The sequence below is a fragment of the Lactuca virosa genome, chromosome 8, assembly GCF_052849685.1.
Source record: "Lactuca virosa cultivar CGN04683 chromosome 8, Lactuca_virosa_CGN04683_v6, whole genome shotgun sequence".
Lineage (NCBI taxonomy): Eukaryota > Viridiplantae > Streptophyta > Magnoliopsida > Asterales > Asteraceae > Lactuca > Lactuca virosa.
Genome location: NC_136433.1, coordinates 16235060 through 16307148, shown reverse-complemented (window position 1 = coordinate 16307148; position 72089 = coordinate 16235060). Strand labels below are relative to the sequence as shown.

The 72089-nt window shown below is 38.4% G+C and overlaps 1 protein-coding gene and 1 pseudogene across 1 annotated transcript; both read left to right on the top strand.

The window, feature by feature from the left end:
• The first annotated feature begins 26518 nt into the window (after positions 1-26518).
• LOC145130117 (pentatricopeptide repeat-containing protein At2g15690, mitochondrial-like) lies at positions 26519-42511 on the top strand (annotated as a pseudogene).
• A 9024-nt stretch (positions 42512-51535) lies between these two features.
• LOC145132374 (histone H2B.3-like) lies at positions 51536-52159 on the top strand. The gene has a single exon (XM_079067123.1). It carries the CDS (start codon positions 51607-51609, stop codon positions 52036-52038), a length of 432 nt encoding a protein of 143 aa, XP_078923249.1. The 5' UTR covers positions 51536-51606; the 3' UTR covers positions 52039-52159.
• Positions 52160-72089: the final 19930 nt, after the last annotated feature.

The following is a 72089-nucleotide window of genomic DNA, read 5'->3' as shown; positions in this document are numbered from 1 at the left end:
GTTGATGATGATCATTAGGATAGGTCCCTTGAGATTAGTAGGATCAGTATATGAGAATAACGGGAATAGGTAATTAATCAGGTAAATTATTTGATGTGAAATATATAATTAAATAACTTAATTAATCTGGGTTGAAAACCCTATGTGCTCACCAGACTCCCAAGTCTGACCCACTTAGTTTCTTTGTATCACAGGTAGCGGTACGAAGGCACAAGGATGATGAGTGATTTGAGGAGTTATTAGGCCATAATATAATAAATTGTTGTAAAGCCTGACAGAACAAGTTTATGCTTATGTATATGTATCGAATTATGACATCACAAGGTTTTATAAGCATAACGAAAAGTTTTAAATTGGCCGTGAAAATTGAGGATGTCACAAAATTAACAGAGCAAGGCGACTCGACCGAGTCACCTTCATCACAACTCAAAACATTTATAAACAACTTAGATGTTGTCAAATAGTGTTCAAAGTTGTTATATACATATACAAATCATTCACAAAGGTGTTGACATACTCATAACATAATTAAAACAATCTCATCAATTATTCTTTTAGATGTATTGAAGACTTAATCACTTTAAATGGATTTTTATGACCAGATTATTTAGTTACATTAATAACAACGTCAAATGAGGCATGAACTCCAAAATAAAAGCCTAGATTCCATATAATTATTAAATCATTGTATAAAACATCCGATTAATTTTCAATTGATTCATCAAGGTTACAAACTGATAAACATCTCCTTTCCATCATTTGAAATCATGATTTCAACAAAAGCTAAATAAAAATTTATTGATCCAAATGTTTAGAAATGATTAAAAGTCGTTTATTCTCAAATAAGTTACCATTAGTTACAAAATGTCATAATCTTATAATAATTATGAACTGTCAACACTTTGAGTTTCGATCTGACTTAATGACTTAATCATTATCAAATTTCAATGTATTCATGTAACATCTTGTTTCGAGAAGTTTCTAATTTTGGTATTGTGGACAATAAATGGATCCAATAAAAGCCTTGGTCTTCAATGGAATAGTGTTTAGACCATATTAGATGTTGATAATATTGGTTATGTGATCTAAGCCCTTGGTTTGTGTTTTGGAGTCAAAGGGTAAAATGGGAATAGTGATGTTTCGGACTTATTTCATGGAATGTGGTTTTTAATTCGACATATGTTAAGCCAAAGTTAACTAGATAGAAGTGTGGGCTTGTGAATACCTTTTTTTGGATATAAAGATCGCCGAAAACAGATAAAGTTAGAAACTTTATCCATTAAGACCTCGGAAAGAATCATATTTGAGCTTTGGAGCTCTTGAAATAGGAAGAAATGGATTAAGCTCGTTTGAGTTGTTCAGGCCAGTCCCGACGGCGTGGCTTTGGCTGCCACGACGTGGCGACTTGGGAATCAGCGACTATTCTGGCATTTAGTGCCCACGACATGGCCAAGGAAGGCCGACGACATGGAGAGCTGTTGTTGGCAATTTTGACCGTTGACTTTTTGACCAGTTTGAATTTTGGTCAAGCTTGGGTAGAATTGAACATCTGACTAAGGATTGGTTTCGGTTTGGCTTTATGGAGCTTTGGTTGGATGTTTTGTTGTTGAGGTAGCTGTTGGGCGTCTATGAATAGTTCACGTGAGTCTCTTCACTGTACTTGTGGGTCGAAGGCACCAATGTCGGCCCACTGGATTATGTTGTAGGATGATAGTTGTCTTTGTGACACTTACTGACATGCCAGTATGTGCTTGTTTTGTTTATAACTCAAGCTAATAAGCTTAGATGTAGGGTTGAAATAGACCCATACTAGTTGAAGATATACCGTGGGAGACGGAAGGGACTCAGAGAGTCGGAATGGACTTAGGGATTCAGAAGGGACTCATGGGTGAAATAGACCTGTTACAGCTCTATATTGATGTGTATGTATGGTATGTGGTATTTTGGAGAACTCACTAAGATTCGTGCTTACGATTTATGTTTAAAATGTTTTCAGATACTTCTAGTTTCAAAAGGAAGGACCCAACTTGATCGCACTGCATCCCCTATAGATTTATTCCGCGTTGACTGTTTACAATTTACTCTGATGTTTTGGGAATACTTTCACTCTGACAGTCTTTTGGAACAAATGAATGAATTTGATTTAATTAAATGAAACTTTTATTCGGTATTTTTGGGGCGTTTCAATTCCATTGACTTATTGATAAAAATCAATTAATTGAAAAGCTTGGAAACCTCATATAAACCACAAGTTATCTTGAAATACTCATTGGACCAAACAACTACTATATAGCCAAATAATGGATTCCTTGGCTTATAATGAGATTAGAAACATGAAATTCGTTTTGAAACAACGTTACTTCCATAAAGTCGGTGTCAAATTCAAGATTTACCATTGTTGTATCATGAAGCTTCAAAAAAACTATTTAAAATATGTTTTAAGCATTGATTGGTAAAAAAAGGAAAGTATTATTAGGATTAATAAGTCATGACTCGAATCATCCATACATGCTTTAAATTAACATGATTTTTGAATTTGGATTTTTCACACCAAAACCCTTGATCAATTTTTACGAAGACGGTGAAGAAGGTAATACATCTCTTAAGTTGTTAAGCATTTTTTAGCACAAAAACATTATAATGCACCTTTTGTCCACTTATATTTCCTTCAAACTAATGAAATTGCCATTTTAAGCTCTCCCTCTCTCTCTCTAAGTCATGATCAATCTATTTCAGTGGTAGATGATGGCTAGCTAACATAACACTTTGGTCATTTGACAATTCTAGTCCATATATTTTTTTATTTCCAAGGCATTCCACATTTTAAGTTAGTATTTAAATAAACTTCTATGACCATAACTAATGTCCTAAAGTAAAATCACCCCTATAGATTAGTCCTTAGACTAATTCAATACTACATGATAAGTTTTGCTAATTTGTTATTTATAGTCCTTACTCCAAAATGTTATGATTTCAAGTCTAAATAATAATATTCAAACTTATTGTTCTTCTTTACTATCATAATCTCTCATACACACCCACCCATCTTACCCTCACCCTACTTTAACCCCACCTTCATCAATTCCCCTATCCTACCTACACTCACACCCACCCCAAACCTTCCCTAACAACCACACTTGCACACCCATATCCACCTGAATTATATATAATCCACCCACCCATCCTACATATACCTATACCTCCCACCTAAACCTTCATAACCACCCGCCCACTCTCATACCACAAACACTCATACATATTCATACCCACAGCCATACTAATATAATAAAAAGGTACTTTGGTCATATTACATAAGTTATTATCCTATTCATTTGACAAATATACAACCAAACTAAAAACATATTTCATTTTATGTCAACAAAACACATAATTGATCCTAATTCCTTCATATTCCAACTCATCTGAAAGCTTTCATTCATTCTTAAAACATTATGCGAACCAAACGCCCCTTAAAGTTAACTTATATGTGGATATTACTTTTCAATTATGTAACTGACAAAATTTCAGACTTTTAATAACAAAATATGATTTCATATATATTATGTATTTGCATATATCGAGCCATTTAATGCACATCTTTTATACTTATTTGAACCAATGGTCGGAGATGCAATCCACACCGTTCATATCTAACTGATGCGACCGCTAAATTTCATAATCCGTGTCTTTCCTAATCGACCAATCAAAGCAACTCTCAATTGCCTATATAAACATATCAAACATAACCTCATTTTACACAACTAAGCATTTTACTTTCCTTTTAATAAGCCCTCTTTTTCATCAAATATTTATCTTGTTCTATATCTTTCTTTCTCTAACAATGGTTGAGAAAACAATAAACTTGAAGAAAGCATCGATTGAAAAGAACATTAGAAATGAGAATACCCCCTCGAAGGATTTAACCGGAACAAGTCCGGAGAAAAAAAAAGACGGAATAAGAAACCCGTGGAGTCGTATAAAACATACATCTTCAAGGTCTTGAAGGAGGTCCATGGTGACATTGGGATCTCAAATAAGGCGATGGAGATCATGAACTCGTTTGTTAATGATATGTTTCAAAAAATTGCACAAGAAGCTTCAAAGCTGACAAGATACAACAATAAGAGCACCTTATCGGTGAGGGAAATTGAGACTACTGTCAAGCTTGTGCTTCATGGAGCATTGGCTAAGCATGCTGTGCAGGAAGGCACCAAGGCTGTGGCAAACTTTACTAGGTCTTAGATAGACCTTTTTGTGTTTGTTTTAATAACCTATAAATGGAAAAATAAATAAATCTATGCTATAAAAAAGTTGATTTACAACTTAATTATGTTATAATCCATTTGACAAAATGAAATGGATGATTAGATTTTATATTCGATGTTATGACTTGAATCTTACAAAAATGTTTCTCACGAAGCCATATATAACACAAATTTATAGCTAAATTATATTAGAGAAACAAATATCACGGACTGGTATTGTAAAAAAAATGTTTGGTTTTTTAAGTTGCACACGAATTCATAACTTACTGAAATATTAAAAAAAAAGGCAAGTCTTGTAATTTGAAGCTTGACCGATAAGATTTTTAAAACTTTTAATCTCCGGTAAATGTGTGAACACTGGTCTTAAAGTTTAAACAAATCATTCTTCTAGGTTAGTTATGTAAATGCTATTTATATTTTATATAATTCGAAATCAAAATAACTGTTTTTAAAATCATCAACATCAAGCCGCCACATTCACTGCTGAAGTGGGTCTTAAGTAGTTCATGTGAGGGTCTTGATGAGGTCAAGTGTGTAGAAGGAAGACATTGAAAGATATATATCTTGAAAAGAAATTCATTAAGATTTCAATTATGACCTAATTTAAAGTATGATTGGCTTAGATTGTGTTTTTTGTTAAGACGAGTTGATGGAATATCGTGAATCATGCGTTTATCTCATAAATGAGCGACTGAGTTGGACGGACAATACGGGGCTCTGATACAGTAAAAAGGAGGTTCAATTAGTAATTTAAATGGCTTTATACTTCACTTACCAGCATTCACACCGTGAATCTGAACTAAAAGTTCGGTTTTTTTTACATCCCCATAAGTGTCTATTTAAATAGTACCAAAAATTATGAATTTGGATAAATATTTATTTTATTTTTCCAATAAAAATCAGGCTATATATATATATATATATATATATATATATATATATATATATATATATATGATCAAATAAGAAGGGAAAATTTAGTAGGAAGATAAGAAATTTTTTATACATACTTTTTTAGCAAACAAACGAAATGAATCATTAGATGATTTAAAAGTAAGATGATTCATAAGAAAAAAATTCACAAAAAAACACATTCATGATTCATTATGAAGTAAATCAATAAAAAATATAACATCTTGTTTCGAGAAGTTTCTTATTTTGGGATTGTGGACAATAAATGGATCCAGTAAAAGCCTTGGGCTTCAATGGAATAGGGTTTAGACCCTATTAGATGTTGATAATATTGGTTATGTGATCTAAGCCCTTGGTTTGTGTTTTGGAGTCAAATGGTAAAATGGGAATAGTGATGTTTCAGACTTATTTCATGGAATGTGGTTTTTAATTCGACATATGTTAAGCCAAAGTTAACTAGATAGAAGCGTGGGCTCGTGAATACCTTTTTTGGATATAAAGATCGCCGAAAACGGATAAAGTTAGAAACTTTATCCATTAAGACCTCGGAAAGAATCATATTTGAGCTTTGGAGCTCTTGCAATAGGAAGAAATGGATTAAGCTCGTTTGAGTTGTTCAGGCCAGTCCCGACGGCATGGCTTTGGCTGCCACGACGTGGCGACTTGGAAATCAGCGACTATTCTAGCATTTAGTGCCCACGACATTGCCAAGGAAGGCCACGCCATAGAGGACTGTTGTTTGAAATTTTGAGAACTCACTAAGCTTTGTGCTTACGATTTATGTTTAAAATGTTTTCAGGTACTTCTAGTGTAACACCCATAAAATCATGCCAAATTTGAACTTTTAAAAACATTTCAAAACCATTAAATCATTACAAACTTGTTTTCAAAATGTATAATATCAGATTTTTCACATAAACATAAACAAAACATGAGGAGCTGTACGATCACGTCTTTGCCTTGCCGCGATCCCTTGATGTACCTGAAACAATAAACTGAAACTGTAAGCCCGAAAGCTTAGTGAGTTACCCCCAAAATACCAACCTCATATAACCATAATCATATCGTATCAACAAATACATAACAACATGCATAACGAGCCTTCAGCCTGACTGGACCGCCTCGCAGGGCCTACAGCCTATCTGGATCGCTCCCGAGCCTTCGGCCTGACTGGACCGCCTCGCAGGGCCTACAACCTATCCGGACTGCTCATCGGGTATGTTGGCCTACAACACAAAGCAGGACCACCTCAACCCAACTCCCAATCGACAAACATGTGCACATAAATATCATACGCTAGCTCATATCATATAACAGTCAAACCGATCTAGCAGATCACTAATCATAGCAACATCCCAATAATCGAGGTACAGACCTAACCGGTCACTATCATAGCATCATCCTATAATCAGGACACTGACCTAACCAGTTCACTAAGCATAAGCATATCACCATCCTAATTACCACGATATAAACAATAAACATATCATGCCATAATCCGGATACGAATCCATAAAGGGCCGGCCTTGGTGCCTTAGACCCTATTGATATAGTGAGGATAACTCACCTCGCAACTGTCGACTCGAAAGATAAGCTCAACCTCTCGGATCACCGACACAAAATCCACCACTTATAGTTACCATAAAACCATTTCCATAAATTTCCAAAAATACCCCCAGAGGTCAAACTGGTCAACCCTTGGTCCAAGTCAAAGTCAACGGTCCATGTTGACCCAACTCGTCGAGTGCAGCTAGAAACTCGTCGAGTTTTTTAAGAGTTCCGAAGGTCATAAAACCCTCACTGACTCGCCGAGTTTCCGACCAACTCGTCAAGTCTATGCGTGTCCAAAAGTCGGGAAAACCCTAGTTGACTCGCCGAGTCACCCTACTGACTCGCCGAGTCCATGACAATCTTCATCGAACTCGCCGAGTTGACCATGCAACTCGCCGAGTCGCTTCAGTCCATATCCATACAGATGCTTATTAAGCCATCTTAAGATTCCATATTGCAGATCCAACTTCCCAAGGCATGTTTATCACGTAAAGTTGCAAACTTTACGTGCATGCAAGGCTCTAAAGTCTTATAATGACAAAACCAAGCTTGTAATGGAGTTTTACACTTGAGGAGAGGTTCATAGTTGCCAAATCTGAAAACTTTATGGACTTAGAGACCAAGGAGAGTCCAGATCTGAAGTTACAACTTCAGATCTTAGCTTATACCCATGAATGGCTTCTTATTATGCTAGAAAAGCCCTAATCTTTAACCAAATGAGATCTAGAATGAAATAAGGTCAAGGTAACGACTTGATACCTTCCACTAGATGCCACCTAGGTAGATATCAGATCCCCACAAGTTCCTTGCTTTTAGTCACTTGATCTCCAGGATCTTCTCACCAAGAATCCTCTTCCAAAGCTTAAAACACACAATGGAGCACATACACACACACGTATTAGGGTTTTACTGAGCTCTCAAGGGACTGTAAAGAGGCTGAAGGAGGCTTATGATTCTTTAAATAGGGTGCAAAACCACGAAAATTAGGGTTTCATCCCCCAGCTCCTACTCCTCGAGTCCATTCTTGGACTCGGCGAGTAGGTCACTTAAACACGTGGCCCAACCCGCTTCTACTCGACGAGTCAGGGCATCCAACTCGTTGATTAGACCTTGCAATTAATGAAAAATCAAAGCTATAAAATTATCACCTGAGAGTCGGGGCGTTACAATTCTCCCCTACTTGAACTAGACTTTGTCCTCGAAGTTTGCCACGGTGAACAACTCCGGATAGTGCTCCCACATCTCTGCCTCCGGCTCCCACGTCCACTCGGACCCTCTTCGGTGCTCCCACTGTACCTTTACCAAAGGTATCTCCTTCTTCCGTAGAACCTTTACTTTCCTTTCCAGGATGGCCACGGGCCTCTTAACATAATTTAGGTGCTCATCGACCTGAATGTCATCCAATTATACCACCACCTCCTGATCCATAATGCACTTCCGCAATTGCGAAACGTGAAAAGTGTTGTGGATCTGACTGAGCTCCTCCGATAGGTCTAGTCTGTAAGCCACCTTGCCAACCCTGGCAATAATCTTAAATGGCCCAATATACCAGGGACCCAATTTCCCCCTCTTCCTGAAGCGGATCACACCCTTCCAGGGTGAGACCTTCAGGAGTACCATGTCCCCAACCTAGAATTCTAACTCAGATCGGCGGCTGTCGGCGTAACTCTTCTGCCGACTTTGAGCGGTCTGCAGTCGCTGCCTAATCTGCTGAATTTTCTCGGTAGTCTGCAAGACTACCTCCGTCCGCCTCATCACCCTATGTCCGACTTCACCCCAACAAACCGGGGTGCGGCATTTCCGCCCATACAACAGCTCGAAAGGCGGGGCGCCAATGCTGGAATGATAGCTGTTGTTGTAGGCGAACTCTGCAAGGGGTAGGAGGGAATCCCAACTCCCACCGAAGTCTATGACACACGCCTTCAACATATCCTCGAGGGTTTGAATGGTCCGCTCGCTCTGACCGTCGGTCTGCGGATGAAATGTTGTGCTAAAATGCAGCCGCATGCCCAGTTCCTCGTGGAACTTCTGCCAGAAACGGGAGGTAAATATAACATCTCAGTCGGAAACAATGGAGACCGGAACCCCATGGCGAGCTACAATCTCTCGAACATATACGTCGGCCAACTTCTCGGCCGATGAACTCTCCCGTACATCCAAGAAATGGGCACTCTTGGTCAATCGATCTACGATGACACATATATCATCAAATCCCTTCGTCGTCCTCGGTAACTTGGTAATGAAGTCCATCGTGATCTGTTCCCATTTCCACATAGGAATCTCTAGGGGCTGCAGCATACCATGCGGCCTCTGATGCTTGGCCTTGACCATCCTGCATGTCAAGCACCTCTCGACATACTAAGCGATTTCTCGCTTCATACATGGCCACTAGTAACTCAAACTCAGGTCTCGGTACATCTTGGTGGCCCCCGGGTGAATAGAGAAGTGAGACTTATGAGCCTCCTCCATGACTTTCTGCCTGACCCCACCAGACATCGGAACCCACACCCGACCGCATCGGGTTAATAATCCCCGACTATCCTGCACAAACCGGGTGTTCTCACCCTGGATCCTCTCCAATTTCCAGTTCTCTGGTCGCATGCCCTCGACCTGAGCATCTCTGATCAAACTCACAAGCGGAGAATCCAATGATATCCTCATACATATCGCTGGGGTGGAAGACCCAGCGAACTTGCAGCTCAAAGCGTCCACCATCACATTCGCTTTACCGGGGTGGTAAAAGATCTCGCAATCATAGTCCTTGACTACATCTAGCCACCTGTGCTGCCTCATGTTCAGGTTCGGCTGATCCATGATGTGTCTCAAGCTCTTATGATCCGTGTATATGGTACAACGGACCCCATATAGGTAATGCCTCCAAATCTTGAGAGAGAATACCACCGCCCCCAACTCCAGATCATGCATAGGGTATCTCGTCTCATGCGGCTTCAACTGTCGCGATGTGTAGGCTATCACTCGTCCTCTCTGCATGAGGACCGCCCCCAAACCTGTGATGGATGCATCACAGAGCACCACAAAATCCTCAACTCCCTCCGGGAGAGTCAAAACTGGAGCCTCGCACAAACGTTTACGGAGGGTCTCAAACGCCCTCTGTTGCTCAGGGCCCCACCGGAAATCCACCCCTTCCTCGTCAGACGAGTGAGGGGTACTGCAATCTTGGAGAAATCCCGAATGAATCTCTAGTAGTACCCTGCTAATCCCAGAAAACTCCTGATGTCTAAAGGAGATCTTGGCACCTCCCACTGCATGACTGCCTCGATTTTGGTCGGGTCGACCAAAATCCCGTCCTGGTTAAAGAGATGTCCGATGAACTGAACCTCTCGTAACCAAAACTCACACTTCAAGAACTTGGCATAAAGTCGTTCTCGTCTCATAACTCCCAATAACTCCCTGAGGTGCTCCTCGTGCTGTTCTCGGGTCTTGGAATGCACCAAGATATCATCTATAAACACGATAACCGAGCGATCAAGCATCGGTCTGCAAACCCGATTCATCAGGTCCATAAATATTGATGGCGCGTTGGTGAGCCCAAACGGCATCACCACGAACTCATAATGTTCATAACGGGTCTGAAATGCGGTCTTTTCCACGTCCTCCTCTCTGACCCGGACCTGATGATACCCCGACCTCAAATCTATCTTGGAGAACCAAGATGCACCCTGCAACTGATCAAAGAGATCATCTATCCTCGGGAGTGGAGAACGGTTCTTTACCGTCAACTTGTTTAACTCCCTATAATCTATGCACATCCGGTGCGAACCGTCCTTCTTTCTGACGAAGAGGATCGGTGCTCCCCATGGATAACTGCTAGGTCGAATGAAGTACTTGCCCAGCAGTTCCTGCAGCTGTGAAGACAGCTCCTGCATCTCGGGCGGTGCCAACCGGTACGACGCCTTGGCGATAGAAGCCGCACCCGGCACCAGGTCGATCCGGAACTCGACCTGTCTCTCCGGAGGTACCCCTGGTAACTCCTCCGGGAACACGTCAGCAAACTCTCTAACCACTTGAACTCTGAAACTGGAGTCTGACCTCTGACCCTGCATATCCATCACATATGCTAGATAACCCGCACACCCGTGCTGAAAATACTGCCGAGCCCTCGCATCCGAACAAAACCCTGATCCCACTCTGGTGCCCTCGCCATATACAATCAGTTCTCCCCCACTTGGGGTTCGAATAACCACCCGCTGGTCCTCTCAATCTATCATAGCACCAAATCGACTAAGCCAATCCATCCCCACAATCAAACACACCTCCCCCATGGGAATCGGAATCAAATCTATCAGGAAGGACACTCCGAAGATCTCCAACTCGCATCCTCGGTTGACCGAAGAAGCAGAAAATTTGTGTTCGTTGGCGATAGAGACTCGCAACGGACACTTTAGCTCGCCTACTGGCACACTGAACTCCATACTAAATGCATGAGATACGAAAGACCGACTCGCCCCCGAGTCAAATAAAACCAATGCAGGCAAGGAGTTCACTAAAAACGTACCTAATCACAAGTAAAACAAATAAGCATAAAACAGATATAATAAATGAGATAAAGAACATAAACATACCAGCAACCACATCCGGTGCTGCCCTGGCCTCCTCGGTTGTATGCTGGAAGGCACGCCCCTGAGCCTTCGGAGGCTCTGCCTTAACTGGCCTCCCATCCGCAATCCTCAATGTAGCCGACGCTGGAACCTACGTCGGCCTGGCTGCGAGCTGTGGACAGTTGGTCTTCACGTGACCAACCTGATGACAATGATATCATATCCTCATATCTGATGCAGGGGCGGACTAGCGACAGTCCCTAGCATAGTGCCCCTCCTTGCCACACTTGTGGCACCCACTACCCGCTCGACAAGCTCCAAAATGACCCTTGCCGCACTTTCCACAAGTGTGGATCTACTGACCCCCGATCCTAGAATCAGCGGTCTTAGACCGCTTCGGTGCCGGCTGAGACTATGTCGGGGCCTGACATTTCTCCCTCAACTGCAGCTCAATCTCCAACTCACGCCGCCTAGCGGCCTCCTGTAGATCCAGTAGAGTATCACATCGCTGTGTGGCAACAAACTGACTGATGTCCTTCTTGAGTATGCTCAGATAAAGATTCATCTGAGCCTGCTCGGAAGCAAACTCCAAGTAAAACATCGCCCTCTCAGTGAACATACCGGTGATCTCTGTCACCGACCCAGATCCAGTCACAAAGCGTCTCGTAACCACCATACTGAAAGTATAACAGGAAGATATCAGACAATCTGCATAAATAACTAGGAACCAACTCCCGACAAAACGCTAGGGGTTGTGACTTCCTTACTACGCGTATGGGTCCTGTGCTTTCAGTAGTACGGGCCCATACTACCTTCCACACCTACCCATATTTGTCTCAAGTATCACCACAACACCCTAACAATATATATATATATATATATATATATATATATATATAAACATAACGAGCACTCAATCCTCACTCCTGGAGGAATGCTAAATATCCCATAACTGGCCTCCCGACCTCGCATGACCCACCCATCCATGAAACTTTTGATGGGTTTTAGGTAAAACAAATAACCTAGAAAACAATTCCTAAGTTCACATGCAACCTACTTTGGATCTATGTTTTAACTATTGAACATATAACTTTGAATTGCAAAACAAGAACCCTAGAGGAGAGAGGCTAATTTCAAAATTAACAAACTAGGGCTTAGGAGTTACATACCTTTCAATTGTTATAGCAAACAAATGATAATCCTCTTGATCTTGATCTTGATCTTCTTGGAAGCTTAGCACCACAAATGTAATGCCTCTAATGGAATCACACCCAAGAACTAGCAAGAAGGAAACTTGGAGGAGAGAGGATGGAGAGAGTATGCAATTTCGGCCTTAGGGTTTCTTCCAAAGAAATCAGTGACCTCAAATGTGAGCCAGGAGGCTCCTTAAATAGCTGAGGGATCTAGGGTTTAGGGAAAACCCTAGTTATCCTTTGCTTAGGGCCTAAGCAAGATCCAAAGGCCTTATTTGGACCCCTTGGACGAAATCTCTAGGGTTTCCCCTATGGATATCGTCCACCCCCTTCCAAGGGGGTTCTGGATCCTTCCACTCAACTATTAGTTAATTGCAAACTAGTCCCTGCACTTTATAATTAATTCTTTTAACCCCAAAATTAATTCTGATTAATTTTTGGCTAACTATTAATTAAACATAATGATTTCTAATTAATATATTAATCTTTTAACATATTAATAAATCATTTATATTAATTCATTAATCTTATAAATTAATATCTCTCCTTTCATAATTTTCTTGTCCGGTTGCTAGGTTGAGGGCAACCCAAAAGGACTGTGCTGCTATCAATTCAAGTACATACCAATTATAGTTATGGGCTTAGACACCTAATCCAACAGTCTCCCACTTGGATAAGTCTGTAACTATAATTGCTAGTATGCCTTCTAAATTTGATCAGCAAATTGTAGCTTCCAAAAAGCTGCTGCCGAACTCTGACCCAGTCAGTTACGTGTCCTAAGATAAGTGATCATATAATCCTTCGTTCTGCTAGATATCCCTAGACACAAGACATGGAATGTAATCAATCTCTTTGTCCAGAATCTATGTTTCCCGATTCCTGATTTGTGATGATGTAGGACTTCTAATCGAACACATCAATTTAGTCTTGGTTGGGCCCAGCACATAAGTCAACACCAAATCATCGAGGGGCCCACAGATACTGCTTTTCCTGTTAGGGCAAAAGGAACGAATAAATGTTGACTCATATGCTTGTATCTTTTACTCATCAAATTATACATGACAATACGTTTTATAACACCAAGTTACTGATGCGTTTTCGTATCACCAATGCATGACCGACTTGTAAATTGCAACTCATATATCTTCGTTTCAAGATTATAAGATATTATCGTCTCAGTATTACTCGTGATGAATTCCATGAAGTGATACTCTGAGCGAGGGTTTATCCAGTACTCAAATCTCAATTTCTGAGTACTCATGAACGTTGCAGCAATTCTATTGCCATGTCTATCCTTAGACAATCTACAATCCAGTTCATGACAGTCTTAATTCACTACTTACTTCCAAAAGTATGAGTGACTGTGGAGTTTGAATAATCTTATTATTCGGGAAGTAAAACATGCAAAAATGAAACACAATAATAAACAATTGACAAAAGGCAGAAACCAAACTTATAAATAATACTTTATTATTTAATCACCAAAAGTCAATTACATTTACTTTGTTACAAGTTTCAGAATAAAACTAATCTAACTACTAAAACTAATATCATCTTTCAGTCCTATGCTCCGAGCATGCTGAATATGCTTAGCCCTACTCAGACCCTTTGTGAGGGGATCTGCTGGGTTATCTTCAGATGACACCCTCTTTACTATAAGATGGCCTTCTTCAACTCTATGTCTGATGAAATGGTACTTTCTGTCGATATGTCTGGTCTTACCATGATCTCTCGGTTCCTTTGTCAAGGCAACCGCTCCTTCATTATCGCAGAATAGTTCCATAGGCTCCTGGATGGTTGGAACAACTCTGAGATCCCCGATGAAGTTCCTCAACCAAGCTGCTTCTTTCGACGCTTCACTTGCTGCTATGTACTCTGATTCACAAGTAGAATCAGCCACCGTATTTTGCTTGGAACTCTTCCAAGTAACTGCTCCTCCATTCAGTAAAAACACCCAGCCCAACTGAGAATGGAAGTTATCTTTATCCGTCTGAAAGCTGGCATCACTGTAACCATCTACTCTCAAAGTATCACTGCCACCAAGCACAAGGACCCAGTCCTTTGTCCTTCGCAAATACTTGAGTATATTCTTAACTGCTATCCAATGAGCTCTACCTGGGTTTCCCTGATAGCGACTGACCATGCTCAAAGCAAATGCCACATCAGGGCGAGTACATGTCATAGCGTACATGATCGATCCAACAGCGGAAGCATAAGGTACACGACTCATGTCATCTATTTCAACATCTGTACTCGGGCATTGAGTCTTACTCAATTTGGTATTGCTGTGGATAGGTAGCTCTCCCTTCTTGGAATTTTCCATACTAAACCTCTTTAGTACCTTATCCAAGTATGTGCTCTGACTAAGTCTAATTAGTCTCTTCTTTCTATCTCTCAATATTCTAATCCCTAGAATATAGGCAGCTTCTCCAAGGTCTTTCATGGCAAAACACTTTCCAAGCCAAGACTTAACTTCTTTCAAGGTTGGAACGTCGTTACCAATGAGTAATATGTCATCGACATACAACACCAGAAAAGTTACTATACTCCCACTAGCCTTGATATACACACAGAACTCATCTTCACTTCTAGAGAAACCAAACTCTTTGACTTTCTCATGGAAGCAAAGATTCCAACTGCGAGATGCTTGTTTCAATCCATAAATGGATTTCTCAAGCTTGCACACTCTATTGGGGAACTTTGCATCAACAAAACCCTCTGGCTGACTCATGTAAACATCTTCAGCCAACTTCCCATTAAGGAAAGCAGTTTTGACATCCATCTGCCAGATTTCATAATCATGAAAGGCAGCTATGGCGAGCAATATCCTAATAGATTTAATCTTAGCCACTGGCGAGAAGGTCTCATCATAGTCAACCCCTGGGGTTTGAGTGAAACCTTTTGCAACCAGTCGAGCCTTGAATGTGTGCACATTTCCAACCATGTCTGTCTTCTTCTTGAATATCCATTTGCACCCAACTGTCTTACGACCTGGTGCACTATCAACCAAATTCCAAACTTGGTTGTCATACATGGACTTAATCTCGCTGTCCATTGCCTCTTTCCACTTGGAAGCCTCTGGGCCTGCCATTGCTTCCTTATAAGTGACTGGTTCATCTAAGTTTACCAGTGTTCTGTCACTTATGAATGTGTCACCATCTGAAGTAATATGAAAACCATACAACTCAGGTGGCACACTCACCGTAGTGGATCTTCTAAGAGGTAATGAGTTATCGATTGGTTCAACAGGAACTATTTCCTCTGGTTGAGTGCTAGTGTCATCTAAGGTTCCTTTATTGGCTGACTCTTGAATTTCTTCAAGGTCAATAGTGCTCCCACTGTCCTCTTTGAATATGAGCTCTCTTTCAAGAAAGTCTCCTCTTCGTGCTACAAAGACCACGTTCTCACTAGGCCTGTAGAACAAATATCCAAAAGACTGCTTTGGGTAACCAATGAAAACACATTTCTCACTTCTAGCTGCTAGCTTGTCGTGAGTCTCTCGTCTTACGAAAGCTTCACAACCCCAGACTTTAATATGTGCTAACGAGGGAACTTTCCCTGTCCACATTTCGTGAGGTGTTTTGGCAACCTTCTTTGTAGGGACAAGATTGAGGATGTGGGCGGCTGTCTCTAAGGCATACCCCCAGAAGTGAATGGGAAGCGAAGCCCGACTCATCATAGAACGAACCATGTCTAACATGGTTCGATTACGCCTCTCAGCTACACCATTTAACTGTGGTGTCCTAGGAGGAGTCAATTGTGATACTATCCAACATTCTTTCAGATAGTCGTTAAACTCGATACTAAGATACTCCCCGCCTCTATCGGATCTAAGTATCTTTATCTTTCAGCCCAATTGATTTTCGACTTCATGCTTAAACTCTTTGAACTTTTCAAAAGTTTCTGACTTATGCTTGATAAAGTAGATATATCCATATCTGCTATAATCGTCAGTGAAAGTCACATAGAATCGATTAGCATCTCTTGTAGTTGATCTGAAGGGCCCACACACATCTGTGTGTATGAGATCCAACAGACCTTCACCTCTTTCACAAGACCCTGTGAATGGTGATTTTGTCATCTTTCCCAAAAGACAAGATTCACACATATCATCTGATTTTAGGTCAAATGATTCCAACACTCCATCCTTTTGGAGTTGGGCTATGCGTTTCTTGTTAATGTGTCCAAGACGACAATGCCACAAGCATGCCTTGTCTACACTATTAGACAAGTCAATATTAAGTACACTATTTCCTAAGCTATCAACACAAGTCACTGTTTCATATACACCATCACAAGGTAAAGCTTCAAACATAAAAACACCATTCTTATAAACAGAAATTGAACCATTCAAATCATTAAAAGAATATTTGAAACCTTGTCTGAACAATGCATGAAATGAAATAATGTTTCTCGTCATCTCAGACGAATAGCAACAATTTATTAAATCTAATCTAACATCATTGCTAAGCAGAAGCTGATAAACTCCGATCTTGGTCACTGGTGAAGACTTTCTGTTTCCCATGATCAAGTTTATCCTTCCTTGCTCTATCTCCTCACTTTCCTTTAGTCCCTGCAAATCAGAACAGATATGAAAACCACATCCTGTATCAAGGACCCATGAACGAGAAGATAATGAGTTATTAGCAGAAATAGTGTAAATACCTGCCGAATATGGCTTCACTTTGCCATCCTTGATATCTTGCAGATATTATGGGCAAGATCTCTTCCAATGCCCCTTTTGATTGCAGTAAAAGCAAACGGCCTCTTTTGGATCAGAAACATGGGGAGTGGAACCATTGGGCTTAGCCTTTGAGCCATTACTAGACGACCCAGCTTGAGCCTTGCTCTTCCAGTTTTGCTTGGGAGGACCTTTCCTCTTTTTCCCCTTTCCCTGTCCAATAGCCAACACAGGGGTACTTGTAGGCGTGGAGGGTATACTTTTACCCTTCATTCCTGCCTCAGCTGTCTGCAACAAGTTGTGCAATTGGGCCAAGGTCTGCTCAGTATTGTTCAAATGGTAAGTTAGAATAAACTGACCATAACAATCAGGTAGTGAGTTCAAGACCATGTCAATGGCCAATTCCTCATCAAAGTGAATGTTGAGCTTGACCAAACGCTCTATGTAGCGTTGCATTCTTTGCACATGTGACACAACCGATTCCCCTTCTTTCATCTTGCAAGCCATGAGTGACTTGACTACTTCAAACTTTTCTTGACGAGCTCGCTTATGGTACTTTTCCATAAGGTCCTTGTTCATCTCAAAAGGCCAGTAGTCCTCATAGTACCTCTGCAGTTCTGGGGACATGGTTGCCACCATGATGCATACCACTTTGGTAGCATCATCGTAATGTTTCTTGTAGGCAGCAAGATCTTCAGGAGTAGCTTCAGACTCATCAAGCTCTTTGAGCTCCTTTTCAAGAACATATTCTTTGTTCTCAAAACGAAGAGCCATCTTGATGTTGCGCATCCAATCGTTATAGTTTGAGCCATCCATAACGACTTTGGAGCAGATATTGAGCAAAGAGAAGTTCTGGTTGGAGGAGGATGAAGCAGAAGTGTTTCCAGGAGTAGACATCTAAAAAGAAAGAAAGTTTTAGTTAGATTTCAAGATACCTCGATATAATAACCCAAAGATAAAATATCAAGGTTAGGATCCAACTATGAAGATTCACAACTTAGAAATGGGATGCCGAGATCCAAGTAAATTTCATAAAGGTTGGTGAATGACGATTCACCAATTCCACCATTAGACGAAACAAACGAAGTGAAATTCCTAATTCTTTTGAGATACATTGAAACTATTCAATGACATGTTTTAATCTCAGATTATGCTCTTCTATTTGTGACTGGGATGCCGAGGATCACAAACAAGATGTGAATAACCATGCAAATGTGCTTGGTAACCTCATTGTCTTTATCATTAACTATTGATGTGCTGGTAAACCACACACGCTCCATCAAAATGACAATTATGAGATACCCATTACTACTCTTTATTAGTGGCCTTTAGTGTGCTGGTTAACCACACACGCTCCACTAACGACCAATAAAGCATAATGTGCAATTTCATGGATTAGCATACTTTTCACATTTTTCCTAAAGTAACTAGAGTTGAGATTTTAAAAATAATGTTCTAGTACTTTCTTTAATGTCATTATACTTTTAATGAGAAGTAGTTGTCCTATCAAATCCGTTCTGCTAACGACCCTCCACTAATCAAGGAAGCGGTGGGTGAGAGTGGACACCCATTCAACTACCATTTTATAGGCAGTTTCCTTATACTCCCTTTATAGATTAGCTTCGTGAATGAGGCATACTAGCGATTTGACTGACCATATTCTTATACATATATAATATTAAACTTTTAATCATAATACATATATAGGGTGTGTTTTAAAACATTTTAAAACTTCAAGGGTTTATATAAATTTCGAAATTCAAACTATTAAATTTAAATTTAAATAAACCAATTAACTAGATTTAATATTTATCTTTTAATTAACTATTAATCAAATTATTAAAAATCTTGTAAGGATTATCTAATTAAATTAATCAATTAATTTAATCCTAATCCTTATCCCTCTAAATTTCGAAAAATATGGTAAGGATAATTATCCAATTAATCTAATTAAGTAACAATTATCCAAAACAAGAAACCTTAAAACTTCTAGCAATTTCGAAATTTACAAGGGAGGAGGCTAGGGTTTTCAAAACCCTAACCCTAATTTCGATTAGGGTTCTTCGGAGGCTAGGGTTTTCGAAAAAACCCTTTTATCCAAAACCCTAGAAATCGAAAATTTGGCCTTTAGGGTTTAATAGCTATAAACCCTAATTTGCAATTCAACAATTATAGCAATTCAATTTTAAAACAAACAATGTCTCTGATACCACTGATGGGTTTTAGGTAAAACAAATAACCTAGAAAACAATTCCTAAGTTCACATGCAACCTACTTTGGATCTATGTTTTAACTATTGAACATATAACTTTGAATTGCAAAACAAGAACCCTAGAGGAGAGAGGCTAATTTCAAAATTAACAAACTAGGGCTTAGGAGTTACATACCTTTCAATTGTTATAGCAAACAAATGATAATCCTCTTGATCTTGATCTTGATCTTCTTGGAAGCTTAGCACCACAAATGTAATGCCTCTAATGGAATCACACCCAAGAACTAGCAAGAAGGAAACTTGGAGGAGAGAGGATGGAGAGAGTATGCAATTTCGGCCTTAGGGTTTCTTCCAAAGAAATCAGTGACCTCAAATGTGAGCCAGGAGGCTCCTTAAATAGCTGAGGGATCTAGGGTTTAGGGAAAACCCTAGTTATCCTTTGCTTAGGGCCTAAGCAAGATCCAAAGGCCTTATTTGGACCCCTTGGACGAAATCTCTAGGGTTTCCCCTATGGATATCGTCCACCCCCTTCCAAGGGGGTTCTGGATCCTTCCACTCAACTATTAGTTAATTGCAAACTAGTCCCTGCACTTTATAATTAATTCTTTTAACCCCAAAATTAATTCTGATTAATTTTTGGCTAACTATTAATTAAACATAATGATTTCTAATTAATATATTAATCTTTTAACATATTAATAAATCATTTATATTAATTCATTAATCTTATAAATTAATATCTCTCCTTTCATAATTTCCTTGTCCGGTTGCTAGGTTGAGGGCAACCCAAAAGGACTGTGTTGCTATCAATTCAAGTACATACCAATTATAGTTATGGGCTTAGACACCTAATCCAACAACTTTCACCAACCCTGCAACACTAGTGTATGCTAGTCATATATAACGTTGGACCCTATAGACTTTCGAATATCCAATCCTACCCTAAGCCCCCAATCAACAAGAACAGGACATAAGGCTAAATCAAACATTCTCAGGCTATAAGATCTTAATTATGTATAACCGTGATGCATACACTAAACAACTACAGTAATGATGTCAATCTCATATAAGGAAAACCCTAGGCTAGCAGGCATCATGTAATCAGGCAATTATATCATGCATTTCTTGAAGATCTCTAGCCTAGTACTAGCATGTTGTTCTAACATATCACAATATCAAATAACCGTATGGCATTTTGGGGTCTACTTACTGGTTTCGACTGATTGTACACCCTGCATCCCCCTTTTCTCATTTCGAAAACCATTTTAAAATTATTTTGGAAAATCCTTCCTTGGGTTAAGACTGGACTCACACGAGTGTTCATCCAATTCACTTAAACCAAGGTTCTGATACCAACTTGTAACACCCATAAAATCATGCCAAATTTGAACTTTTAAAAACATTTCAAAACCATTAAATCATTACAAACTTGTTTTCAAAATGTATAATATCAAAGTTTTCCCATAAACATAAACAAAACATGAGTAGTTGTACAATCACGCCTATGCCTTGCCGCGATCCCCCGATGTACCTGAAACAATAAACTGAAACTGTAAGTCCGAAAGCTTAGTGAGTTACCCCCAAAATACCAACCTCATATAACCATAATCATATCGTATCAACAAATACAGAACAACATGCATAACGAGCCTTCATCCTGACTGGACCGCCTCGCAGGGCCTACAGCCTATCTGGACCGCTCCCGAGCCTTCGGCCTGACTGGATGCCTCGCAGGGCCTACAGCCTATCCGGACCGCTCACCGGGTATGTTGGCCTACAGCACAAAGCAGGACTGCCTCAACCCAACTCCCAATCGACAAACATGTGCACATAAATATCATACGCTGGCTCATATCATATAACAATCAAACCGATCTAGCAGATCACTAATCATAGCAACATCCCAATAATCGGGGTACAGACCTAATCGGTCACTATCATAGCATCATCCTATAATCAGGACACTGACCTAACCAGGTCACTAAGCATAAGCATATCACCATCCTAACTACCAGGATGTAAACAATAAACATATCATGCCATAATCCGGATACGAATCCATAAAGGGCCGACCTTGGTGCCTTAGACCCTATTGATATAGTGAGGATAACTCACCTTGCAACTGTCGACTCAAAAGATAAGCTCAACCTCTCGATCACCGACACAAACTCCACCACCTATAGTTACCATAAAACCATTTCCATAAATTTCCAAAAATACCCCCAGAGGTCAAACTGGTCAACCCTTGGTCCAAGTCAAAGTCAATGGTCCATGTTGACCTAACTCGTCGAGTGCAGCTAGCAACTCGTCGAGTTCTTTAAGAGTTCCGAAGGTCATAAAACCCTCACTGACTCGCCGAGTTTCCGACCAACTCGTCGAGTCTATGCATGTCCAAAAGTCGGGAAAACCCTAGTTGACTCGCCGAGTCACCCTACTGACTCGCCGAGTCCATGACAATCTTCATCGAACTTGCCGAGTTGACCATGCAACTCGCCGAGTCCCTTCAGTCCATATCCATACAGATGCTTATTAAGCCATCTTAAGGTTCCATATTGCAGATCCAGCTTCCCAAGGCATGTTTATCACGTAAAGTTGCAAACTCTACGTGCATGCAAGGCTCTAAAGTCTTATAATGACAAAACCAAGCTTGTAATGGAGTTTTACACTTGAGGAGAGGTTCATACTTGCCAAAGCTGAAAACTTTATGGACTTAGAGACCAAGGAGAGTCCAGATCTGAAGTTACAACTTCAGATCTTAGCTTATACCCATGAATGGCTTCTTATTATGCTAGAAAAGCCCTAATCTTTAACCAAATGAGATCTAGAATGAAATAAGGTCAAGGTAACGACTTGATACCTTCCACTAGATGCCACCTAGGTAGATATCAGATCCCCACAAGTTCCTTGCTTCTAGTCACTTGATCTCCAACCTCTTCTCACCAAGAATTCTCTTCCAAAGCTTAAAACATACAATGGAGCACACACACACACACACGTAATAGGGTTTTACTGAGCTCTCAAGGGACTGTAAAGAGGATGAAGGAGGCTTATGAGTCTTTAAATAGGGTGCAAAACCACGAAAATTAGGGTTTCATCCCCCAACTCCTTCTTGTCGAGTCCATTCTTGGACTCGGCGAGTAGGTCACTTAAACACGTGGCCCAACCCGCTTCTACTCGACGAGTCAGAGCATCCAACTCGTCGATTAGACCTCGCAATTAATGAAAAATCAAAGCTATAAAATTATCACCTGAGAGTCGGGGTGTTACATCTAGTTTCAATAGGAAGGACCCAACTTGATCGCACTGCATCCCCTGTAGATTTAATCCGCGTTGACTGTTTACAATTTACTTTGATGTTTTGGGAATACTTTCACTCTGATTGTCTTTTGGAACAAATGAATGAAATTGATTTAATTAAATGAAACTTTTGCTCGGTATTTTTGGGGCGTTTCAATTCCATTGACTTATTGATAAAAATTAATTAATTGAAAAGCTTGGAAACCCCATCTAAACCACAAGTTATCTTGAATTACTCATTGGACCAAACAACTACTATATAGCCAAATAATGGATTCCTTGGCTTATAATGAGATTAGAAACATGAAATTCGTTTTGAAAGAACGTTAATTCCATAAAATCGGTGTCAAATTCAAGATTTACCATTGTTGTATCATGAAGCTTCAAAAAAACTATTTAAAATATGTTTTAAGCATTGATTGGTAAAAAAAAGGAAACTATTATTAGGATTAATAAGTCATGACTCGAATCATCCATACATCCTTTAAATTAACATGATTTTTGAATTTGGACTTTTCACACCAAAACCCTTGATCGATTTTTACGAAGACGGTGAAGAAGGTGATACATCTCTTAGACCATCCCCAACCCATATCCATTTTTCCCCATAAATGGAGTAAAAAATGGAGTAAATAGTGTTTCATCTCCAACCCCACTCCATTTTCTACCCCATTTTCTACCCCAAAAAGTATATTCCTAGAATATTCAATTTTTATAACTTATATATATTGTCAAATACACCCCTCTACTAATTAAACTCTATATTTATGATTAATTAATATAAATTAGTATATAACATGATATTATAAATATTAAATATTGCATTTAAATTATAATTAGTAAATAAAATAAACTAGAAATATATAAAATAAAAATTAGAAGGACTAAAATTGACAACCAAACTTCACCTCCATTTTTGGAGATATGAATAGTATTCCCCTATATATGGGGGAATACTATTCATATCTCCAAAAATGGAGGTGAAAATGGGGTAGGGTTGGAGAAGAATGGGGGAAGAAATGGGGTGAAAAATGGAGTTTGGGGGTGCGTTGGAGATGCCCTTAAGTTGTTAAGCATTTTTTAGCACAAAAAATTTTTAAGAACAAATTACTGAAATCGTCCCTATGGTTTGTCAAAAATCACGTGTTTGGTCCCTATCTTTTTTTTTTGCACTCGGACCGTCCTCAGATTTTGATTTTGTTACGGTGTAAGTCCCTGCCCTATAAGAAATGACTATAATACCCTTGTTATTTTTTTCAGCTTTTTTAAAAAATTTTATATTTAAGGAAAACAAATTAATTGATTTATTGATAGGTGGGACCACTTGCACTCCCAGTCCACCTCCACTCTAACCACTCCGACCACCAGCTGCCATCAGCCACCGACAACCGACACCTGCCACCGGAAAAATTGATCCACAACCTGTAACACCACCCGAATCAAACCTTAAACCATAATCTAACCTCAAACCTGAAAATCAACTAACCCTTCTAAAAATCAAACCAAAATCAAATCTTAAAAAACAAAAATCCTTAACCAAATCAAACCCCCAAACTCAGTTACCGCCATGAAACCCACCTAAAAAGTCGAGAGTCAGAGTTTGGATGTTGAGAGGGAAGAAGAAAAAAGGGATGTTAGCAATGGTGTTATACTTATCGCTAGATGGTGGTGGTTTTCGTCGGAGTTGAAAGATGGCAGCGGTGGGGTTAGGTTTACTGGAAGATGAGTGATTGGGAAGAAATTATCGCCCTTAATCACCTCCCACTGTCACTAACCACCACCGGCTTAACCACCTCCCACCGGTGTTAGATTTACTCAGAACATATTCTCAAATTTGATTTTTATCCCAGAAGTGCCCTAGAATCGTGAACCTAGATGCAATACACCAATACAAGATCGATAAACAGACCAGATACACCTTATGCAAGATCTGTTCAACAAACTCTAAGTCCCTAAGCATTGACTTCCTGGTTCATGGTTCATCAGGTATAAGATGGAGATGGAGTCGATGAAGACTAAGGAGAAAGAATGAGAGAGGCGGTGCTGATTTTTCCAGGTTCACGTTTTCTGGTGACGTCGACATCGTGGCTAACATTTTTCTAGAGACGAAGAGGTTGTGATGGATCGATGACATATATGGGGAGAGAAAGGTGATACAGAAGCATGGTTTTGATGGTGGTGCACTGGGTCCATGATTCAGGAATATTTGTGGGTTAAACTCAGTTTTAGGCGACGAAAGGAATAGAGGCGGAGATAGGCGGCGGCTGGAAGACGTGAAAAAGATGATGAACAACAACTTAGGGCTGACGAAATTTGAAAGGTGAGACAAAGTTTAAAGGGTGGGCCCTTTTCCTTTTTTTATTATATATATAATAGAAGTTATAAAAAGTCTGAAAAAAATAAAACAAAAGGGCAATATAGTCTTTTTATATCTACGAGGGACCAAAAACGCAACAAAATAAAAATGTAAGGACGGTCCGAGTGCAAAAAAAAAAGATAGGACCAAACATGTAATTTTTGGCAAACCACAGGGACGATTTCAGTAATTTGTTCAATTTATAATGCACCTTTTGTCCACTTCTATTTCCTTCAAACTAATGAAATTGCCATTTTAAGCTCTCTCTCTCTCTCTCTCTCTAAGACATGATCAATCTATTTCAATGGGAGAAGATGGCTAGCTAACATAACACTTTGGTCATTTGACAATTCTAAGACATGATCAATCTATTTCAATGGGAGAAGATGGCTAGCTAACATAACACTTTGGTCATTTGACAATTCTAGCCCATCTATTTTTTATTTCCAAGGCATTCCACCTTTTAAGTTAGTATTTAAATAAACTTCTATGACCATAACTAATGTCCTAAAGTAAAATCACCCCTATAGATTAGTCCTTAGACTAATTCAATACTACATGATAAGTTTTGCTAATTTGTTATTTATAGTCCTTACTCCAAAATTTTATGATTTCAAGTCTAAATAATAATATTCAAACTTATTGTTCTTCTTTACTATCATAATCTCTCATACACACCCACCCATCTTACCCTCACCCTACTTTAACCCCACCTTCATCAATTCCCCTATCCTACCTACAATCACGCCCACCCCAAACCTTCCCTAACAACCACACTTGCACACCCATATCCACCTGAATTACATATAATCCACCCACCCATCCTACATATACCTATACCTCCCACCTAAACCTTCATACCCACCCGCCCACTCTCATACCACAAACACTCATACATATTCATACACACACCACACCCACACCCATACTAATATAATAAAAAGGTACTTTGGTCATATTACATAAGTCATTATCCAATTCATTTGACAAATATACAACCAAACTAAAAACATATTTCATTTTATGTCAACAAAACACATAATTGATCCTAATTCCTTCATATTACAACTCATCTGAAAACTTTCATTCATTCTTAAAACATTATGCAAACCAAACGCCCCTTAAAGTTAACTTATTTGTGGATATTACTTTTCAATTATGTAACTGACAAAATTTCAGACTTTTAATAACAAAATATGATTTCATATATATTATGTATTTGCATATATCGAGCCATTTAATGCACATCTTTTATACTTATTTGAACCAATGGTCGGAGATGCAATCCACACCGTTCATATCTAACTGATGCGACCGCTAAATTTCATAATCCGTGTCTTTCCTAATCGACCAATCAAAGCAACTTTCAATTGCCTATATAAACATATCAACCATAACCTCATTTTACACAACTAAGCATTTTACTTTCCTTTTAATAAGCCCTCTTTTTCATCAAATATTTATCTTGTTCTATATTTTTCTTTCTCTAACAATGGTTGAGAAAACAATAAACTTGAAGAAAGCATCGATTGAAAAGAACATTAGAAATGAGAATACCCCCTCGAAGGATTTAACCGGAACAAGTCGGGAGAAAAAAAAGAGATGGAATAAGAAACCCGTGGAGTCGTATAAAACATACATCTTCAAGGTCTTGAAGGAGGTCCATGGTGACATTGGGATCTCAAATAAGGCGATGGAGATCATGAACTCGTTCGTTAATGATATGTTTCAAAAAATCGCACAAGAAGCTTCAAAGCTGACAAGATACAACAATAAGAGCACCTTATCGGCGAGGGAAATTGAGACTGCTGTCAAGCTTGTGCTTCATGGAGCATTGGCTAAGCATGCTGTGCAGGAAGGCACCAAGGCTGTGGCAAACTTGACTAGGTCTTAGATAGAACTTTTTGTGTTTGTTTTAATAACCTATAAATGGAAAAATAAATAAAGCTATACTATAAAAAGTTGATTTACAACTTAATTATGTTATAATCCATTTGACAAAATGAAATGGATGATTAGATTTTATATTCGATGTTATGACGTGAATCTTATCAAAATGTTTCTCACGAAGTCATATATAACAAAAATTTATAGCTAAATTATATTAGAGAAACAAATATCACGGACTGGTATTGTAAAAAAAATGTTTGGTTTTTTAAGTTGCACATGAATTCATAACTTACTGAAATATTAAAAAAAAGGCAAGTCTTGTAATTTGAAGTTTGACCGATAAGATTTTTAAAACTTTTAATCCCCGATAAATACGTGAACACTAGTCTTAAAGTTTAAACAAATCATTCTTCCAGGTTAGTTATGTAAATGCTATTTATATTTTATATAATTCGAAATCAAAATAATTGTTTTTAAAATCATCAACATCAAGCCGCCACATTCACTGCTGAAGTGGGTCTTAAGTAGTTCATGCGAGGGTCTTGATGAGGTCAAGTGTGTAGAAGGAAGACATTGAAAGAAATATATCTTGAAAATGAATTCATTAAGATTTCAATTATGACCTAATTTAAAGTATGATTGGCTTAGATTGTGTTTTTTGTTAAGACCAGTTGATGGAATATCGTGAATCATGCGTTTATCTCATAAATGAGCGACTGAGTTGGACGGACAATACGAGGCGAGTTGGACGGACAATACGGGGCTCTGATACAGTAAAAAGGAGGTTCAATTGGTAATTTAAATATTTTTATACTTCACTTTCCAGCATTCACACCGTGAATCTGAACTAAAAGTTCGATTTTTTTTACATCCCCATAAGTGTCTATTTAAATAGTACCAAAAATTATGAATTTGTATATATATTTGTTTTATTTTTCCAATAAAAATCAGGATATATATATATATATATATATATATATATATATATATATATATATATATATGTTCAAATAAGAAGTGAAATTTTGGTAGGAAGGTAAACGAAATGAATCATTAGATGATTTAAAAGTAAGTCGATGTAACGCCCGTGTTTCTAGGCTAGGCATTAATATTGACATAATGGTCTGGGTTAACCTTTGTGACTCATTTTGGAGAAATGAAAAGGAATTATGTGAATATTATGTGTTTTATGCTTAATTATTAGGGTTTAAATAATTAAGAATAAAAATAAGCGACAAAAATTAAATTTTAGATAAAGCCGATATCTATTAAGAAACTTGTAGTGGGCGTGACAAGGATTACGGATATATAAAGAATGCCGAAATCCGAGTTATAACGAAGAAGTTATGACCTGTCGAAGTTTCGCTATAAACCGGCACGGTGCCGAATGTCGTAAAAAGTGAGTTTTTGATAAATTACTTTTTAGCCTTAGTAATCTAAACGAAACTCATAGTATTCGTTAAACCGAGAAGTTCGATAAAAAGAACGCCCAAATCTGACTTCGTATGAGGAAGTTATGATTTTTCGAAGTTTCAGCTTAGCAGTAGACAACTAAAAACTCGAATTTTAGATCGAGTGATTTTTAGCCAACACGACCTAAACGATAATCGAAGGTCTCGTCATTAGTAGCACAACGGTAAAAAGTCTGACGAAAACGGACGTCGGATGAAGAAGTTATGAATTTTTAACGGATTTCATGTCCCGGTCTGTTAAAAATAATAATATAAAAATTAAAGTCAAAATTAGCCGATGAAGTCTAAACAGAAGTTGTAGAGCGTAATTTTACCTACGCGTGCATATAAAGAACGTCAAAAACGGAGCTCGTATGCGAAAGTTATGGATTTTAGAAGTTTTGGCGCGAAAATCGAGAAAATTCGCATAGTCACGTTTTTGCCACGTCACCTTCGCTGAAAGAGTGCCACGTGTCCGAAATTGGTGAGTCATGCGAAGCCACGTGTCGCCTTCCCTCGCATGAACAGTAGCTGCGTGTCGGATTCTGATTCGACCGAAGGGAGACCCAATCTGAAGCTCGCAGCTGGACCGAGCCTCGCTCCGCCTTAGCCTCCGAGCCTCGCAGATGGACCACTAGACCTCGGTCCAATCAGCAGCTGCCACCGAGGCCTTCGCACGTGCAGCCACCTGCAGACCCCACCTCCTTAGCCGACCTTCGGACCCGGACTTCGGTCCAATCAGGGACTGCCACCTGATCCCTCGCATGCGCAGCCCACGTGACTACTCTTCGGATCTGCTGTCGCGTGGACTCTTCTCATCCGTCCGATCAGCAGCTTCGGACCCTATAAATAGAAGGGTATGCGAACCCTCCCGGGTACTTTTGGGATTTTGCCACTTTTAACCCCTTTTTCCATATTTTCTTCACCTTAACATTCCCCGAAGCCCCGGTATCGATTCTAACACCGGAATACGCCACGAAGTGCCCGAGAAGCCCGGAAAATTTATCTTTTCGGTTTCGAAGCCCGACCCTTCGCAGAGCTCGGTTTCTCAATAAAACTCCCGGTTTTATTAGAAACGATCGTTTTAGGAAACGAATTGCTGCCCGATTTTCATTAGATCAGGTGAGTGTGTAGTTACTTTCACCTTACACATAGATATGAAGTATTTTACATAAAATACGTGTTGTGTGAATATTTATTGTTTGTTTATTTGAGTTGGATGTTGAAGGTATGATTTATACATGTTTTTAAATAATTTAAACTGTATATGTATTTTTATCTACAAAAATGTTGGGTAAAACATGGGTAGATGAAATAATGGGTGTGTGATGATAGGTGAGTTGGATAAAGGAGATGATCAGTAATATTGATCATGAGTTGAGGGTGAGTGGTGAAATTTGAGAGAATCACTTACCCAAAATGTTGACCCCCGTCATTCAGCAGAGTAGGGATGACAACCATGGACTATTCTAGATGGTATGTGGAACACTAGCAGGCCCGCAACCTGTAGGTGTAATGAACTATATGTTCATTTGATGTACTCTAAAAACCCATTCACATGTATTGCAGGGGGGAATACCTGTAAATAATACTGTCGATAAATGAGAGCTGTGTACTTAGCACATGTTGAATAAACCTTGGCAGCTATGGACTTAGTGCCTGTTGTATAAACCCAGGTGATGGTGTGACCTTGTGCCTATTCCTTAGGATGAATCCTTAGGAAGGAGTGATAGTTGAATCTTAGGGTAAACCCTTAAGAAATTAATAAGATAATGGGGTTGGGGTAATTTGGTTGTTTGATTGATGTTTAAGTACAATAAATTTAATTATTGTGGGTTGAAAACCCTATATGCTCACCAGGCTTCAAAGCCTGACCCACTCAGCTTTATATATATTACAGGTAGTGGACCCCGAGCATAGTCGGATGATGATGATGAGTGATTTTTGGATTATAAGCCAGTAGTTATAAATAACTGTTGTAAGGTTTATAATGTCTTGTTTATGCTTTTGATCTGTATCGGAACATGACATCCCGAGGTTTTGATATAAAAGGAAATTATATATTTCTTAAAGAAAGGTTTTGACAAACTTTTATCATGTTTTGTTTTGGGGACCGATTCCGCAACATCTTTTAAAAAGATTTCTCTGATTTTATTTTAAAAAGCATAAATTAAATCGGTCTTTTCTGACCGAGAAATTAGGGGATGTCACAGATGATTCATAAGAAAAAATTCACAAAAAAGCACATTAATGATTCATTTTTAAGTAAATCAAGAAAAAAATCATTTTTATGACAGTTTTAGTGAATATCAAAAAAATCATCGTAAAAGTGAATCATTGAAATATTTTTTTGGCATTTTTTTGTGAAACATTGTATTTTTTATTCATCTACTGATTCATTTGTTTTGTTCGCAAAAAAAATATGCCGAGAATTTTAAATCATATATGCATTGTAATCGTCCAAAGTTCTTAAAATTCAACTCGTAACTTGAATTGCTTCCAGAATTTTAAAAAATTTCACCATATCTTCCTCTTATATAATTTTCATTTGCAACTATATTATATGTAGCATGGTGGGTGTTCGGAAAAAAGATGTGGTGTATGAGGAATATAATAGTAGGGGCAAACATAGATCGGTTTTTGGGTAAGCCCGAACCCAAAACCGACTTATCGGTTTTCAAAAAATTAGAACCCAACCCAAAACCCAAACCGTTGGGTTCAGTTTCTCAGTTTTTTGGTTTTTCCGGATCGGTTTCGGGTTTAAACCCAAACCCAAACCCAATCCAAACCTAATTTTGAGAATTGATAAGTTGGTATTGGCTTATATAAGAGATGAATAAGGGGTAAGTTTCATATGAGGGCTGATGTGGGACAAAGTTCGGAAGTTAAAGAAAGAACTTACAAGGGATGTTGGATAAACTTGTTGAACAAAATAAAACTTTTCATATGTACTTCGAACCTTGGTGGTTTGCCTAATGCATTCAGCACCTCAACCACATGATCTACTAAATGTTTGTGTCTAATTTTCACACCACTAATATATAATACCAACTAGTTTATAACCCGTGGGAGGCACGGTTATAAAATTAATTAAAATTTTATAATAAAAATTTATAATTATTAATCTGTTATTTTAAATATGTAATTTTAAATAAATTATTAATTAAGAGATATATCAAAATTTTAAAGTTATTATAACTTCAAATTTCACATATAATTAGAAAGTGTAAATTTGAATTTTGAAATGAGTTGTCTAATATATCTACATGACACATGACATAATTTTAATGATGAGTTGTATTAGAGTGACACTTGGCAAAAGGAAATTAAAACTATTCATTTATTATAATAGGGATATGGATATATAATACCTATATAATATGTATTTTTCTTTATATAATTATATATTCGGTTCGATTCGGTTTTTTATTGGTTTTTATATATACTAAAACTGAAACCAACCCATTATTTCGGTTTTAAAAAACTTGAACCCAAACCGTCGGCTTCTATATCGGTTTCGATTTTTAAAAAAATTGAACCCAAACCGTTTGTTTCTATTTTGGTTTCGGTTTTTTGATTTTGGTTTTGTCGGTTTTTATTGTTTTTTGGATTTTCGGGTTCGTTTTTGCTCACCCCTAGATAGTGGTGAAAATTTTAAAAATCTTGGAAGTAATCAAGTTATTGGTTAAATTTTAAGAACGTTAGACGATTACAATGCATATATGATACAGAAACTACGTAATATGGTGAGCTTGGATAATTAAGCTTATATACCTTATATGGTACTTACACTAGTCGTTTACCTGCGCTAAGCGATGGATGCGTTTTTTTCATAAACTCGATTCTAATGGTTGAATTTATAAATATTAATTGTACAACATTTCTTTATACACCACATTTGACGTATATACTTTGTTATCGTTGGACCGATATCGGTTTTTTTAAATGAAATAAATAATATAAAGGGTTTAGATCATTTTTTGTCACTTAACTTTTGACTTTGTGCTCATTTTGTCACTTAACTTATTTTAAGTTTTAAAATGTCATCGAACTTTTGGTTTTGTGCTCATTTAGTTACTTAACTTTTGGTTTGGTCACTTAACTTTTGGATTTGTGCTCATTTAGTCACCTAACTTTTAAAATTGTGCTCATTTAGTCTAGTGACTAAATGAGCACAATTTTAAAAGTTAGGTGACTAAATGAGCACAAATCCAAAAGTTAAGTGACCAAACCAAAATTTAAGTGACTAAATGAGCACAAAGTCAAAAGTTGGATGACCTTTTAAAACTTAAAAAAATTTAAGTGACCAAATGAGTACAAAACCAAAAGTTAAGCGACCAAAAATGATCTAAACTCATAATATAAACTAATGTTTTTCGATACAAATTCTCAACAATTTTAAACATATTGTTAAAATAAATAATCGATGTTAATTGAAATTTTACAAATAAGATATTTATATTCTCATAAATGTTTTTTATCATTTAGTATCTCCATTAATTGCACATACTTTTTATTAGTTATATATTATAATTTTCTTTATTGTAGATTTTATTTTAGATATTAGAAAGACAAATTAATTATTTTATTGGTTGAGTTTAGTTAAAGAAATAAAATTTGATTAATGTTAGATATAAATAAATATAAAAGATTATGAAAACCAATACAAATTAAAACACAAGAAAAGTTGTCATGTTGAATTTGTATGGGCATAACTAAGCTGATATATAAATTCAATTTTTGAAAGATAAATGCATACATACGGCGATAAAAAAACATGAATATCAAGTATGTTCAATATTTGGACCAAGTTTTCTGTGAACTTCTTACGTATACTTACATTAATCAACCAATTGTTTTTAAAAACGAACAATTCAACAATAAAGACAATAGACGTAAATCACATTTTGTTACCCGGTGACACCCAATAACCTTTGATAAAAACCTAGTCATTCTTCATAAACATGAAACTGTAGCTTAAAAAACAACAAATGTGGTAAAAATTAGAAATAATTTGTGCTTCCCTCCCATCTTTTGTATAAAAATGTTCGTTCTCAGCATTAAAAATCAGATTTCACACTTGATGTTTACAAATGTCCATTTCTTAGGACTAACCTTCAAATACAAGCACTAATTGTAGGAATAGTATTACGGATATGTACGAAAACAAATAAGAAATAGGAAAAAGTTGAGGCATGTGTTTAACACGTTGTCTTTAAAACAAATTTGTCCGCTATCGGGTGTTTGCTTCCCAGGATACAACAACTTTGGTTCTTCTAGACCACCCGAACTCTCATTAAGCTTGAATTTTACCTTCAATATAGCTAGAAAAAGAAGAAGATGAAGTGGGGAAGACGAGAGTTTTCTTGCATTCTTTTGGTGTCCTCAAATGGTTGTAGAGTAGTGGTATTTATACTGCATATTCTATAACCTCCCATTTAAACACCTCTATTAATCATAAAGATTAATGTGTGTTAATATGTAATTAAATCGTAATATTAATTACAATTTCAGTTACGAAAGAAATAAATATTTGCAAGAAAGGTCCCTAAACTTTTCTTTTCTTTCTCCCACCCATTAAACTCTTTTATTTACTTCTTCCAACATCATTACTTTAAGGATTAATTTCTCATTCATATTAAATCCATTTTGGACGTGTTAAAAAATAGGGAAACCCCATTTTTTTAAATTGGTTAACACCAATTTTCCAACAATCCCCCACATGAACGAAAATTGATCAAGCATTTTCAAGCTACCTAGATAAAATCCAACAGTTGAATCATGCATAGGATAGGTAGGTGTTACCCTTTGAACCTTCCCTTAAGATACATATTTATTTTACTAGCAGACCAGTAGACTCGATGTCCTTGAATTGTTTTGTCGTTTGTGTAAATAATCAATAAGTGTCTCACATGATTCTCCCTGACCTAGTTAGGTTGTCACTGATGTGTCCGTTATGGTTATGGACACTTGCCTGGTTCTGTAAGAGCTCTTAGGAATGTGCCCATACAATTCCTTTTGAAGCGACCCCACTTCTCTCTCACATAGGTGATTTTGTAATAATCATTAAAAGCTAATTCGTGATGATTTCCAATTTATCATCCACTACTATGAGCTTAACATGCATCACTGTTTGTTTTAGGAATGGGTTGGGGTTAACCCCCACAGTGATTCACAAATGTTATATGCAAGTAGGTTGTCCTATTGAACCTAGATCTTGGGATCTCCAGTCAACTAGGTTGGGTTTTCCTTTGCAATAACTTATTAATTTATGGGTTTTCATACCATTCCTCATAACGACCTCTCATTCCAAGCATTTTGTTAGCGGATCCGCAATCTTATTTTGACTTTATGTAGTCATTCACATTGAGAGTCATTGTCGAATGGTGTTATATATTTGACTAATATGTCTTGACTCACCATTATTTACATTATCATGTATATAGGAGTTATTGGCTCGTCATGGGACATCTCCCAAAAGCTTACAAAGCCCTTTAGTTCATTGTCTAACCTTGGATAAACTTGCAAATTTGTTCTCCTATATTTTCCAACAAATATTGACCATTATCAATATGGTTATTACTACACCATAGTTACCACTATTGAATATGCATAATTGTGTCAACATAATACGATAAGCATATGCACTACATGTATTTGTGAATTCACAATAACATTGGCCAGATGTAATTATAAATATACCATACATGAGTCTCCTTGCAAATATCGTATTTTTCAATGCAATTTCTTGCTTTAACCATCTACATGTAAAATTATTAAGGCATCCTATCTCAAGGATCCTAAATATGTCACAAAATAGAACACCATTTTGAAGTGTCATTTAAATGGATTGATTTCAACACATTCATTCATGTTGAAATGACATAGTCAAAATTTTGATACTATTGTTCCAAAACTTGCTTTAAGTCACATAATGACTTTACTACTCACACATTTTGTTGCTTTCCCTCGGGTAAGATAACTGTTTGGTAGTTCCATGTAGATTTATACTTCTAAAACTATGTTTAGAAGTTTTAGTTTCATATCAAAATGATATACTTCCAAATTTTGAGAAGTTACAAACACATATAATAATAAGAGCATACAAATGAAATTAATTAAGACATTCTTATGTTTGTAATCCAAACATATATTTCAAAAGCTCTTATTTCCCATTTGGAAACCCACTAAACCGCAATGATTTCTCAAATTCAATAGTTTAAACGGTAGAACCATTATTAGTTTTTACAACTTAATCCAATATGATCTTCTAAGAAACGATCATATGATTCCAAATTTAGAATACTCATATTTCCATTCATAGTCCTTTCAACTTCATGTTGAATATCTTAATATCCATCAAAACCTTTATCTTGTTTTGATGAATTCCAACCAATATTAGTCGATTTAATGGAAATATCTTCTTGGAGTACAGAAGTAACATTTGATTCTAAATTTCCAAACAAGAAATCAGTACATATTTCTATTTAAATCATAGACCATTACGTTCTAACCGATTCTCATATTCTTTGGATCTATCTGCTTTCATTTTTCTCTCGAAAATACATATATAACCTAGTGGCTTACATCCTAGAGGTATATCCACTACATTTCATGTGTAATTTTGCAAGATAGAATCTATTTCACTTTTAATTACCTTTCTCCATTAAGGTATTTCATAGGAATCTTTTTCACTGTTAATTCCTTTTTGAAAGTTTGAGGCTCTCTTTCAACCATATAATTGTAAGAATCATCTCCAAATGATTTCTCAATAAGAACTACTATTGTTTTGTGCATAACCAATAAATATGCAACCAACAATCTAGTGTCTAATCCTTACAACCTTGGGGTTAGGTATAAAACCTTTATGAGACACCCCCATATTTTTTTCTGTATTTGTAAGATTGTTTTATATCCGACCATAACTTAGATGGTATTTTTTCCCGTTTTCTTTTGGGGTACCTTATTTAAAAGGTAATTAGTTGACAACACAACTTCCCCCCACATTGAGTGTGGCAACCCAAAACATAAGCAACAACATGACATTCATCATTTCATTTAAGATTTGATGTTTCCTTTCGGTGATGTCATTTGTTATGGTGAATAAGGTGCCTTAAGCTCATGTTTAATATCATGACTTGCAAAAAAAAATTCCTCAAATGGTGATGCATATTCACCTCCACATTCACTCTTTTTGTTGAGATGATTCTCAACCTCACTTTTGTACAATTTAAGCTTGTACATCTTTACTTTTAAGTAAATTAACATAACAAAGTTTAATGCAATCGTCAATAAAAGTGATAAAGTACTTATATCACCGTTATATGGATTCGACTTCATATCACACACATTTGTGTGAATTAATCCAAGGGGTTTAGTTGTCCTTTCAACGAACTTGAATGATTGGTCTATTAACTTTGACTCAACACAAGTGTTGCATCCATATTTTGACTTATATGAAAGTGAGGTATGTGTTCAAGTTTGATTAACCTTCTGAATGTGTCAATATTAACATGTCTAAATCTAGCATGTCACACATTAGAAATTTAAGCAAGTAAGCGGAAGAGTTATCCAACTCATTGATATTAGGCTCATTAGCCAATATATGGAATTTAAACATTCCGCCATCCTCATAGACCTTGCCTATAAACATACTTTTTTAGGTTAATACAAACTTATTGGACTCAAACACCAAACAAAATCCATGTTTGATCAAAACCATCCAAACACTAAGTTATTATATGGAACATACACCACATCATTAAGTGTTAGCTCTTTTCTTTGTTATACAATTTATGGAATGTTTTAAACACCAAATTTAAGTGTTTAGAATCACAATTTCAAGAATAAATTTTTGCCTCAACTTTGACAACCTTATAATTTTTGAGTCGCTTCCTCTTTGAGCACACATGTCGTGTAGCACCCATATCAATCCATCACTCAATGGAGTTACCATCCATTGAGTTTACTTTAGAAATCGTTTCACTTTGGATAGTGATGTTTCTGAAATCATTTATACCCTAAATATAAAATGTTTAGAATTCTAATTTCTAGAAAATATGTTTGCCTCTTGCTTGGAAAAAAAACTCAACATAATTAAAAATCTATATTTGAACAAATATGAAACTTGATTTCTGATGCAAAAATTCTAAAATTTGATTTCACATGCAGAAAACTGATGCATAAATTATGATATCAGAAAATATGATGTTTTCTTTCATAAAAACTATTTAAAATTTGATGTTTTTAAGTAAAACCAAGTTGTTTTCTGATTTCCAAGGCTGTTTTACACAAAATTGAAGTCGTTTTTTACTAAACAAAGCTTTTTTGTTTTTCACAAAACAATGCAGTCTATTCAAGGCTGCTTTAGCCCCACTTAAACCTGTCAAAAATGAAATCTAAGTTCATAGTCCAATATCCCTATCTCTTAGATTTCCAGGGACTACTTTCACAAGTTCATACGATTTTTCTACATTTTATTATGAATTTTACAAAACTATGTATCATAGCTGCTAAAAAAACTAACCAGTCAGTGAAAATCGTATTTTTCACCATAGTTAGAGTTGTTTCCAGCTTTCGACCAAAAATAATGAAATGAAGTAGACTCATATACAAAACTTTGAGAATTGGTTTCAACAAAAATTGAGCATCCATGACAAAGCTACGATTTTTCAAAGATTGGGACATATTAGAGCATTTCACAGCAACTCGTAAATTGTGTTTTTGAGTTTAGCTAGCTTCTTAACCCATTAGGTACTTAATGAAATGAGTATCAAAGCTGGAAAATTTGATACTTAATAAAAAAAACATGTCTTAATGAATTAATGACCAAATGTGCTTCAAGATCACAAAACAATTCTTTTTTTTTCTATGAAAATCGTACAATATCAAAATAATGTAAGTAAAATTGTTTCCGATTTATAGTTTGATTCGTACAAACGAAATTTGTTTTAAGATTGTACGAATAATATTACGGAAATATACGAAAACAAATAAGAAATAGGAAAAAGTTGAGGCATGTGTTTAACACATTGTCTTTAAAACAAATTTGTCCGCTATCGGGTGTTTGTTTCCCAGGATACAACAACTGGAAGTGGTTCTTCTAGACCACCCGGACCCTCATTAGACCTGAATTTTACCTTCAATATAGCTAGAAAAAGAAGAAGATGAAGTGGGGAATAAGAGAGTTTTCTTGCATTCTTTTGGTGTCCTCGAATGGTTGTAGAGTAGTGGTATTTATACTGCATATTCTATAACCTCCCATTTAAACACCTCTATTAATCACAAAGATTAATGTGTGTTAATATGTAATTGAACTGTAATATTAATTATAATTTCAGTTACGAAAGAAATAAATATTTGCAAGAAAGGTCCCTAAACTTTTCTTTTTCTTTCTCCCACCAATTAAACTCTTTTATTTACTTCTTCCAACACCCTTACTTTAAGGATTAATTTCTCATTCATATTAAATCCATTTTGGACGTGTTAAAAAATGGGGAAAACCCATTTTTATAAATTGGTTAACACCAATTTTCCAACACTAATCTTCTTTAACTCCTTTTTCTAGCTTGCCCTTCAAACGGGAGTACCATCATTGCTTCAATCAGCTCGTGCTTCGTCCTAAAAGAAAGTAATTAAAAGAAGAAAAAGAAAATTTCGTGATATATGATTTGTTCAACTGTTATCACGAATCTTCATCCAAATGAAATATGAAATAAATCATCGCCATTTTTAATATAGAATAGTTGGGAAGAAATTCAGGGGGCTAACCTAAAATCTCAATAATTTGTAGAGGGTATGAAGTTGATGATGCAAGGGAGCCTTGAGAATATGCATGTTCTCAAAACTAAACTTGCAGCCGATGTGTATGGTGTCTCTTCAGATGTAACCTAAACAGATTGCATAAAACCTTAACACAATAAATATGTTAACAAAGTATAAAACCGAAACAAAGATTGTAACAATGAGAGAAAGTGCATGCCTTTTATTGCTTGGGTGCTGGAATTTTCAAGATTTTGGAGCAATGAGAGAATGTATATGCATTTTGATTGTAGTGGTTAGATTAGAAGCGGAAGAGGTTGGTGACCATAGGGGATTGGGAAGCAGCGAAACATTGAGAATAAAAGATTTTGTTGTTTCCTTTCTTCAGTATCGATCTCAAAGAGAGGAAAATGAATCCTAATTAAAAGATAAAGAGAAAAAAAAGTTAGAAGAAGAATAAAGGTGCTATAGGCTACCTGCCAAATATAAAATTATTTTTCTTATGTTATCAATATCATTTATTGATATATACAACATCATCATTGATTAAAAAAAAACAAAAAACAAATTTAAAAGTCATTCACCAAGGAGCAAGGCACATTAACATATTATAGGAACTCGAATCTTATATGATCTCATTGTTCATCCCTACCAAAATTTCAAAATAGATGAATAACTAAAAGAGATCACAGGAAAAAGATAATAAAATATGTAGGTTTGAGTTATGGGTTACCGACATAATTTATTTGTCATACTGATTCTTTTTGGAGCATCTTCATCTCTCACAACAAAATATTGACCCTAAAGAATTTGCAAATTGGAAAAAAATGAGCCTAAAGAGTTTGTAAATCATGAAAAAAAGAATACTAACCCTGAAAAATTGAGACCTTGAAGCATCAAACTAATCGTTGAAATCCCTTTCTCTCTCTATTCCTACTGCTCGTTCCTCTCCTACCTGTAAGAGAAAATTATGTTGATAAGCTTTACCTCATAGTTATTAGTTATTAAAACTCGAGCCCCATCTTGTTGTGGTTAATATTTGCATCAAATGGTAAAGTACTTATACATCTTTACACATAATATAAGTCATATATGAAAGTAGGATAAAGTAATTTCACCATTTATTCTTTTTCCAAAAAAAAGGTCACCTAGCCAAAATCAAATAAAGAGCAGAACAACAAAGATGAAATATGAAACGATTATAGTCGTAGGCATGCCTTTCAAAGTTACATCCATCAATTTAATATTCAATTGAGCATATTACACACAAATTGAAACATGGAAATGAAGAAGAAAACATAAATAAGAAAGCATAAGTAGAAGATCACAACCAATTGCAATGACAGATTTGAAGGTGATGAAAGTGGTGGTAGCGGGAATGTTCGACCTAGGTTTTATGGATATAGAGAAAATGTACAAAATGTGTTACATGTTCGATTTTCTTATTTGTTGAGTCTGAAAGGAGAAGCTGGCGGTCAAACATCCACAATAACAGTGAGGAAGGGTGGCCTCCGATGCAGGTAAGCAATGTTGTGATGGTGGTGAGCGGTGAATGGGGGTGTGAGTAGCAAATGGTTTTTTGATTGGGGCTTCTAATTTTTAGGGAGAGAAAGATTATGGATGAGAGTGAATGATCCAATGGTGATTGGTTTGCGCATGTGAGTTGTGACCTAACAGTGATAGAGGAAGTGGAAGAGGAAATGTTATATAAAGGGTAGTTGGTGTTGATCGATTCATTATGTTGAAAGTGTGGAACGCCAATTCAAAGGCACATCTAACTTTCTCTTTTATTTGACCAAATAAGATTTTGATGCATAATTTCATTGCACAAATGACATTATGTCTTGTACCTCTTAATATTCAGTCTTTGATCAAATATGTATATTAAGGTGTATATATATATATATATATATATATATATATATATATATATATATGTGTGTGTGTGTGTGTGTTTGTTTATTTATTGTGACGTACAATGTAGTGAATACCATTACACTTTTGACATAGGATAGGATAGTAAAAGTTCTAGAAATATATTATTAACCAGTGCAACTAATTGATAATTAAATTATTTTCATAAATTTAAAAAACAAAAATTTTACATTAATGTCACCTAAAATGGTGTTAACGGTTAAATAGTCGACTCATAAAATTGTTGTTGAGCAATCAATTGAAAAAAAAGCAAGAATATATATATATATATATATATATATATATATATATATATATATATATATGGGAAAATTTCATACATATCCTTGCAAACATTAATTATTACATTTATATATTTCCAAATTTCATAATTACATATATATCCTTCTTAACCTATTAAACTCATATGTATATCCAATCTTATAATTTAATGAGATATAAATCAATTTAACACCATGAAATATGTTTAAAAATCAAAGTAAAAGTTGATTGTACAAAAATACCCTTTCCAAATTATTAAATAATAAAACTAAATGAATTTAATTAGAATTAAAACCTAATTAACTATGAGAAAAATTCAAACACGTGATTTACAAAAATCTATGATTACTTGTTGAGATCGAGTTAAAGAGTCGAAATCCAATTGACTTACTAAGTAATCGACATGTATAGCAAGTGTGGAAGCATGGTAGACACACACCGAGTGTTCGATCGTATGTCTGACAAAACAAAACAATGGACACTTGGAATCTGATCATAAACGGGTATGCATCAAACGGATTAGGAGATGATGATTGGAAATGTTTGAACATATGAAAAACCATATATTACAACCAAACGAAGAAACCTTACTTGATGTTCTTGAATCTTTTGCATGTGATGAAGCAATTGAATAAGGATTCATACACTTCGAATCAATGAAAAAACAATACAACATTTACCAAAAAACAAACATAATTTTGGGGGTTTTTTCTATTTTTTGGGCAATCTGGACACCTTGATCAAGCTTTGGAGTACATCCATACATTAAAATTTGAACCCACATCAAAATCTGGGAAGTTGTAAAGAACTATGCTCAAATCCATGAAGATGTCGATCTTGAATATAAAGCTGAAGATATATTAATCAATCTTGATCCATAAAAGATTGAACCAAAAAATATTATAACGCCACTTCTTAAGAAATTTTCTGCCATTAACATGCTTGTAGGTAAGAACATGGTGGGTGAGTTTAGAAACCCTAGTGTGTATAAAGATGAATAAAAGTTTAGGGCTGAAAATAAAGAATGGAGTTATGTACCAAATACCAGGTATGTTCTTCATGATATTGATCAAGAAGCTAAATAACATGCTTTACTTTATCATAGTGAAAGATTGTCGATTGATTATGGATTAATTTCTACTCCAATAAGAACACCTCAAAGGTTGATTAAAATATATAAATTATAGTTATACATTATAGATTTGATGATGCAAAATATATACATTATAGTTATAGTTTATGATATGCTGATGTAAGTTTATATGTCGGAAACTGGAGATCATCCCTTGATGAGCAAAAGACACTAAAGACGCTATCAGCATCAGTCACTAAAGACCTGATCAGTGTGTCCATACGTTGAAGGTATTACACCAATGACACACTAATCAGGTGATACATTGATGACACTCGTTGATGGTCATATACTATCTGCTGAAGCTAAAGCTGCATGAGTTGTGTGACAACCCGATATTCCAAATCAATGTATTGTTCAAAAAGTCAAATGTTATAATCTATTTTGGAATCAATAAAAATAGCGTCAAAAATAAAGTGTTCTAAAGTCTCAATTGGGATGCATAAAATGTTAGATATTGTGTCAAGGTTTTCATAAATATAAACAACACTCAAATCCGAGTTATAACGAAGAAGTTATGACCAATCGAAAATCCGCGACACAACCGGTGAAACACTGTTAAGCGTAAAAAGTGAAATTTCAATAAAATACTTTTTAGCCTTAAGTATCTAAACGAAAGTCGTATATAATAACAAACCGTGAGCGTACATAAAAAGAACATCCAAATATGACTTCGTATGAGGAAGTTATGATTTTTCTAAGTTTCAGAACAGCAATAGACAGCTAAAAATTCGAAATAAAGATCGAACGATTTTTAGCCGACGCAACCTAAACGAGAATTGAAGATCTCAACAATAGTAGTACAACGGTAAAAAGACAGACGAAAACGGACATCGAATGAAGAAGTTATGAATTTTTAACGGATTTATCCTGTCCCGGCCTATTAAAAATTATATAATTAAAAATAAAGTCAAAATTTGCCGACGAAGTCTAAACGAGAGTTGTAGAGTATATTCTCACCTACGCGTGGATATAAAGAATGTCGAAAATGGAGAAAGTTACGGATTTTCAAAGATTTGGGCACACACTTCGAAGCTTATCCGAAGGGTTACGCCCCGCGTACTTCAGAGTACGTCCAGCGTACCCAATGCACGGCCTCGGATCGGTCACGTCGCCCCTATACCCTCTACTCCCGTCCCATCCGAAGACCGGAGACCGGGGACGTCATCGCTGACGTACTCCCCGCGTACGAGGGTACGCCCAGCATACGAGGTACGCCCAGCGTACTTCGGAGTACGCCCAACGTACGAGGCCAACTTCCACCCCTATAAATAGGATGCGAGGGTTCCGACTTTTAGTTGCAAATTTACTACCCTCTCTCCCAAATTTCATACTTCTACCCCCTCGAGACTCCCCCGACGCCCCAGTTTTGTATCCAAGACCCGACGAAGGTCCGAAGCCCCGAGATTCCCGAGGAATATACCACTTTCCGGTCAAAGTGCTGCCCGAGAAAATATCGTTTTCTTCAAATCACCACACTTTCCAGGTGAGTTCATACCCCTATATTTTCACGTCTTTTTCATGTTTTAAGGGGGTAAATACAAGTGAAACACAATAAAAACTTATGTTAAAATACGCATCGTTACATATGGTTTCAAATACTTTACCTACATTTTGTTTATAAATGTAAACAACATTACTACCAACGTTGCACTTTACATGCAAAGTTGGTATTACACCGAGTTTCATCACCAAATGGAACACACTTTCGAAAAACTATAATGGGTATAGTTTACAAGTTATTCATGACATCTTTACGTAAACATTATAAAAAGGAAATATTTTCATTTACAAGAAATGTGGTCTTCTCATTCCGTAAATCTATTGATACAAAGTTTTGTGAGACATCCGGCTTCACTGTACTCTCAAGTACGCATTTCAAGTCCTGTATTATAAACCATAATCTCTTGTAGGGAGAGCGTGATACTTGTGTATAGATCTATACGGGATTGACAATCCCGCACCTAAACTGTTAGCTACAGTTAGACCGGCAGGTCTGGGGTGACAAATGTCATAACACTGCAACGCCTGAAGAACGTTGTTACAGGCAGTCTGGGTCAATAGCATGGTTATAAAACTCACATGGAGTATCGAAATATCTTGATTTACGAGACTATTAAATGCATTCAGTAATTACATTATATATGTATAAATCCACTTACACCATTTTTAGCATGAAAGATACTATTGCATTTCAGTCATTGGAACTTTTTCAAACTACTACACATACATGGAAAATATTGGATTTTCTGGAAACGCGTTCAGTTATTTTTATCGAAAGACATACAAATTTTAGTACAAAAGCGCTTATGAACTCACCAACTTAATTGTTGACACTTTTTCAAAACTACTTGTATTTCTCAGGGAATCAGTAATACAGGTAAAACATCAGCTTTTGGAGAAGGGACGCTAAGGCGTCAGTTTTCAAAACTTATTTAATCATCATATTGTAATATTCTTTTGGAGACATGTATCACATGCAACAATGTAACTTTTGATTTATATTTATGATGGTTGTGTTTACTTTCTTTACAAATATTCAACTGTTATGATACTACGTGAAGTCATCCACCCCCAAATGTTTCCGCCATTCTGGTTTGGGGGTGTGACAAGTTGAAGTTGAAGCTGATCAGTGGATGAATCCCTAACATTGCTACTAATACCCTGCTCAGCAAGACTCGTTGAAGTTGATGCTCTGATCAGCGTATGATGTGTTGATGCTAATATCCGAATATGGAGCAAATCAAATCTACTTTGTGAAGATGTATTATGAAGATCTGGTCTTATCCATTCCTTATATACCATATTAGTTTATATGTATATAGGATGCAATCCCTTGGTTGACAGGATTCTCTATAATAGTATAGTATATAGTCTAACATTAGGGTGAAACCCTAATTTGTCTTTGTGACGACTTTGTGCCAATTGCTTTGTGCATCCGTTCTCTTTGTGAGAACCCTCTTTCTTAGTGAAAGTATCTTTGTGATCATTTTGTTTCTTGTTTTGTGTTTGTTGTTCATTGTTCATACTTTAGTGTATCCAATCGATACAAACCTTCAATTGGTATCAGAGCGGGTTTTTCTGATACATTCAAGTTATCATAGCAGGTTAGAACTTTTTGTTCTTAAATTTGTTCATACAAGGTCAAAAATCGTTTTTCAGAAACCACGAAAATCAAAAGAAGAAAAAGAAAAAACTTTCATTATGCAATCATCCACCAAATCCGACAGCTATTACAAAGATGCAGAAGAAAGATTACACAAGTTAAAATATTTATTCATCTCTGTGGAGAGTAATGGTTGATGTGGTATCAGTTGAAGGACCATATATTGTTTCTCAAATGAGAAAACAATTTACAGATGGAAAGATAAACGAAGATACTTATGTCTATAATGATATAACTTATATATATCCTCTGTCTTGCTTTCCTGGTCTGATGAAAGAAGATCCATATTCTTGTGTTAAAGGCTTTAAAGTTGAACTATATCTGAAACTTTGATGCATATCAAATGGATGTGAAGTGTGCATTTCTCAACGGAGAACTTGAAAAAGCAGTCTATGTTGAACAAACTCCAGGTGTTGTGAACGAATTTTTTTTGAAACATTGTTATATTATGGACAAAGCAGTATATGGTCTTAAACAAGCTCCAAGGGCATGGTATGAAACTCTGAATCGTTTTCTTAAACAATATAAATTTAATCAAGGTTATGTTGATCATACCTTCTTTCGGGAGGAGGGTACCCATTTAATGATAGTTCATATTTATGTTGATGACATTATTTTCGGATAAACTAATCCCAACTTAACTGTTGAATTCCGACAATGAAGGGAAACAAAATTTGAAATGATTTATATGGGTAAAATTAACTTTTTCCTTAGATTAAATATAAGACATAGTTCGGAGGGAATATTCATCAATCAAGAAGCCTTCACAAAGACGTTATTGTCAAAATTTGGAATGGTGGGTGATTCAAAAGTCAAAGTCCATATGGCGTTCGGAACGAAACTCACTCCTTATCTTGATAAACTAGCAGCGGATATCACCTTGTTTCGTCAGATGATTGGATCTCTATTATATCTAACATCCAAACGTCCTGACATAATGTTTGTTGTGTGTTAATGTGCCAAGTTTCAAGAGAATCCTCGAGAACATCACATGTTGACGATTAAGAACATATTATGGTATCTGAAGCGAACCACTTCTCTTGGTTTATGGCATCCATCAAATTTTGGATTCTTTGTGCAAGCGTACTCCAATGTTAGCTTAGGAGGATGTGGTCTTGATTGAAAAATCACATCAGGTGGATGTCAGTTTCTCGATGAAAGCTCGTTAGTTGACAATCTAAGAAGCAAACATGTGTATCCTTCTCCACAGCGGAAGCGGAATACATCGCAGCAGCATCATGTATGTAACGCCCTGTCCTTAATCGCTTCCCTAATTCGGGATTGTGGCATGAGGATAGGTTATCATAAGGCTTGGTCCTTTTGAATAGAGAGATCTAAACCCATTTAAGTATGGATAATGGAAATGAGGTGATCCGGGAGCTGGGTTGTGTCTTGAAGCCAAAGTGGTATATCGGTAATGTGGCAGTTCGAGCTCTTTCAGGGTTTTGGGTTTTATTTGGAAGGTGTTAAGGCGCAGGGGTGTTTCTAGGAGCGTGGGGCTTCTCGCCACCTTTTTGTGGATATAAGGTTTGTCGGAAACGGACCAAGAATGAGGGAGTGATGTATGTTAGTTTGAAGGTTTTGCCAGTTTGGTCCCTGGGCGGGAAAAGATTGCATTTCAGCATGCATGTAAAGGTGATAAACAAGTGAGTATGCCCAACGTAAGCTGGGGTACGCCCAAAGTAGTGATGGATAAGTGAAACGCGGGTGCGAAAGACGTACGCCCAACGTATAGGGAGTAGGCACAACGTACGTCCAGGATCTTCAAAACCCTAATTTTTAGGGTTGGCTCACTATTTAAAGTACCTTAAGTCCAAGGGGGTGCACCTATCTTTCATTCTCAGAGCCAGAAACCCTAATTTCGAGTGGTAGCTTCATCCAAGAGTGTTGTGAGCTTTATGGGTGCATTTTGGGTGGTTTTTGGTGCATTTCAATAAGTGGAAGCTCAACACAAGGTGGTGGTTTAAGGGAGGACTTGTAGATATGGACTTCTTGCTACATTTTCAGCTCAAAGAAGGTAAAAGGTTCTGATCTTGATCACTAGATGTTGTTATTTATGAATATGTGGGTTTTTGGTCCCTTTTTGGGCTCATGAGCAAGATCTAGTGGATAGACACCACTTCAGGAGCTTTGAGTTGCTACTCTTAGCATTTCAGAGGTTATAAGCCTATAAAGTTGCAATATCTGAGGCTAGAAACCCTTCATGCATGTTCTAAATGGGTGTTATTGGGTTAAGTTGGTCATTAAGACCCTTTGAACCATGCAAGTGCATAAAGGTGCCAACTTTATGCATTAAGAGCTTCATTTGGTGGTTCTCTGAAGTTTACACGCAACGCTCTTAACTGATTAAGTCACAAAAGTAGTTTGAAAGTTCTACGGGTACGCCCCACGTACAGAGTCAACCATCCCGTAGATGGTCAATGCGAGGCGAGGATACGCCCAACGTACGCCTCTGTTTGGGATTTCGGACTTTGGGCTTTGGGTTTGGGCCATCTGTTTGGGCCTAAATTCTTGGAACCTAATGGACTATCATATTGGTTGTATTTTGGGCTAATTAAGGATTGGACCTTAGGACAAGGCCCAATAAGGAGTGTGAGATCGATTTGGAAAATTGGGCCATTAATGGGCTTGTAAGTACATGGATTTCATTGGGCTAGCTATGGACATGTATAATGATTAAGAAAAAGTAAACGGGCTTTAGGGAAAGGCCATGTAAGGGATTGGGCCTAATTTAGAAAATTGGGCCATTAGTGGGCCTTTATGGATTTTGGAGTTTTGGACTTGTTTGGTTTTGGACTTGGGCCTTAGTTAAGTATCTTGCGGGCCAACGGTAAAATGATCATTTTACCCCAAGTATAGATTATGGACCATGGTATAAAATCTAATTGCTAATTGAGATGATTGTCTTTGTGATAATTGTATGGTATGCCACTATCTATTATGTTTTATGTGCTAGTATGCTACGTTATTATGCAGTAGTGGTAGGGGTTTAATAGTCCCCTGTTACCGGTTGAAAAAGACCGAAGGGGTAGGCCAACACCCATATATGCTAGGCAGTATGTGATTTATGTGTATATGCTAGGATATTATGTGGTAGTGGTAGGGGTGAAATAGTCCCCTATTACCGATTGAAATAGACCGAAGAGGTAGGCAAACACCCAGATATGCTAGGCGGTTACCGGTTGAAAGAGACCGAAGGGGTAGGCTGACACCCATATATGCTAGGCGGTTACCAGTTGAAAGAGACCGAAGGGGGTAGGCCAGCACCCAAATATGTTAGGCAGTTACTGGTTGAATGAGACCGAAGGGGTAGGTCGAGCACCCAGATATGCCTGACGGTATGTTTATGATATGTGATTATGTGGTATGATGAGGGAACTCACTAAGCTTCGTGCTTACAGTTTTCACTTTTGGTTTTAGGTACTTGTTTTTCAAAAGGAACAGGGCCAGCAGGATCGCAACGCATCGCACTATTATTTCCGCATTATGAGATCTGTGGGAGTTGTACTCTGATAATAATTTTCTATGACATGTTTAATTATTTGAAATACTAGTTTTTTATTATGAATTGAGTTAACACTATGGATGTTCAGACCACTGGTTTTATAATAAATTAAATAAAACTCAAATTTTTTGTCTTGAATTTTGGGATGTTACAATGTATATCGCAAGTGGTTTGGATTCAGAATCAACTAAGAGACTACGAAATCAATATGAAAAGAATTCCATTATATTACGATTCCGAAAGTGACTTAAGAATCTGCCACAATCCAGTGCAACATTCCAAGACAAAGCATATAGCTATGAGATACCACTTCATAAAGGACCATGTTGAAGATGAGAATGTGGAAGTTCACTTCGTTCGTTCTTCATATCAGTTGGCTGATATATTCACGAAGGCATTACCATTAGTATCATTTAATCGAATTCTACAAGGGTTGGGAATGACTGAAGCTGACTTAGTTCCGAAATCCACTTCGTAATCGTCAGAGGTATCGTTCACATTTCGAACGGTTTCGAGCTTCGGAATGGTTCAGAATTCACTGTTCACTTCCGACTTTTTCCGATCTTCGTAATGGTTTTGAAGTTACAGTTCATTAGGATTCCAGAACCTTTTCTCTTTGTAAGTCTTTTGTTCTTTTCTTTATTTTTGTCCATTTCTTTATTTTCATTATTTTTCAGAAAAATAAAATTCCAAAATTATTTTATTAGTTTCATATTTTCTTTTCAAAAATCAAAAACAACCAAAATATTATTTTCTAAGAATTGAAATTCATTTCTGAATTTGAGTCTGCAACAAGGAACTGACGGTTAAAATTCTTTCTACCATATCTTATCACGACTTCCACATAGTCCCTTGATTATTGGAACATCGGTATAGGGCTACAAAAACTCTAGTTAATGATCGCAAAATCATTGTCAAAATGATTTTCGTGAAACTCTCAACCATTCAACTCCCAATCTATTATTCTACATCGACCTCACTGTCATAAATGTAACCATTGAGACTCTCAGAAATTACCACTGAGGTTTATGGTTACACAACATCTGTGTTTATGATCTTGAAATTTGTATCACCATGATTTTGAGCAAAACCCAAAACTCCGAATACATTTTCTGAATTGACAGTGAATAGTTTATTGTTCTAGATATTTACCCAATGAATTGATGGTGAACAAATATTTGTTCTGGTTATTTTACCAATTGAATTAACGGATAAAGCCATTTGGTTCGTACCTTTACATGTTCGAAATCTCATTTTTTTTTTATTTGTGTGAGCTTGATGAAATGTTCTCAACCCAAGTCATTTCTTCCCAAACGATCCAGGTTTTTTTTTTTTAAGATTTCCATTATATCCAGTCGCTTTAAAAGAATATCCAAAGCTTACTTGTAATTATGGCTACACTGGTCAAACACGTGCTTCTTGCAAATTTTCGAACTTATGTTAAGTTTCGGAATTTGTAGTTGAAACCACCCTTTAAGCCTTATAAACGAAGCCTTTTACTGTTTATCAACAAACTGATGATCGTATTTCAACGGGAAACCACATAAGCACTTCGGAGTCTCTATTGACTCAGAAGGAAGAGATCGTTGCCCAGAATCCACCCGCTTTTCATAACAATCTATTTTGATATCACAAAATCCCACACATTAAATTTGTTTTATTTCTTTTTTCTTTGGCACACTCTTGCACTAAAATCCTTGTGATTTTACAAAGTCTGGTTTCGGTTCCGATTGGTTGCTTTAATTCATAAGATCGGATCTTGGTCGTAATTTCAAGAGGCAAGTGATGAAGGAACCTCTAACACTAGCACTCAACCAGAGGAAGAAACTTTTGTTGAACCTATTGACGAGTCATTACCTTTATTTCCCTTCCCACTCCTCAAATTTTAATCTAGAGAACAATGTGTAATTTATTGAAAGTTAAAAAATTACGAAGGTTTCAAATTAATATGATGTAAATATTTTTTGATATATATCTTGAAACATTTTCATTTGAATGATATTTTTTTATAATATTTTTAAAGATAAAGCTAGTGAAAAAAAATACAACATGCAAAACTTCTTTAAATAGTCTATTATAATGTTTTTATTCAAATAATGAATGTAAATTTATTCGAAAAGAGTAAACCAACAAATATAAGAAAAACTTGATGGGTAGATGCTTCGAACCAATAATCAGCACATATGTTTAAAAGTTTTAAATTTCATTCTAATTTAAGTTCTAAAAAGATTTTACCGCCAGAAATTGAAACCTCTTTAAAAATTTCGAGATCCGCTACATCCACCGTTCAATCGCGCTCTAAAAACCAACGGCCAGTAATCACTATCCGCGTCAGTTTGATCCAACCAATCAAATCAGTTTTACATAGCCTATATAAACACATCCCCAGTACATCAACAAACACATCCAAGCTTTCGTATTCCTCTTCTACAAACACATCCTCCCAATTTCCATTTTCACTTCAACTCTAACAGTAGCAATGGCACCAAAGGCAGTTGCCGGAAAGAAACCAGTGGCTGAAAAGGCACCAGCTGAGAAGGTACCAGCGGAGAAGAAGCCCAAGGCAGAGAAGAAACTCCCAAAAGACGCATCGGCTGCCGGAGCAGATAAGAAGAAGAAGAGACACAAGAAATCAGTCGAGACCTACAAGATCTACATCTTTAAGGTTTTGAAGCAGGTTCACCCTGACATTGGTATCTCTAGTAAAGCAATGGGCATCATGAACTCTTTCATCAACGACATTTTCGAGAAGCTCGCTCAGGAGGCATCTAAGCTTGCAAGGTACAACAAGAAGCACACTCTGTCTTCTAGGGAGATTCAAACTGCAGTCAGACTTGTACTTCCCGGGGAGTTGGCTAAGCATGCTGTGTCTGAAGGTACCAAGGCTGTGACTAAGTTCACTAGCGGTTAGATTGTGTTTATCTGTTCGTAGCTTTTGTGACATGGGTGTCGTTGGTTTTTGTGATCTATGATGTAAGTACTTTGTAGTGGAAAAGTTCTGGAACTGAAATGAAACTATCTTGTTTTGGCAATTGAATGTTTTGGTTAATCAACCACATTATGTTTCCTTTTGATCAGTTTGTTTGTCTGAAACGAAATTAGGGATGGTGTTGTTCGTTGATCTCTATTTTGTTAGTGGTTTGTATCAATTTGTTTTCACTTCCAGCAGGTGTTTGTGTTTATGCCTGTGACGATCCAGTTGAAAATATGAACAAAAGTCTAACGTTTTTATAGTTTTCATTCACAGCAACACTTGTGAGATGAAACGTTGATTTTAAATATGTTATCGACCAGCTTTTCCCTGAAGAATCTGGTGAACAACTTGTTTCTTTTGGTTGTTGAAAGTTACGTCCACATTTGTTGCTTTGATTTTAGTAGCTACGAGTATAGCGTGTTTGCGCATATATTGTGTTGGAGACGAAGTTATGCACATTAGATACAACTGAGGTCCGTGGGTCGTCAACCAGTCTAGCAATGTTTTTCTTGCATACAAAATAGATTAATGCTTCAGAAAGTTTTTATTAGTGTTTACATTGCGTTGTATCTATGTTAGTATAGCCTAGTTACTCTCCTGTATAGTTAGCCCAGTATAGGCCCAAATGCATGTGTATTGTTCCCGTTTAATGATGAATAATCATTAATGGGAAAACCTAACATAAAAGCGCCCGCACTTCCAACAAAATGGAATGTCTGGACACATTCACATAATTAATAATGTTATGCCAACCTTTTATCACCTTACCCCATCCACATCTATTGGGAACGCGATACCACCATTCACAAAACAATTTAAGAAACGCCCCTCATTCTCACAGTATACGGGTGCTTATGTTGCTTATGTTACCCATGTATCTACCGCATAAACTTGCTCTAAAGTTCACAACTTGTCTCTTCCTCAGGTACCCGTCTAAGTATCTCGTCTAACTATCATGGATACCGATTTCTTGACCTTTCATCTCATAAAAATATCACATCTTAACGTCATTTTTGACGAATCCTCATTTACTTTTCGATCCTCGACTCCCACCCAATTCCTACCATAAACCTTCCTTGATTATAAGGACCTCACATCTTTAGTTTCTCGTCAATTTATTGAAACACCGAAACCACCCTCTCCGCCTAAAATCGTGAATCCTACCCAACCCACCCCACTACCGAACATCCACCTCTCACCCCCTCCCACCCAAGTTCAAACCCTACCACTTCTCATACTTATCTTATGGTCACCATGCAGAACGTGGTATCACCAAACGCATCGCTTGGCTAAACCTTCAAACCACAACCGAGTAATCAACCCCCAAATCCTACTTGCATTACTTTCGTTACACTAACTGCACCATTGCCATAAAGGATTGATTTGATGCTCTTATTTCTAACAAAACTTAGGTACTTGTTTTGAGGCCTCTAATGGAAAATACTGTTTGTTCTATTTGGTTATTTAAAATGAAATACAAGGTTGATGGTACTATTGAGAGATACAAAATACGTTTGGTGGGTAACGGGAAGAGTCAGCACCCCAACATCGACTGCGACGGGACCTTTATCCCGATTGTGTAACACCGAATCCGCATGTATGAACTTCATTGGATTAATTTGGCTTTATTTGCATTTTTATGTCTAACATCCCAAAAATCATAGTAAAAATTTTGATTTTTCAAGACCATTTTCATAAACCATAAGTTATACAAAACACTGTTTCCAAATCATAGCCATAAAAATCAGAGTATCAAAATCTCTCAATGACAAATATCAGCAGGAGGATGTGTACGATTACGCCTTCGCCTTGCCCCGATTATCTTATGTACCTAAAACCATGAAATCAAACAGTATGCACGAAGCTTAATTAGTTCCCCCAAAATATCCACACCACAAAACATATACAACATGCATGTTGGGTCCACAGTCTCCCAAATGGATTACCCCTGGCCTATAGTCTCCCAAATGAATTGCCTACGGCCCACAGTCTCCTGACTGGATTGCCTTTGGGTTTGTTGGCCTATAGCACAATACATGACCGCCTCAACCCACCTGCACTATCTTAACATATGCAACAGATAAATACATAACCAACAAGTACATATAATCATACAGATCTACCAATCTAACATATAACCAGCATAACAACATCCTATATACCACGATACATAACCTAGTGGACCGACTTTGGTGCCTTCGACCCACGAATACAGTGGGGAAAACTCACATCAAAGCCTAGAAGATAGATGAACTGATCACTGCTCTAAATACCAGCTCTACAGGTCACATATACATTAAACAGGGAACAAGCCTCAATCTACGACTCAAATTACTCCATTTGACCTAAAGTAAAACTTTGTTAAAGTAAACGGTCAACGGCCAAAAGTCAAAGGTTAACCGTCAGCTGGTCTCCACGTCGTGGCCATCCTTGGCCACGTCGTGGCAGTAAAATGAAGAAACAGACGAGGCATTTCCAAGTCACCACACGATGGTGACCTAAGGCCACGTCGTGGGCACTGGGTTTCTAACAACTTAATGGGTTAAACTGTTTTCTTCGATTCTAAGAGCTCCAAAGCTCAGATCTGGTCCATTCTATGGTCTAAATGGATAAAGTTTCCAACTTTATCCCTTGAGACTCTCCAAGAGATCAACATCTAGACTCCTTGGTCCAAAAAGGGCAAAAACATTACATGGCTTAATCATTAAGAACTTAATCTTGAAGGTCCTGTCCATCAAGTGTAGAAGGGTTCTTAGCATCATTATTAACATAAAAATTTGTGCTTTACAAACATGCATGTCAAATGCATGTCTTGAACTCCTATTAGGTCAAAACAAGGGCTTTATTACCAAAATTCCATGCATGAAACCAAAACTCATTCCTACTTCAGATCCAAAGCATCAAATACTCTAAATGGTCTGGAGATTCATAAAATTGCAAACTTTATGAGATCTAACCACCCAAACTCATCAAGACACGAAGAAAAGGGACAAAATTTAAAGCTCTAGCAACTTAACAAGGAAAATGTTGGGTCTTGGACACTCACAATGATCAAGTAGATATGCTAGAAGATGTAGATGATGCTTGCAAGGTAAATCACCACACCAGAGGCTTCCTTCTCCTTCCAAATATCACCAAAAGTACAAAAATGAGTTCACAAATGCAATGAAGGCTAATGTTAGGGTTTTTGAGTTTGAAAGGGTGATGGAGGCTGAATGATCACGAAACCCCAGCCACAATGTCCTTTAAATAAGGCCCAAAGCCCAAGGATGAGGTTTTCTTCCAAAAACAGTTGCCACATCGTGGCACCTATGGCCACGCTGTGGCGAGTCATTTAATTCCCACGACCATAAAAACATTGCCACGCCGTGGCCACCCAAACATGAAAGTTTAACATTCAGAAATTAACTCATACTTGGAACGGGTGTTACACGGGGCGTATGATAGCCTCCTACGCTAAGCGTAGGAGGAAGAATTCATGTGGGGACTTAAAGACTTATGTTGGGCATAATTTGAGCTACACAAAGCATAATACATAGGATCAAAAACTCTAATTCTCGGGGTTGTGAGCCCATTTAAAGGCTCTAATTCCTTGAGGACCTCTTCGTACCCAACCTCCATCATCCTATCCAATCCCTTCGAAACCCTAGCCATTTTTGTGAGAATCTTGAGGTCTTAAAGTGTTCTTGTGTGCACTTTTGAAGGAAAAGACCATTGGAGAAGCACTTAGGAGCTCTAATCCTTGTAGATCCATATCCTTCATCTTGTTTTCCACCTCCAAAAGGTATAAAGTTCCCATCTTGGTATTCTTTCATGCTAGATCTATTTAGTCTTGGATTTATATGTTTTTTTGTCCCATAACTTTGGTTCTGGTGAGTATAGATTACTCCATACCATTTAAAGACCATTTCCTGATGTTATTGAGGTTTTTGAGTCATAAAAATGAGAGCTTGATCACTCTCATCTACCCCATGCATGAGATATTGAGCATTAATGTACTTCATGGACTTAGGGTTTGGTTTTATTGCTCATTGATGGCATGTAAAAGGATAAAGTTAGATACTTTATCCAGTGGGACGTTCCTTTGGTTTATATCTGGAAGTTTGAGGAGCTAACTTTCTGTATTAAGAGCTTAACGGAAATTTTGACAATCAGTCGGCTGTGCGGGGCGTAAATTCCTCTACGTTGGGAGTGAAAGATCTTGTATGCCCAAGAGTCATTATATAATGATATTGCTAATAATATATGATCCTATATGGTCACACTAACAACAACTTGATGAAAATATATTATTTATAAGAATTTGATTCTTGATAAATAAATATATATATGTTGTAATGAATTGGAAATTATTTATTTCATGAAAATATTAATTTTCAATGTTAAGTATCAAAATATATCATAATATATCATAAGGTATGCTTTATTATGTAATGTACATCTTTTTGGACCAAAAGGGGTTTTTGTCCTATACGGATTTATATGTTTTATAAGTTATAAAAATTAGAAGAGTTTTTATAGAAAAACTAGCTTCTTCTTTTTATAAAATTATCAAGGAGACAATAAAGGGTAAAGAAGACATGCTGGCATTTATTTAATCATAAAGCCATGTTCTTACACTTATAGCCTTTTGTTGCTAGATTCATGGTGTATTAAAGCATCAAGACTCAATGGGTAAGGACTAGGATTAAGATGACTAAAAGGCTTGCATGTATTTCTTCTTTTACTATCTAAAATCCACGAAATTTTGTGCTTCCTATCTCCATATTCTCTCTAGTTTTGTCTCTTAAAGTGTTAAGAACATAAAGATGAAGATGATACTTGAATACTCTCTTTGAAGACAAACTAGTTTCTTTGTCTTAAGAGCTTAAGATATTATTTTATTACAAGAAGAAGACTAGCATCTTCTCAAGTTGATTTATTGTTGGTGGATATCTCTAGAGAACTTATACCTTGAAGTTTCATGCCATACTTCATCAACTTCCAATCTCCCATGAGAATCAAAGTCTTCAAAGGTTGTAACATTTTTCTTTCTATGGTTGTTTATATCTTTCAAAGTCTTGCAAAAGATCCTTGGTAGGTAAAATAGTTTTAGTTTTATTCAACAATTTTAAAGCTTCCGTTGCCGTTTTTACCAATTGTGAAACCAGATTTCTGAATAAAAACCCAACAGGGAGTAGCTTGGTTTTGGCCCATTTCCATCTAGAGTCCTACACCATGCATAGAGCAGCTTGTACGCAGGGCGCAGGAGGGTTGACCGTTGACTTTGACCTTGATGGACCTTTGCTCAAAATTAGGTTTTAGAGTATAGACTGAAGGGGATATTTCTTTATTGTTGTTAGGTGACTTGTTGTACCTGTCTACTCTGTGTGAGCTGTTGTGTTTAGTTGTTGTCTGCAAGCTAGTATTCATACTACATTTACTTGTGTGGTATTTATGTATATGACCAACTAGGTCTTAATTGTTTATTGCTATTACATTTGAATTAAATTTCTAATAACTTTAGGATTGTTGAGAATCCCAGGGTTGCTGATAACCCCTAAAATGTGCTGTTAATCCACAGGGCGTTCTGTTAGCCCACTAGGATTGCTGATAATCCCCTCGGTTGCTGATAACCCATAAGTTGTTTATTATGATGTGTTGTATGAATATTTTGGGAAGAAATCACTAATATTTGTGCTTACAGTTGTGGATTATATGTGTTTCAGGTACTTATGATGATCGCGAAAAGGTGAAGGCTTGACTGTACACTCCGACTTACAGATTTTATGATTTCACATTTTGATACTTTGATTTGGGATGATTGTACTTGATATACCTAGGATTTCATTGTCTTGGTTTTTATAACACTTGAGATTTTTATATATTAAAAATGAAAATTTTTTTGGTAAAAATTGTATGTTACAGATTGTCAAACCGATTACGATTCGATATGTTCTTAGCATAAATGTCACTTGTCATTGGCCTAATCATCGGTTATGTAAGAACCTGAAAATTTAAAGAAATATGACTTTAAGTCAAATATTGACCATAAGGGCAAAATGGTCAATTATGAGAAGATGCATGAGAAGATGCATTTTTGGTCAAAAGGGTAAAATTGGAATTTTATGCTTTTAGGGCCAAGTTTGTGACTTAACAGATTAAGACCCTATTAAGTTAATGAGAAATGAATTAAAAAAATTGTAGAGTATGTTCCCACCTTCGTGTGGATATAAAGATCATAGAAAACATGATAGAAACGAAGAAGTTATGAACGTTAGAAGTTGGGACAAAACGTCCCAAAGTTGGAATGGAATCAACCAAGGAGTTGTTGTCAAGCAGCTACCGCAACGCGGTGGATAGATCACCACACCGCGACATAACTTCTTCGTAAGAAAAAAACGTAATGACCTTTACTCCACTACACAGTATATGGGTGCTATGACGCGGTGGCCAAAGGTGGACGATAATGGAGAAAGAGCACCACGACGTGGCAAGCAAATGGTTGTCATTGACCGAGGTTAACTGTAAGATTCAGATGATGAGTTATTTTCAATTTTAACCCAAAGTATGAAGATTAATTGCATTTTAGCCATTGTGTATGAAAAATGTTGCAAAATGGCCCACAGTGGCATTTTTGTAATTTTGGGACCGAGCTCACGAACGCTGGGCGTACATAGCGTACACTAGGCATACGTTCCTGAACCAGGATCCCTAATTTTTAGGGTTTGGACCCATTATAAGCATCATTATCTCCCCAAGGCTCATTCCCTCATCATCCTCCAACGCACTTTTATCTCTCAAAGCAAACCCTAATCCATTTAGAGCCTTCTTGAGCTTTGTATGTGTATTTTGGTAATCTTGAAGGAGAGATGTAACATCCCAAAAATCATGACCAAGAATTTCATTTTTGATATAATGATTCATAAAACAATTTATAGAAAACATCATCAATTTATTTCATTTTATAAAAACCATAGATCATGTGTCTCAAAAGCATGTCATAATATAGTAACAATGTCATAGTACAAACCCCAAGAATCTCATATGCAGAAAATCATGCGTGTGTAGCGCTGCTACCGTGCCGACTCCTTTCCCTTCGAAGAGGAAGTACCTCAAACCAAAACTAAAAACCGTAAGAACAAAGATTAGTGAGTTCCCCCATCATACCACATACCGTACATAACACATACTGTCTAACACATCCGGGTACTAGCTACCCCTTCGGTCTCTTTCAACCGGTAACTTGCCTAGCATATCAGGGTGCTGGGCTACCCCTTCGGTCCTTTCAACATGTAACTTTCCTAGCATATCAGGGTGCTGGCCTACCCCTTCGGTCCTGTCGAGTGGTACCTCGCCTAGCATATCAGGGTGATGGCCTACCCCTTCGGTCCTTTCGACCAGTACCGGAGACTATTTCACCCCTACTTCTACCACATAGCATCCTAGTACATAAACATATAAGTCATATATTGCCCAGCTTATTCTGGTGCTGGCATACCCCTTCGACCCTATCGATCGGTACTGGGGTCAATCCTACCCCTCCTACCACTATCACATAACATCATAGCATACTAGCACATAAATCATAACATATAGTGACATACCAGATAATTATCACAAAGACAATCATCTCTACTATAACTCTTACTAGTGGGTCGACATTGGTGCCTTCGAACCACTTCTACTGGAAGGTAACTCACCTCAATGTCGTAAAGTAGTTGAACTGTCCTCGGCTCTGGGATCAACTCCTCTTAAACTCCTACACACAACAATCTACTTTAATTACTCTTTCATACTCATAACCCCTTAAGGGTCAACTCTGGTCAATGGTCAAAGTTAAAGTCAACATCCTGGTTGACTCAACTCGCCGAGTTGGTTCATCAACTCGTCGAGTTCCAAAATCCATAAAACCCTGAAATCTCGATCCTACTCGTCAAGTCCTTTCATGAACTCGTCGAGTTCATCCTCATAGCATAGTATGGACCTTTTACCCACAACTCGCCGAGTCCCTCCTTGAACTTGTCGAGTTCCTCAATCTTCATAACCCAAACCATGGCCAACTCACTGAGTCATCTTCTAGACTCAACGAGTTTGCTCAGTAACAGAAAAGGTTGGGGGACCACGACCCAACTCGCCGAGTTGTATAAACAACTCTTCGAGTCCCCCATAGTCTAAATCTATACAGTCGTTTCTAGTCGGGCTTACTGCATTCAAATCATAGATCTGGTTCCCTAGGGTCGATATATCACGTAGAGTTTCTAACTTTACGTCCATGCATCAGTTATTTGGCTCAAAATCCCTACAAAGTGGTTCACAAGTTGCATGGGATTCCCATGGCCATAAAATTGGCACCTTTATGCCATGGAGTCCCTCAAAGGCTCCAGATCTAAAGTCATGATTCCAAAACATGCTTGTATCCATGAATGGTTCCGAAAGATGCTCCTTAAAGCCCTAAACTACCCCATGAAGAGATCTAGTAAATGAATAGTCAAGGTATAATCTTTATACCTCAATAAGGCTGCTTGGACAACGAAATCTCTGGATCCAAAGCTTCCTCCTTTAACCAAGCACTTCTAGCTTCCACTCCTTCAAGGAAATACCAAAGAATCATTCTCTTTTCAGTCACACACACTCAAAAGGCTCTAGATCACGAATTAGGGTTTGCTGGACTGGAGGAGGTGATAAAGGGAGGTCCCAATGAAGTATTAAGGTGCTTAAATAGTGTGCAAACCCTGAAAATTAGTGTTTCATTTTGGCAGCTCTACTCGTCGAGTATTGACTTCTCAACTCGTCGAGTAGACTTCAAGTCCCGCTTCCAAAAATCCCATTCCTACTCGACGAGTTTGGGGTATTCAACTCGTCGAGTCCCTTTGCAAAAATGAATAATTCTTATTAAAATAAATACCAGGAACCGGACGTTACAAATCTCCCCCACTTATTTTAGATCTCGTCCTCGAAGTTTGCTGCATCTGGGAATAACTCGGGGTAGTGCTCCCTTATCTCGTCCTCCAGCTCCCAATTCCATTCTGAGCCCTTGCGGTGCTGCCATTACACCTCGAACTTCTTGTTCCTCAGATCCTTCGTCTTCCTGTCGAGGATGGCTACCGGTCACTCAATGTAGTTCAGGCTATCGTCCACCTGAATATCCTCTAGAGGTAGCACCGCAGAGTCATCTACCAGGCACTTCCGCAGCTGGGAGACATGGAAGGTACCGTGGATCTGACAAAGCTCGGCTAACAGATCCAACCTATACGCCACTTTGCCCACCTGGGCTGCAACCCTAAAAGGACCAATGTAACTAGGGCCCAACTTGCCTCGCTTCCTGAACCGGAAGACACCTTTCCAAGGTAACACCTTCAGGAGAACCATATCCCCGACCTGGAACTCCAAGTCCGATCGACGTCTGTCAGCGTAGCTCTTCTGCTGACTCTGAGAAGTCTGAAGCCTGCTCCAGACCTGCTGGATCCTCTCCGTCGTCTTGAGTACCACCTCGGTACTCCCCATGACCCTCTGTCCAACCTCACCCCAACATATCGGGGTTCTGCACTTCCTCCCGTATAACCTCTCGAAGGGAGGACGATTGATACTTGCATGGTAGCTATTATTGTAGGAAAACTCTGCCAAGGGAAGGTAGGTATCCCAGATACCACCAAAGTCCAGGACGCGTGCCCGCAGCATATCCTCCAGAGTCTGGATGGTCCGCTCGCTCTGACCATCCGTCTGCGGGTGAAAATTCGTGCTAAAGTGCAGGCGAGTACCCAACTCGTCATGAAATTTCTTCCAGAATCTGGAAGTAAATCGTACGTCTCGGTCAGAAATCACGGAAACTGGCACTCCGTGTAGAGCTACTACCTCTCTGATGTAGATCTCGGCCAGCTTCTCTGCCAAAATGCTCTCGTGGATCAGAATGAAATGGGCACTCTTGGTCAACCGATCCACGATGACCCATATCGAATCCACTCCCCGTGCGGTCCTGGGAAGTTTTGTGATAAAATTCATAGTAAAATTCTCCCATTTCCACACAGGGATAACCAACGGCTGTGTCTTTCCGTGAGGCCTCTGGTGCTCGGCTGTGACCTTCCTGCAGGTCAGACATCTCTCGACGTACCAGGCTACATTCCGCTTCATGCAGGGCCACCAGTAATCAGAAAGAAGATCTATGTACATCTTCGTCGCCCCGGGATCGATGGAAAATCTAGAGTTGTGGGCCTCATCTACCAGAATCTGTCGTACTCCACCCCAGTATGGAACCCAAACCCTCCCATGCAGGGTAAGCAGCCTACGTCTATCATAGTCAAACGAGGCCACCTGGCCTATGATCCGCTCGCACTTCCGGCACTCCTCCTTCATTCCCTCAACCTGCGCCTCTCGGATCCGCTCCAAAAGTGGAGTCACCACCTTCATCCTCAAGCAAATGTCTCTGATCAGGGCTGCCTTGAGGCTAAGAGCATCGGCCACAACGTTGGCCTTCCCCGGGTGGTAGAGGATATCACAGTCGTAATCCTTCACCACATCTAGCCACCGACGTTGCCTCATGTTCAAGTTCGACTGATCCATGAGGTACCTCAAACTCTTGTGGTCCGTGTAAATGGTACATCGGACGCCATATAGGTAGTATCACCAAATATTGAGGGCGAAGACAACCGCCCCCAACTCCAGATTGTGCGTCGGGTAGTTTGCCTGGTGAGGCTTCAGCTGCCTCGAGGCGTAGGCGATGACGTGCCCCCTCTGCATCAAGATTGTGCCCAAGCCTGAGATGGACGCATCGCAGTACACTAAAAAAATCCTCCACGCCCTCTGGCAGGGCTAAGATCGGCGCCTCGCACAACCTCTGTCTCAACGTCTCGAATGCTGCCTGCTGCTCAGGCCCCCACGAAATACAATGACCTTCTTCGTCAGCCGGGTCAAGGGTACTGCTATTTTGGAGAAGTCCTGTATGAATCTCCGAAAATAGCCTACTAACCCAAGGAAACTCCGAATCTCAGATGGAGACTTCGAAACCTCCCATCTCATCACGACCTCCACTTTGGCCGGGTAGACCAAAATCCCGTTGTGGTTGACAAGGTGCCCCAAAAACTGCACCTCGCGCAATCAGGACTCACACTTGGAGAACATGGAATACAAGCTCTCCCTCCTCATGGTATCCAACACCTCCTGCAAGTGCTCCTCGTGCTGCTCCTGCGTCTTGGAGTAAACCAAGATGTCATCGATAAAGACTATCACAAACCGATCCATCATCGGTCTGCATATGTGGTTCATGAGGTCCATGAACGCGGCAGGAGCATTGGTGAGCCCGAAGGGCATCACCACAAACTCATAGTGACCATAGCGAGTCCTAAAAGCTGTCTTCTACACATCCTCGTCCCTGACTCGCATCTGGGTATAACCCGGTCGCAAATCAATCTTGTAGAACCAAGATGTACCCTGTAGCTGTTCAAACAAATCATCAATCATCGGGAGGGGATAACGGTTCTCCACCGTTACCTTATTCACCTCCCGGTAGTCTATGAACATTCGATATGACCCGTCCTTCTTCTTCACAAACAAGATCGGGGCTCCCCATGGTGAACTACTCGGCCTGATAAATTCCTTGTCTAGCAGCTCTTGCAGCTGCGTAGACAACTCCTGCATCTCAGGAGGAGCCAACTGATATGGTTCCTTGGCTATCGGAGCCGCACCTGGGACTAGGTCAATCCTGAACTCAACCTGTCTCTCCGGAGGTATCCCATGCAACTGCTTTGGAAATACGTCCGGGTACTCTCTCACCACTGCCACATCACTCACAGTCGCCTTACCCGCCTCCCAGGTATCCATAACGTAGGCGACATACCCTGTCCAACCCTGCCGAAGGTAGCGCCTAGCCCTCGCTGCCGAACACATAGCTGGTCCACGCTGCAGCCTCTCGTCCTGAATCACCAGCTCTCCCCCACTTAGGGTCCTGACACGTACCAACTGTTGCACACAATCGATCACCGCCCCATTAGGGCTCAACCAGTCTATGCCTATGATAACCTTGTTCCCCTTCAAAGGAATGGGAACCAAATCCATGAGGTGTCGCTCATCATACAACCTCAAAACACAATATCTGAAAACCTCTGATGCCCGGACAGATCGTTCGTCAGTAATCTCGACCTCTAAAGGACAATCTAATATGCCTGAAGACTCAGAAAGCCTCTTGCTAAGAGCAAGAGAGACAAATGATCGGGTATCCCCCGAGTCAAATAACACCTGAACTGGGATGCCGTTCACATGGAACGATCCTAAACAAAACATATAAACATAGCACATGAATATCATAACTGACATGTAATAAGAGTTAGGGAGAAGAAAACACACCCGTCACCACATCCAGTGCGGCACGTGCCTCCTCGGCAGTCAGCTGGAAGGCTCAGCTCCTTACCACTGGAGGATCTGTCTTGCCCTGTCGGCCATCCGTAATCTGCAGGGTTGCTGGAGCTGGCGCCACCATTGGCACTGCTGGTACTAATCTCGGGCAGTTGGCCTTTTTGTGGCCCTTCTGATTGCAATGAAAGAAAATTAGGTCTGATGTCTGAAGGGTGGGGGTAGGGGCAGTACAATCTTTACCAAAGTGCCCCAGCTTGCCGTACTTATAGCAGCCCGATGACCCTAGTCTACAAACCCCCTCATGTGTCTTGTCGCACTTCCCATAGTGGCTTCTGCCCTGCTGGCCCTTCGACCTAGTGTCGGGTCCCTTGGGTTTCTACCCTGAAACCCCGATCACCTGCCCAGCCTCCGCCTTCCTCTTCCGGATGTGCTCTATCTCTCTCTTTCTCTCTCTCTTTCTCTCTCTGTCGCTCCTGAACGCCCTGAGACGCTCCTCCATCAGCTCGATGATCCCTTCCTTGATCGACCCGAAAATCACCGGGGTCGCCTCAAGGATGCCTCTCGTAATCTCGGATGCAATGAATGCTCGCAATCCATCATCGACTGGCTTGGAACCAGAACCCGAACCTGATCCTGATCCTGACCCAGACCCTGAACCTCCCGCTCTGTGACGTGTCACCACCATTCTGAAACAAAACACATAATCGTCAGGGTCATACATAACCTCGAGAGGTCTCACACACTTTCCAAGTTCCTTGGTTCTATCACAACCCTCCTTGAATCGAGTATGGATCCTCTACTTTCAGTAGTACGGGCCCATACTACTTTCCACATCTATCCGTATTTTCCTCAAGGATTGCCTTGACTTCACCAAGTCCCTTCTACTACTACTACTCGATGCACTAATCTTATCATAGGCTTACCCTAGGGTAACTCTCCGATCTACTCTCCGCCATCAGCTGCATAAGAAATCCATGTTACCTTTAACTAACTAGCTCGTAAATACCATTACATATCACTAAGACCAGATGATTCTTTGAATGAGAGGTCCTACCCTACAACGGTTGGACTCAAATAAGAGCTGCGAAATAGGGCTAGACCTAACCTTATGAAATTATTTAGTCCTCGTAATATGTAACTTAACGTATTCATTTACTACCTAGTTAAATATAACTAGAACTCCTACAAGCACGAAGCAAGCAGCATTCGGGCATCGAGTAACCTAAACCAAGCATATCCTATTTAGGCCATCATATCACTGACTAATCAGTCCTAGCATGAAATTCAATAAGCACATATAGCAGGCACATAAGGCATCTTCCTAGATCCTTAACCCTAATCTAGCATGCAGTTCTCATAATCATATCATATATCATAATAAACATGTATGGGTATCTTGGGGAAAACTTACTTGAGCTCGGCCGATTGCACGCATCACACACCTTGTTCTTTCTCAAAACTCTTTATTTTAAATTTTAGAAAAACTATTTTCTTGAAAAATCTTTTAAATCCTCGATTTGAGTCCAGAAACCCCCGAAGGTGTGTCCGAATCCCTCAAACCAAGGCTCTGATACCAACTTGTAACATCCCAAAAATCATGAAAAAAAAATTCATTTTTGATATAACGATTCATAAAACAATTTATAGAAAACATCATTAAGTTATTTGATTTTATGAAAACCATAGATCATGTGTCTCAAAAGCATGTCATAATATAGTAACAATGTCAGAGTACAAACCCTAAGAATCTCATATGCGGAAAATCGTGCGTGTGATGCGCTGCTACAGTGCCGACTCCTTTCCCTTCGAAGAGGAAGTACCTGAAACCAAAACTGAAAACCATAAGCACAAAGTTTAGTGAGTTCCCCCATCATGCCACATACCGTACATAACACATACTATCTAACACATCCGAGTACTAGCTACCCCTACGTTCTCTTTCAACCGGTAACTTGCCTAGCATATCAGGGTGCTGGCCTACCCCTTCGGTCCTGTCGACCGGAACCTCGCCTAGCATATCAGGGTGTTGGCCTACCCATTCGGTCCTATCGACTGGTACCTCGCCTAGCATATCAGGGTGTTGGCCTACCCATTCGGTCCTTTCGACCGGTACCGAGGACTATTTCACCCCTACTTCTAACACATAGCATCCTAGTGCATAAACATATAAGTCATATACCGCCTAGCTTATCCGGGTGCTGGCATACCCCTTCGGCCCTATCGACCGGTACTGGGGTCTATCCTACCCCTCCTACCACTATCACATAACATCATAACATACTAGCACATAAAGCATAACAGATAGTGACATACCAAATAATTATCACAAAGACAATCATCTCTACTATAACTCTTACTAGTGGGCCGACATTGGTGCCTTCGACCCACTTCTACTGGAAGGTAACTCACCTCAATTTCGTAAAGTAGCTGAATTGTCCTCGGCTCTGGGATCAACTCCTCTTAAACTCCTACACACAACAATCTCATTTAATTACTCTTTCATACTCATAACCCCCTTAAGGGTCAACTCTGGTCAATGTTCAAATTCAAAGTCAACATCCTGGTTGACTCAACTCGCTTAGTTGGTCCATCAACTCGTTGAGTTCCAAAATCCATAAAACCTTGAAATCTCGATGCTACTCGTCGACTCCTTTCATAAACTCGTCGAGTTCATCCTCATAGCATAGTCGGGACCTTTTATCCATAACTTGCCGAGTTCCTCCTTGAACTCGTCGAGTTCCTCAATCTTCATAACCCAAACCATGGCCAACTCGCTGAGTCATCTTCTAGACTCAACGAGTTTGATCAGTAACAGAAAAGGTTGGGGGACCACGACCCAACTCGCCGAGTTGTATGAATAAATCGACGAGTCCCCCATAGTCTAAATCTATACAGTTGTTTCTAGTTGGTCTTACTACATTCAAATCATAGATCTGGTTCCCTAGGGTCGATATATCACGTAGAGTTTCTAACTTTACGTCCATGCATCAATTATTTGGCTCAAAAGCTCTACAAAGTGGTTCATAAGTTGCATGGGACTCCCATGGCCATAAAGTTGGCACATTTATGCCATGGAGTCCCTCAAAGGCTCCAGATCTAAATTCATGACTCCAAAACATGCTTGCATCCATGAATGGTTCCGAAATATGCTCCTTAAAGCCCTAAACTACCCCATGAAGAGATCTAGTAAATGAATAGTCAAGGTATAATCTTTATACCTCAATAAGGCTGCTTGGACAATGAAATCTCTGGATCCAAAGCTTCCTCCTTCAACCAAGCACTTCTAGCTTCCACTCCTTCAAGGAAATACCAAAGAATCACTATCTTTTCACTCACACACACTCAAAAGGCTCTAGATCACGAATTAGGGTTTGCTGGACTGGGGGAGGCGACGAGGGGAGGTCACAATGAAGTATTAAGGAGCTTAAATAGTTTTCAAACCCTGAGAATTAGGGTTTCATTTTGGCAGCTCTACTCGTCGAGTGGAGGCTTCTCAACTCGTCGAGTAGACTTCAAGTCCCGCGTCCAAAAATCTCATTCCTACTCGACGAGTTTGGGGCCTCCAATTCGTCGAGTCCCTTTGCAAAAATGAATAATTATTATTAAAATACATAGCAGGAACTGGGCGTTATAAGAGAGGAAGAAGAGAAGATCATCTTGGAGGAGTGGGAGTCCTTAGATCTAGAATAACAACATCTTTTGTCATCATTTGGATGTATAAAGTTTTGAATTTGGCTTGCATTTCTTTAGATCTTGTTAGTTCATCATTCATGAAGCATTTTGGTCCCAAGTATTGACCCTTATGAGTATGGCATATTCTAGCCCACTTAAGTTGTCCTTTTAGGCGTTTTGAGAGGTCTAGAAGCATAAAAATATGATATTGGATCTTATTTCTTCCCCATACATGAGTTTGGCTGTCTTAAGGGGTTAAGAGGTTAGGGTTTTTAGTATTTAGCACTTAATGGCCATGCGAGACCATAAAGTTGGAAACTTTATGGTCAAGGACAACATTTGGGGCATGGATTTATAGTTTGGACGTAAGGGCTTAAGTATTAAGCACTTAATAAGTTGGGAAAAGATTCAACTACATACGTTGGGGTACCAAGTGGTCCGTTGTGCGTACACGGTGAAGCCCTCGCACCTGGTCAATGTCCAAGTACGCCCCGCGTACTGGATGAGTATGCCCAACTTCTTCGACTGAGTCAACCCGGTGGACTTTTTGAATTTTAGATTTGACTATAGTTTGACCAATTTTGACCAAAGGGTATTTTGGGTAATTTGATATAAAATTTAAGTTGGACAATGATTTGAATAATAGGTGACGGGTAGAGCCACTATTCGGAGCAGAGACTTATTCAGCTTTTGTTTGGACTGAGAGGTGAGTTTTCCTCACTGTACTTGTGGGTCGAAGACACCAATGTCAACCCACTAGATTACGTATCTTTTTTTATAGGATAGTACTATGCTAGTATATGACTGATTAGTAGATCGGTATGATATTTGTATTTGTTGGTTCTGTGTTTATGTTTAGTTGTTACATATGTTGACATATTGTGGTTGGGTTGAGACGGTGTTGGTTTGTGCTGAAGGCCAAGACACCCGGGGCGGTCCGGATAGGTTGTAGGCCCTGCGAGGCGGTTTATTCAGGCCGAAGGACCGTAGAGCGGTGAAGATAGGTTGTAGGCCTTGCGAGGCTGTCCAGTCAGGATGAAGGCTCATATTTACATGCTTTGATTGTTATATTTTGTGATGGTACCCTGGGAGAACTCACTAAACTTTGGCTTACAGTTTTAGTTTATTGTTTCAGGTACTTCAGAGGACCGAGGGAAAGCGAAGGCCTGACCATGCACATCTTCCTATTTTCATGATATTGATTTTTGGGACACTCTGATATGACTGTACACTTGAATCAATGGTTCCTTTTTGTCAACAATTATGGATAATGGTTGTTTTTAAAAATTTTAAAATTTTATGATTTTTAGAGTGTTACATTAATTGGTTGCTGGAATGCGGTAAACAGATGGTCGCGACACAGTTACGCATAAGAGTTAAAAGGCTGTTAACCATTTCATTCTCGTCATAATGCACCCCAACCCTCCCAAGTGAAGCTCTGGCAATTTAGAGAAGGATATGGACAAAGTGGTGGTCTATAGTGCTTGTGGCTTGGATTAGACATCAAAAGCTTATGAGGTGATCATATATTCATCTTTAAGCTTGTTAGGAAGTAAAGCGGATAACTAGAAAATCCAAAAGCACACAAGACACAATATGTACGTGGTTCGGCCAAGGTGACCTACGTTCACGGGAAGGAGGGGAGTATTCTTTATTTCAGAGCTCTCAACACAGAGGTTACAAGTACAATTACACAAAGATTTTCCTATCACTTTAGAATTCAAGATACAAAATGACCTAGCATGCATCCCTATTTATACTCGAGGGATCAGACCTAAAACCATAATGGGCCATGCTTATTGGACCATAGGCCCATGAAAGGTGACAACCAAGCACAATCCGCCATGCAGAATCTTCTGGAACATTTTTTAGCATTATCATCTTCTAGGCATACTTGGATCAACATGGCATAGCAAAGGAATCAATATGGTGCATCATGTACCAAGATGGTCCATGATGGCACAATAGCTTCTTCATGGCGCAACAGAAACCCTAGTTGGCGCAACAGGGATCAAGTATGGCGCACGACATCAATCTTGGAGCAACAGCATCACCATGAGAAACAGGCACATGTATGGCTCAACAAGGCCATGCATGGCGCAACAATAAAACAAGATGGCGCAATAGGAGAACAAGATGGCGCAAGAAGAAGTTCCATGGCGCAAGAGCATCCCTCTTGACCCATATCTTCATCACGTGGTGCAACAAGGACCCCTTGTTGCTCCATATCCATTACAAGTGCTCCAAACCTCTTCCAAGTGCTCCAAACTCCTTCCAGGTGCTCCAAACCCTCTTGAACACGACCCGTTCCTTTGGCACTTGATCAGTTCCTTTGTATGATGATCCATTCCTCTCTCAGAAGTTCCGTTCCTTTGTCACATGCTCCATGAACCCCAAGTGCTCCATTGAGGGCCAAATGCTACAAATGCTTCATGAACATGATCCAAATGCTCGAATCACATTTAAAAATCTCCACCTTGACTTGAGCATCCTCTGACCTCCGCCTTGAACAAGAACTTCCTCTCCCTTCCTGCCATTCGTCCCCGAAGGGACCTACCTTCTGCGAACATCAACCAAGTCCAAGCAAAGCTTGAACTTCTTCGTGGCCAACGACTTTGTCAACATATCTGTTGGGTTGACCTTGGTATCAATCTTCAGTATTGAAAACTTGTATCTTTCCAGAATATCCCGAATGAAATTCAGTCTGACTTCAATGTGCTTCGTCTTCTCGTGCTACACATGATTCTTTGCAAGACTCAAAGCACTTTGACTGTCACAATACAAGACATGTTTCTCCACCTTCATACCAAGACTCTGAATAAGCCCTTGCAACAATATCTCCTCCTTTATTCCTTCCGTCATGGACATGTACTCGGATTCAATTGTAGAAAAAGCAACGGTATCTTGTAATGTTGACTTCCAACTGATGGCACATCCAAATAAAGTGAATATGTAGCACGTCTGTGACCTGCGCTTCAACAAGTCACCACCATAATCAGAGTCAGCATATACCACCAAGTCACTCTTCGTATTGCTCCATACACCAGGCAAACATCCGTCGCTCCCTTCAAGTATCGCAAGATCCAATTTACAGCTTCCCAATGAGTCTTCCCTGGATTACTCATAAACCTGCTAACCACACTAACTTCATGAGCCAAATCAGGTCTGGTATAAACCATCACATACATGAGACTTCCAACAATACTAGAGTATGGAACCCTGCTCATGTACTTCCTTTCTTCATTAGTAGTGGGTATAGTGCTTGGACCAAGTTTAAAGTGAGCCGCCAAAAGAGTTCCAACTGGATTGGACCGATCACAGTTGAAGGATTGCAAAACTTTCTCAATGTACTTCTGTTGAGAAATACACAACCTCCGTGCTTTTCTATCCCATTGTATCTCCATCCCCAATATCTTCTTTGCTGCTCCCAAATCCTTCATCTCAAACTCATTCTTCAGGGTCGCCTTCAAGTCATTTATTCTAGCAATGTCTTTGGCTGCGATGAGCATATCATCAATATATAGCAACAGATATATGTAGGAATCTGGTGATAATTCCTTTGAGTAAACACAATTATCAAACTAGTTCTGAGTGTAGCCATTCGAGATCATGAATGAATCAAATCACTTGTACCATTGTCGTGGAGACTGCTTCAAACCATACAAGGATTTCTTTAGCAAATATACATGGTCATTCTTAGCATCAAGAAACCCTTTTGGCTGGGACATATAAATCTTCTCTTCTAAATTTCCATGAAGAAATGCAGTTTTCACATCAAGCTGTTCAAGCTCCAGATCAAATGCACTCACCATGGCCAAAAGAACCCGAATTTTCTTGTGCTTCACGACTGGTGAGAACACCTCGTGATAATCAATTCCTTCTTTCTGAGAGAACCCTTTTGCCACCAACCTTTCCTTGAACCTAGCAGGTTCAACTCCTGGTATCCCTTCATTCTTCTTAAAGATCCACTTGCATCCCACTGGCTTTGC

What these genes read in the sequence shown, in the direction of transcription:
- LOC145132374 (XM_079067123.1), top strand. Translation starts at nt 51,607, where the DNA reads ATGGCACCAAAGGCAGTTGCCGGAAAGAAACCAGTGGCTGAAAAGGCA.